This window comes from Homo sapiens, chromosome X (assembly GCF_000001405.40).
Source record: "Homo sapiens chromosome X, GRCh38.p14 Primary Assembly".
NCBI lineage: Eukaryota > Metazoa > Chordata > Mammalia > Primates > Hominidae > Homo > Homo sapiens.
In genome coordinates this window covers 76399223-76471311 of record NC_000023.11, presented here as the reverse complement: position 1 = coordinate 76471311, position 72089 = coordinate 76399223, and the positions used below count along the sequence as shown (strand labels likewise).

Sequence of the window (72089 nt, the reverse complement as noted above, 5' to 3'; positions counted from 1 at the left end):
AGCCCAAATGGCTGCCCAGCTTTATGCTTGAAATCCAGGGCTCTGGTGGTGTAGGCACCTGAGGAAATTTCCTTGTCAGTGGGTTGAGAAAATCATGGGAAAAGCATTGTATCTGGGATGGAATGCACCATTTCTCATGACATAGTTCCTCATGGCTTCCCTTGGCTAGGGGAGGGACTTCCCTGACCCCTTGTGTTTCCCAGGTGAGGTGAATTCCCACCCTGCTTTGGCTCACCCTCCATGGGCTGCACCCACTATCTAACCAGTTGCATTGAGATGAGCCAGGTACCTCAGTTGGAAATGCAGAAAGCACCCACCTTCTGCACTGATCTTCCTGGGAGCTGCTGATCAGAGCTGTTCTTATTCAGCCATCTTGCCAGCCCAGATCCAAAGCAAGTCTTAAAACATTCAAATTAAAATAATATGAAGAATCTCCTCTGACCACAATAATATAATGCTAGAAATTAAGGATAATTTTGGAAACTATGCAAATACGTAGAAATTAAATAATATACTCCAGAATGACCAGTGGAATGATAAATAATTTTTAAAAAATTGAGAAATTTTATGAAACACTTGATAGTGAAAACACAACAACGGAATATAGCAAAAGCAGTACTAAGAGGAAAATGTATATTTACATCAAATAAAAACTTCAAATAAACCACCTATTTATGCATCTAAAGAACAAGAAGAGTAACAGCAAACCAAATCCATAATTAGTAGAAGAGAAAATATAGTGAAGATCAGAGCATAAAAAATGAAATGGAAACAAACAAAACAATACACAACATCAATGAAACAAAAAGTTTGTTGTTTTAAAAGCTAAACAAAATAGACTAAACATTAGCCAGACTAACTACAAAGAAGATCCAAATAAATAAAATCAGAGTTGACAAAAGATACATTAGAATTGATACTGCAGAAATTCAAAGAGTTATCACTGGCTACTACAAGCAACTATATACTAATAAATTAGAAACTCTGGGGGTAATGGATAAATTCTTAGACAGATGCAACTTATCAAGATTAAACCATGAAAAAAAAATCTAAAATCTAAACAGAGCAATAAGAGGTAATGAGATTGAAGACATAATAAAAACTTTCCAAATAAATAAAAGCCCAGAACCCAATGGCTTCACTGAAGAATTCTACCAAACATTTAAAGATAAACAAACACTAATTCTTCTCAAACTATTCCAAAAAGTACAGGAGGAGGAAATACACTCAAGGCCATTCTATAAAGCCAGTATTATCCTGATACCAAAGAAAAAGACATATCAAAATATGTATACACTAGACAAAGACATATCAAATAAAAAGAAATCTCCAGGCCAATATCTCTGACAAATATTGACAGAAAAATTCTAACAAAATACTAGCAAACAGAATTCAACAATACATTAGAAAGATCATTCATCATGATCAAATAGGGTTTATCCCTGAGATGCAAGTATGGTTCAGCATATGCAAATGAATCAATGATACACCTTATATCAACAGAAAAAATGAGAAAAACCATATAATAATTTCCAATATTGCTGAAAAAGAATTTTATAAAATCTAACATCCCTTCATGATAAAAACCCTTAAAAAATTGGTATAGAAGGAATATACCTCAATGTAATAAAAGCCATATATGACAGTTCAACAGCTTGTATCACACTGAATTTTAAAAAAACAAATTTTTTCCTCTAAGATCTGGAACAAGACAAAAATACCCACTTTCACAACTGTTATTCAACATAGCCCTGGGAATTCTAGCTACAGCAATCAAACAAAGAAAAAAATAATCATCATCTAATTTGGAAAGCAAGATGTCAAATTATCCTTGTTTGCTGATGATATAATCTTATATTTGGAAAATTTGAAATATTATGCCAAAAAACTATTAGAACTAAAAAAAAAAGTTAAATAGAGTTGCGAGACACAAAATCAACATACGACAATGAGTAGCATTCTGGATGTTAACAGTGAACAAACTGAAGAAAAAAATTTTAAATAGTCCTATTTACAATAGCCACAAATAAATTTAAATACTTAGGAATTAACTTAAGTAAAAAAGTCAAAGATTGTTGTAATAAAAACTATAAAACACTGATGAAAGAAATAAAAGAACGCACCCCAAAGTGGAAAGATATTTTATGTTCACTGATTAGCAGAATCAATAATGTTAAAATGTCCATACTACCTAAAGCAATTTACAGATTCGGTGCAATCCCTATCAAAATACCAATTACCTTTTTCAGGAAAATAGAAAAAAGCAATCCTAAAATGTATATGGAACCACAAAAGATCCAAAATAACCAAAGCTATCCTAAGCAGAAAGAACAAAACTGAAGGAATCATATTACCTGACTTCAAATTATGCTACACAGCTATAGTAACCAAAACAGCATGGCACTGACATAAAAACAGACATATAGGCCAATAGAACAGACTGTTTTCCATTTGTATATCTTCTTTAGAAAAATGTCTATTTAAATATTTTGCCCATTTTAATTGCATAATTATAATTTTTCCTATACAGTTGTTTGAACTTTATACATATTCTGATTATTAAACCCTTGTCAGATGGGTAGTTTGAAGATATTTTCTCTCATACTGTGAGTTGTTTCTTCACTTTGTTTGTTTCCTTTGCTGTGCAGATTTTTAACTTGATGTGTTCTATATTTTTTTTTATTTTTGCTTGCAGTGCCTGTGTTTGTGGGATATTACTCAAAATATCATTTCCAAGACTGATGATGCTCTGGAGAGTTTCTACAATGTTTTATTATACTAGTTTTATAGATTGAGGTTTTACATTTAAGTAGTTAATAATTTTTATTTGATTTTTGTATATAATGAGATATAAGGTCTAGTTTTATTCTTCTACATATGGATATTGGCTTTTCCCAGCATCACTCATTGAAGAAAAGTTGCTCAACATAATTGATCATCAGAGAAATGCAAATCAACACTGCAATGAGATATCATCTCATCCCAGATAAAATGGCTTATATCCGAAAGACAGGAAATAACAAATGCTGTTGTGGAGAAAATGGAAAGTTCATATACTGTTGGTTGGAATGTAAGTTAGTACAACCACTATAAAGAACAGTTTAGAGGTTCCTCAAAAAACTAAAAGTAGAGACATTATAGAATCCAGCAACCCAACTCCTGGGTATATAACTGAAAGAAAATCAATATATCTAAGATGTATCTGCACTCTTATTTTTGTTTCACCTCTGTTTACAATAATCAAGTTCTGAAAGCAACCTAAGTGTTCATCAACAGGTAAATAGATAAAGAACATGTGGAGAAAAAAAATGGTGGTTCAGTGGTAGGACTAACTTGCAGCTCCCACTTAGATGAAAAGAGTAGCATGTGGAAACTCACATCGTAAACTTTTGCTTCAGGAACTACTACAAGAACATACCAAGAAAGCCAATAGAATCCACAGACTTTTTGAAGGAGGTGGATTGCCACTGCAGGCTACATGGGACAGCTGAGGAACTGTGAGTCTGCTTGCTTTCTGAGTTGGGAGGCTTGAAACCTGAAGCGAGGTCTCAGCTCTGCTCCCTGGCTGCCTGGAAATAAATTCGGTGCTGTTGGGGGAGGCATGGTGTGAGATTGGCTTTTGGGGCTGTGGGCTGTGTAGTAGCTGGGTTTCTACCACTTCCTTGGTGACCTGTGTGACCCAGCAGAGGCAGCCATAATCTTCCTGGGAACATAACTCAATTGGTCTGGGAACCACAACTACACTCCCCACCAGCAGCCACAGAAAGCCCTGCCAAAGGAGAATCTGAGCTCAGACACACCTAACTTTTGATAGTCTTTACTCAACCTGATAGCCAAAGACAAAGGGACATAATCTCCTGGGATATCCATGGCTCTACACACTGCCTGACCCTAGGGCAAACTTGTATCTTCCTTATACTACTGCAGCTAATGTGCTCTTGAAAGCACCACCTCCTAGCTGGAGGCCAAGCAACACAAAACCCTTGCAATTAACAAAAATACAACCAAGGACCATCACAAAGTCCACTTCACTCTCCTGCTACCTTTAGTGATACAATTGCTGGTATCCATGGCTGAGAGACCTGAAGATGAATCACATCACAGGACTCTTTACAGACACTCCCCAGTATCATCCTGGAGCCTGGTAGCTCCTCTGAGAGCCTAGATCCAGAAGAGAAATAACCATCACTGAAGTTCGACTCTCAGGAAACCCCATCCCTAGGGGAAAGGGAAGAATACCACATCAAGTAAACAGTCCATGAGACAAAGGAATCTGAACAGCAACCCTTGAGTGCCAGATCTTCCTTCTGACATAGTCTATTCAAATAAAAAGGAACCAGAAACACAATTCTGGTAATATGACAAAACAAGGTCTTTAACACCGCTAAAATATTACACTAGCTCACTAACATAAGATCCAAACCAAAAAGAAATACCTGAATTGCCAGAAAACAAATTGAGAAGGTGGATTATTAAGCTAATCAAGGAGGCACCAGATAACAGTGAAGTCCAAATTAAAGAAACAAAAAAACACAGGATGCAAATGGAAAAATCTCAAGTAAAATTGACAGCATAAATAAAAAACAATCACAACTTCTGAAATGAATGAAACATTTAGAGAAATGCAAAATACACTGGGCAGTCTCAACAATAGAATCAAACAGGTAAAAGAAAGAACTTCAGAGCTCAAAGACAACACATTCAAATTAGCCCAATCTGACAAAGCGTTGGGAGAAAAGAATTACAAAATTGAAAAAAGCCTCAAAGAAGTTTGGGATTACGTTAAACAACCAAACATAAGAACATTTCACGTTCCTGAGAAAGAAAAGAAATCTAAGAGTTTGAAAAATACATTTGAGGGAATAATCAAGGAAAACTTCCCCAGCCTTGCTAGAGATCTAGACATCCAAATACAAGAAGTTCAAAGAACACTCGGGAAATTCTGTGCAAAAAGATCATCACCTTGGCACATTGTTATCAGGTTATCTAAAGTCAAGACAAAGGAAAAAGTCTTAAGAGATGTGAGGCAAAACATCAGGTAACCTACAAAGGAAATCTATCAGATTAACAGCAGATTTCTCAGCAGAAACTCTACAAGCTAGAAGGGATTAAATTCCTATACTTAGCCTTCTTAAAAAAAAAAAACAATTATCAGCCAACAAAAGTTTTATATCCAGTGAAATTAAGCTTCATAAATAAAAAAGTGATATTTTGTGAAAAAATAAATGATGAGAGAATTCATCTCTACAAAGCCAGCACTACAAGAACTGTTAAAATGAACTCGAAATCTGGAAAAATATCCTGAAAATACTCCAAAATGGAATCTCCTTAAAGCATAAATCTCACAGGACCTATATAACAATAACACAATAAAAATCAAGGTATTCAGGCAACAAATAGTGCAATGAATAGAATAGTACCTCATATCTTAATACTAAAATTAAATGTAAATGGCCTAAATGTTCCACTTAAAAGATACGAAATAGCAGAATAGAAAATAATTCACCAACCAAATATCTGCTGTTTTCAAGAGACTCACCTGACACATAAGGACTCACAGAAACTTAAGGTAAAGGGACAGAAAAAAGATGCTCTATGCAAATAAACACCAAAAGCAAGCAGGAATAGCTCTTCTTCCATCAGACAAAACAAACTTTAAAGCTACAGCAGTTAAAAAAAGACAAAGAGGGACACTATATAATGATAAAAGGTCTTGTTTAAAATGAAAGTATCACGATCCTAAATACATATGCACCTAGCAATGGAGCTTCCAAATTTATAAAACCATTACTACTAGACCTAAAAAATGAGATAGCAACACAATAGTGGGGGATGTCAATACTCCACTGACAGCACTAGACAGGTCATCAAGACAGAAATTCAATGAAGAAACAATGAACTTAATGTATGCCCTAGAACAAATGGACTTACTAGATATTTACAGAACATTCTACCCAACAAATACAGAATAAACATTCTATTCCTCAGCACACAGAACATTCTCCAAGATAGACCATATGATAGGCCACAAAACTAGTCTCAACAAATCTAAGAAAATTAAAATTATACTAAGTACTCTTTTAGACCACAGTTGAATAAAATTGGAAATCTACTCTAAAAGAAGCCCTCAAAATCTTGCAAATACATGGAAATTAAATAACCACCTACATAATGATAATTGGGTCAACAATGAAATCTTGATAGAAATTTAAAAATTATTTGAACTGAATGATGATAGTGACATAACCTATCTAAACCTCTTGGATACAGCAAAAGCTGATGCTAAGAGGAAAGTTCAAAGCATTAAATGCCTACATCAAAAAGTCTGAAAGAACACAAATAGACAATCTAAGGTCACACCTCATGGAACTAAAGAAACAAGAGGAAACCAAACCCAAACCCAGCAGAAGAAAGGAAATAACAAAGATCAAACCAGAACTAAATGAAATGAAAACAAAACAAAACAAAAACACAAAAGATAAATGAAACAAAAAGCTGGTTCTTTGAAAAGATAAATAGAATTGATAAAACACTAGTAAGATTAACCAAGAAAATAAGAGAAAATATCTAAATAAGCTCAATTAGAAATAAAATAGAAGGTATTACAACTGATATCATAGAAATACTAATTACCATTCAAGGCCACTATAACACCTTTACACACACAAACTAGAATACCTAGAAAAGAATAATAAATTCCTGAAAATAAATAACTCTCCTAGATTAAACCAGGAAGATATAGAAACTCTGAACAGACCAATAACAAGCAGCAAGATTAAAGTGGTAATTAATGTTAGCAATAAAAAAAAAAGCCCAGGATCAGATGAATTCACAACTGAATCTATCAGACATTCAAGGAAGAATTGATGGCAATTCTAATGACATTATTTTAAAAAATAGAGAAAGAGAAAATCCTCTCTAAATCATTCTATGAAGCCAGCATCACTCTACCACCCAAACCAGGAAAGGATATAACAAAAAAAGGCAACTACAGACTTATATCCCTGATGATCATAGATGCAAAAATCCTCAACAAAATACTAATGTGCCAAATACAACAGCATATCAAAAGGATAACTGACCATGATCAAGTGGGTTTCATTCAAGTTATGCAGGGATGGTTTAACATATGCAAGTCAATAAATGTGATACACTACGTAAATATAATTAACAACAATAATCACATGATCACCTCAATAGATGCAGAAAAAGCATTTGACAAAACCCAGAATCCCTTTATGATTAAAACCCACAGTAAAATTGGCATAGAAGGCACATACCTTAAAGTAATACAAGCCATCTATGACAAACCCACAGTCAACATTATACTGAATAGGGAAAAGTTGGAAGCATTCCTCCTGAGAAATGGAGCATGACAAGATGCCCACTTTCACCACTTATATTCAACATAGTACTGGAATTCCTAGCCAGAGCAATCAGACTAGAGAAAGAAATAAAGTCATCCAAACTGGTAAAGAGGAAGTCAAACTGTCACTGTTTGCTGATAACAATTGTATACCTAGAAAACCCTAAAGACTCATTCAAAAAGCTCCTAGAACTGGTAAATGAATTCAGGAAAGTCTCAGGATAAAAATGTAATGTACACAAATCAGTAGCTCTTCTATACACCAACAGTGACCAAGCTGAGCATCAAGAACTCAACCCCTTTTACAATAGCTGCAAAAGAGTAAAATACTTGCACATATACCTAATGAAGGAGGTAAAGGACCTCTATAAAGAAAACTAAAAAACACTGCTGAAAGAAATCATAGATGACACAAACGAATGGAAACACATCTTATACTCATGGATGGGTAGAATCAACATTTTGAAAATAACCACACTACCAAAAGCAATCTACAAATTCTATGCAATTCTCATCAAAATACCACCATCATTCTTCACAGAACTAGAAAAAAAAATCCTAAAATTCATAGGAAACCAAAAAAGACCCTTCACGGCCAAAGCAACACTAAGCATAAGGAACAAATCCGGAGGCATCACATTATCTGACTTCAAACTATACTATAAGGCCCTAGTCACCAAAACAGCATGGGACTGGTATAAAAATAGGCATATATACCAATGGAACAGAATTGAGGATTCAGAAGTAAACCAAAATACTTATAGCCAACTGACCTTCAACAAAGCAAACAAAAACATAAAGTGGGGAAAGGACACCCTATTAAACAAATTGTGCTGAGATAATTGACAAGCCACATATAGAAGAATGAAACTGGATCCTCATCCCCCACCTTATACAAAAATCAACTCAAGATGGATCAAAGACTTAAATCTAAGACCCAAGACCATAAAGATCCTAGAATATAACATCAGAAAAACCCTTCTAGATGTTGGATTTGGCAAAGACTTTATGACCAAGAACCCGAAAGCAATACAATAAAAACAAAGATAAATAGATGGGACTTAATTTAACAAAAAAGCTTCTGCACAACAACAAAAAAAGTAATAATAATCATCATCATCATCAGCAGCAGCAGAGTAAACAGACAACCCACAGAGTTGGAGAAAATCTTCACAATCTACCGTTCTGACAAAGGACTAATATCTGACTAATATCTGACAAAGGACCAGAATCTACAAGGAATCCAAACAAATCATCAAGAAAATAATAATAATAATAATCCGATCAAAAAGTGAGCAAACGACATGAATAGAAAATTCTCAAAAGAAGATAAACAAATGGGCCACAAACATATGAAAAAGTGCTCAACGTTACTAATTATCACGGAAATGCAAATCAAACCCACAATGCGATACCATCTCACTCCTGCAAAAATGGCAATAATCAAAAAATCAAAAAATAATAGATTTCACCATAGATATAGTGAAAAAGGAATACTTTTACAACGTTTGTGGAAATGTAAACTAGCACAACCATTATGGAAAACTGTGGAGATTCCTTAAAGAAATAAACTAGAACTACCATTTGATCCAGCAATCTCGCTCCTGTGTATCTACCCATAAGAAAAGTCATTTCAGAAAAAAGATACTTGCACACACGTTATAGCAGCACAATTTGCAATTGCAAAAATATGGAACCAGCCCAAATGCCCATCAGTCAATGAGTGGATAAAGAAAATATCACACACACACACACACACACACACACACACACACACACACAGTGGAATACCACTCAGCCATAAAAAGGAACAAAAAATGGCATTCACAGAAACCTGGATGGAATTGGATACCAGTATGCTAAGTGAAATAACTCAGTAGTGGAAAACCAAAGAGTGTATGTTCTCACTCATAAGTGAGAGCTAAGCTATGTGGATGCAAATATGAATGATACAATAGACTTTGGGGACTCAGGGGAAAGGATGGGAAGGGGTGAGGAATAAAAGACTATACATTGGATACAGCTTGAGTGATAGGTGCACAAAAATCTCAGAAATCACCAATAAAGTGTTTATTCATGTAAAAAATCAACACTTAAATAAAACTATTGCATCATTCTTTAAAAAACAAAAAAAAGGCGGGGGGCACATATACACCCTAGAGTTCTATTCAGTCATAAAAAATGAGATTCTGTCATTTGCAACAACATGGTTGAAACCGTAAGTTACTATGTTAAGTAAAATAAGCCAGGTACTAAAAGACAAACATTGCCTGTTTTCACTTATTTGTGGGGTCTAAAAATCAGCACAATTGAACCCATGGAGATCAGGGAGTAGAAGGGTGGCTACCAGATACTATGAAGGGTATCAGGGAGCTACTGGGAATGTGGGATAGTTAATGGATACACAAAATAGTTAGAATGAATAAATAAGGCCTGCTGTTGACAGAACAATAGGTCCAGTATAGTCAGAAATAATTTAATTGTACATTTAAAAATAACTATAGGAGTATAATTGGATTGTTTGTTACACAAAAAATAAGTGCTTGATTGGATGGCCTCACTATCTTCCATAATGTAATTACTATGCATTGCATGCCTGTATCAAAACATCTCATATACCCAAAAATATATAGACCTACTACGAACCTGTAAAAAATAAAAATAAAACAATATATACTTGCCAAAAGTTGACTTCAGTACATGATTTTTAAAACTCTGAAATAAATAGGTATAAAAATAACTCAACATAATAAATAGCGTATATAAAAATCCCATAGCTTACATCATACTCAGTGATAAAAATCTGAAAGCTTTTCTGCTAAGATCAAAAGGAAAAAGTGAAATTATCTCTGTTTGCAGATGACATAACCTCAGATGTATGAAACCCTAAAGACTCCACCAAAACACTTTCAGAATTAATAAATGCATTCAGTAAAGTTGCAGGATATAAAATTAGCATCCAAATTCTGTTGAACTTATTTTACCTGTTTTATAATTTCAGCTTTCATGTTAGATTCAGGGGGTACATGTGCAGGTGTGTTATATGGGTACACAGTGTGATGCTAATGTTTGGGATACAAATAATCCTGTCACACAGAGAGTGAACATAGTACTAGAAGCTAGTTTTTAAACCCTTACCCTTCCCTCCCTCCTTCTTCTAGTAGTCCCCAGTGTTTGTTGTTGTCACCTTTTCATCCATGGGTACCCAAAATTTAGCTCTTGCTTACAAGTGAGAACATGTAGTATTTGCCTTTTTGTTCTGAGGTTAATTTGCTTAGAATAATGGTCTCCTGCATCCATGTTGTGGCAAAAGATATGATGTCATTCCTCTTTATGGCTGTGTAGTATTCCATGGTGTATATATACCACATTTTTAAAAATCCACTCCACCATCGATGAGCACCTACATTGATCCCTTATCTTTTCTATTGTGAATAATGCTGTGACAAACATGAGTGCATAGCTTTTTTTTAGTAATTTTTTTCAGGATATATACCCAGTAATGAGATTGCTGAGTAAAATGGTAGTTTTGTTTTAAGTTCTTTGATAAATCCCCAAACTTCTTTCCACAGTGGCTGAACTAATTTACATTCCCACTAACAGTATATAAGCATTCCCTCTTCTTTGCAGCCTCACCAGCATCTGTTGTTTTTTGACTTTTTAATAATAGCGATTCTTGGCCAGACATGGTGGGTCATGCCTGTAATCCCAGCACTTTGGGAGGTTGAGGCTGGTGGATCATTTGAGGGCAAGAGTTTGAGATGAGCCTGGCCAACATAGCGAAACTCTGTCTCTACTAAAAATACAAAAAAATTAGTTGTGTGTGGTGGCATGCACCTGTAATCCCAGACACTCAGGAGGCTGAGGCATGTTAATTGATTGAACCTGGGAGGCAGATGCTGCAGTGAGCCAAGATAGTGCCACTACACTCCAGCCTGGGTGACAGAGTGAGACTCTGTCTCAAATACTAAAATAATAAGTAATAATAATAATAGCGATTTTGACAGATGATGTTAGATGGTGTCTCATTGTGGTTTTGATTTGCATTTTCCTAATGATTAGTGATTTAGAACTTTTTTCATATGATTGCTGGATGCTTGTAGGACTTCTTTTGAGTAGTGTCCATGCCTTTTGACCATTTTTATTAGGATTAATTGGTTCTTATTGTTTAATTGTTTAAGGTCTTTCTAGATTCTGGATAATAGACCTTTGTTGGATACATAATTTATGAATAGTTTCTGGTACTGTGTAGATTGCCTGTTTACTCTGTTGAGAGTTTCTTTTGATGTTCAAATGTTTTTTAGTTTAATTAGGTCCCACTTGTCAATTTTTGTTTCATTGCAATTGCTTTCGGGGACTTACAAACTATTTGCTAAGTCCAGTGTCAAGAATGGTATTTCCCAAGTTGTCTTGTAGGATGTTTGCAGTTTGAGGTCTTACCTTGAAATCTTTAATCAATTTTCAGTTAATTTTGTGTATACTGAAAGGTAAGGGTCCAGTTTCGTTCTCCTGTCTATAGCATAGCAGTCATCTCAGCACTGTTTATTGAATAGGAAGTCCTTCACCCATTGTTTTTGTCAGCCTTCTTGATGGTTAGATGGCTGGAGGTGTACAGCTTTATTTCTGTGTTTTCTATTATCTTCCATTGGTCTATGTGTCTGTTTCTGTGCAAGTACCACGTTGTTTTGATTACCACAGCCTTATAGTATAGTTGTAAGTTGGGTAGTGTAATGTCTCAAGGTTTGTTCTTTTTGCTTAGAATTGTTTTGGTTATCCAGTCTCCTTTTTGGTTCCACATAAATTTTAGAATAAATTTTTCTAAATCTTTGAAGAACAACAATGGTATTTGGGTAAGAATAGCATTAGATATGTAGATTGGTTTAGGCAGTATGGCCTTTTAAGAATATTGACTCTTTCAATCCATTAGCATAATTTTTTTTCATTTATTTCTGTTGTTGCTGATTTCTTTCAGCAGTGTTTTGTAATTCTTTTTGTAGAAATCTTTCACCTTCTTGGTTAGCTATTTTTATAGTTATTTCTTTTTTTGTTGCTATTATAAATAAAATTGTTTTGTGGATTTGACTGTCAAACTGGATAATACTGGTGCATAGAAATGCTACTAATTTTTGAATATTAATTTTGTTTTGTGAAACCCTACTAAAATTGTTTACCAACTCCAGTAGCCTTTTGGCAGAGTCTTTTGGGTGTTCTAGGGATGGAATTATCTCACCAATGAAGAGAGAGAGCTTGACTTTTTTTTTTTTCCTATTCGGGTGCCTTTTATTTTTTGTTCTTGCCTGATTGCTCTGGCTGGGGCTGCCAGTACCATGTTAAATAGGAGTGGTGATAGTGGGCTTGTTTCAGTCTTGATACAGTTCTGAAAGGTAATGACTCTAGCTTTTGCCCTTTCAGTAGGATGTTGGCTGTGGGTTTGTCATAAATGACTCTTATTGTTATGAGGTATGTTCCTTCAATGCCTAGTTTGTTGAAGGTTTTTATCATGAAGAGATGTTAGGTATTATCAAAGGATTTTTGAGATGATCACATAGTTTTTGTTTTTAACTTTGTTTCTGTGATAAATCACATTTATTGACTTGCATATCTTGAACCAACATTGCATCCTAGGAATAAAGACTATTTAATTATAGTGAATTAACTTTTTCATGTGCCACTCGTTTCACTTTGCTAGTATTTGTTGAGGATTTTTGCATATATATTAATCATGAATGTTGGCTTGTAGTTTACTTTTTCATGTGTGTTTGTCAGACTTTCGTATTAGGATGATGCTGGTTTTGTAGAATGAGTTAAGGAAGAGTCCCTCTGCCTAAATTTTTAAAAATAGTTTAAGTAGAGTTGGTATCAACACTTTTTGTACATCTGGTAGAATTTAACTATGAATCCATGTGGTCCACAGCTTTTTTGGTTGGTATTTATGCCAGATTCAATTTTGGAACATGTTATCAGTCTGTTCAGGGTTTCAATTTCTTCCTGATCCTATATTAGTAGGCTGTGTGTTTCCAGACATTTATCCATTTTATCTAAATTTTCTAGTTTCTGTGCATAGAGGTGTTCATCATAGTTTCTGAAGACCTTTTGTATTTCTGTGGGATCAGTTATAATGTCACCTTTGTCATCTGATTGGGCTTATTTGGATCTTCTCTGTTTGGTTTCATTGATCATTTTTATAAATTTTTATGTCTCAATTTCATTCCACTCTGCTCTGATTTCAGTTGTTTATTTTATTCTGCTAGCTTTGGGGTTAGTTTGCTCTTTCTTTCTAGTTCTTCTAGGTGCAACGTTAAACTGTCAATTTGTGACTTTTCTAACTTCTTTATGTAGGCATTTGGTGCTACAAACTTTGATCTAAACACTGCTTTTGTTGCAAGAGATTTTTTGTTGTATCTCTGTTTTAATTTATTTCAAAGAATTTGTTGACTTCTGCCTTAATTTTCTTGTTTACCCCCAAAGTCATTTGGGAACAAGTATTTCAGTTTCCAATTAATTTTGTGGTTTTTGAGAGATCTTCTTGGTATTTATTTATATTTTTATTCCATTGTGGTCTGAGATTATGCTAGGTATGACTTTTTAAAAAATTTATTGAGACTTGCTTAATGGCTGAGCATGGGATCAATCTTGGAGTACATTCTATGAGCAGATGAGAAGAATGTATATTCTGTGAATGATGGGTGAAATATATATATTAGTTCCCATTTGCCAAGTGTCTAATTTAAGTGCAGACTTTCTTTGTCAGTTTTCTGCCTTGATAATCAACCTAATATTCTCAGTATGGTGTTGATGTCCCCCACTATTATTCTGTGGCTGTCTAAGTCTTTTTCTAGTTCTAGACATACATGTTTTATTAAACTGGGTGCTCTAATGTTGGGTGTATGTATACTTAGAATAGTTAAGTCTTGTTGAATTGAGCCATTTATCACTACGTAATGCTCTTATTTGTCCTTTTTTTAACTGTTTTTGTTTAAAGTCTGTTTTATTTGATATAAAAATAGTGATCCCTGCTTTTTTTTTAAAGCTCTTTCTCCACCCCTTTACTTTGCACCCATTGGTGTAGTTACATGTGAGATGGGCCTCTTGAAGACAGCAATAATTGAGTCATAGTTTTATTCAATTTGCTACTCTCTGTTTTTTTTTTTTTTAAGTGGGGCATTTAGGCCATTTACATTCAAAATTGATATTGATATATGAAATTTTGATCCTGTTGTGATTTTAGCTAGTTGCTTTGTAGTCTTGATAGTGTAGTTGCTTTACAGCATCTCTGGGCTATGTATTTAATTGTGTTTTTGTTATAGCAAGTATTGTTCTTTTGTTTCCATCTTTAGAACTCCCTTAAGAATCTTTTAGAAGGCTGGTTTAATGGAAACAAATTCCCTTAGTTATTCCATGTATGAAAAAGTTTTTATTTCTTCTTTTCTTATGAAGCTTAGTTTGTAGGAATATGAAATTCTTTGTTGGAATATGTTTTCTTCAAGAATGTTGAAAATAGGCCCTCAATCTCTTCTGTCTTATAAGCTTTCTGCTAGTAATTCCACTGTTACCTTGATGGGGTTCCTCTTGTAAATGATTTGACCCTTTTCTCTAAATTTCTTTAAGATTTTTTTCATGCTGACCTCGGAATGTCTGATGACTACATGTCTTGGAGCAGTCATCTTGTATAGTATGTCTCAGGGGTTTTCTGAATTTCTTGAATTTGAATGTCAACTTCTGTAGAAAAATTGGAGGAATTTTCATGGGCCATATCCACAAATATGTTTTCCAAATTGTTTACTCTCACATTTTCTCTTAGATATGGTAGTGTGTCAATATATTACTGATAGAAGGTGTCCAAGTTCTTGGCATCTCAAACAAAGAATTGGATAAAATGCAAAAATGAAGTGAGGAAAGCAAAAGTAGGGATTTATTGAGAACAAAAATACACTCCACAGTGTGGGAGCAGGCCCAAGCATGGAGGCTCAAGAGCTCCACTTACAGAATTTTCTGGGGTTTCAATACTCTAGTGGTTTCCCATTGGTTACTTGGTGAATATTCTATGTAAATGAAGAGAATGAAGTGAAGTCACAAAGTCATTTACTCAGAATGCACCCTATTGTAAATGGAGAAGCTGTTACTTGGTGTGTGTGGTCTATGTAAATGGAGAGGATAAATATGAAGTTGCAAAGTGTAAAAGGAGAGCATGTTACCTGGAGCATGTGGTCTATGTAAATGGTGAGGATGAATGTGCAGTTACAAAGTGTAAATGGCGTGAATAGAGAGGATGAAGTGAAGTTACAAAACCATTCACATTCCTGTCATTGCTAAAGTGCTTTCATTTGCTTTAGTTCTAGGAAGTCAGCATGGATTGGTCCCATATTCCCTGCCTCCAGGCCCTATTCTGCTGCCTCAATAGGTTTGGTTTGTTTACATAATCCCAAATTTTTTGAAGGCTCTGCTCATTTTTCTGTTCTTTTTTCTTCACTTTGGTCTGACTGGGTTGATTCAAAGAAAGAGTATTCAAGCTCTGACATTCCTTCTTCTACTTGTTCTAGTCTAATTTTAAGTCTTCCAACTATACTTTGACATTTCTGTAGTAAATTATTAAGTTTCAGAAATTTAGTTTACTTATTTTTTAAAATGTCTATGTCACTTTTCAACTCTGGGATCATTTTACCTACCTCCTTTGATTAGATTTCAACTTTCTCTTAAATCTCATTAAGCTTCCTTGACATCTACAGTCTGAATTCTATGTCTGTCACTTCAGACATTTCAACATGGTTAGAATCCATTGCTAGTGAGCTAATGCAATCCTCTAGTAAAGAACAACACTATGACCTTTTAAGTTGTTTGATTTCTTGCACTGATTCCTTCTCATCCGAAGGGGTTAGTGTTCCTTTTTCTTTTTAAATTGTTGTTGTTTAAATTAAAATTTTGGTTTTTATATTCTTTTTTTCTCTTGAGGGTTTGACTGTGGTGTATGTTGGGTATAGTCAATTTGCTTTATTTCTGGGTTCTCTCAGAAAGCCAAGGCATATGAGCATCTTAGTTGTAGCTGGCTTTCTGAATTGGGTTTTACCGGCATTGACTGGGTGCTGAAGGAATTTGTTTTTGCTTTGTGGTGTAATGCAGGCTACAATCCAGTAGATGGTGCTTAAGAGTAAGTATCCGCAGAGAGATTCTTAGCTTCATGCCTCTTTTCTATTTCAATGCATATGCAGCACTGCTCTGGGAAGGGGCAGTTGGGGGATGGGGATGAGAGATTACCCCCTCGCCAAGTCTGTTCCTAGGCCTGGGGAGAGCCCCTTTGATCACTGGAGCTGCACCCACATTTCTTTACCTTCAAGGGGACCCCTATGGGCTGCACTCCCCCTTCACTTGGGGTGACTTGAGCTGAAGGTTAGGCCACTGGGAGACCTGCAACTCCTCAGTGATCCACTGGTTCTCTCAACTTGGCAGGGTCACAGTGGGTTGTGGAGTATGTCTGTGAGTGGTCTGGTGATGCAGTGTATAAAGGGCAGAGAATTCATAGGTAGGGTGGTGGTTCTGTAGGTTTGCATCTAGTGTAGCACCTGCAGCCTGGGGATTTTTTTTTCCCAGCAGATGGCTGTGGGTTCCTCCAAGCTTGCAGTTTTCTGTCTGAGTCTCCCTTTGGTGTCTCCTCATGTGCAGGCTTGACCAGCTAGATTTGTCCCAGGCCTTCTGTGCCCAGATCGCTGAGTTGTTCCAGGTGTTCTGGTTCACATGGCTCCCTCAGACAAAAGCTGTAGCTGGCCAACAGGCCAACCCAGGCCAGTCTTGCAGAGGAAGGAATGCCTAGCTCCTATTTCAGCACACAAACACATTCCTTATGCTTTGCAGTGTTCTGAAACAGGGGGCTCTTCTCTGGCTCAAGCTCAGGCCACAGATCTCAGCTCAATAACCCTGGGCTGTGTGCTCAAACACTAGAGGGTTGGGACTGGGCCTGTGGCATTTTCTTCTGGGTCCTTGGGGTCAAACACTAGCTGTGTTGGTGGAGCCAAACTGCTCCCAAGCCACCAACAACACACGAAGGTGAGGCAGTGAATTGTGTGCTGTGTGCATCCTCTTGCAGAAGCAGCCAGGCAGGCTACCTTAGGAAGGGCCAGCAGAGAAGGGGACATGTAGATAAAATGTGCCCTGGTCTAACAGGAAAGGAAGGCCTGCTTTTTCCTGGCCTAACAGACAGCTGGGGCTACAGCCACTTAGATAAAAATGGAAAACCTTGGCAAATGGACACCTATGGTCGCATTTTGCTGCAGCTCCTCTGCATGCCATAAAATCTTCTGGAGTCTGCACATGTTTGAGCTCTGCCTTCACCTACTCTCCATGCAGTTTGCTCTGTCAATTCAAATGTTTATGTGGGTCATGGGATGTCTTGTATTTAGGATTTCAGAGATCCACTGTGGGAGTGTGGTGCCCCACTGTTTCTTCACTCATCACTTCCTTAGGACCTGTTAAGGACTGTGAGCTGGTCTTGGTGCTTGGTGACTGGATGTGAGTTTCCTAGCTTCCTCCCTCTTCAGCCTCAGTGTCTGTATCACCTATCTATTGACTTGCAGTATTTTCTCTCAAAATGTCTGTTCAAAGTGTGATGGTTTACTAAATATTTTGCTTTCTTTTGGTGTAAGAGGTGCTTCCTTGCTTTATCTAGCCAGTCATCTTGTTCCTTCCCTTGAACTACAGTTTAGATAAAGTGGGGTGAACACACATACAAAACATTCTATCCAAAAACAGTAAAGTATGTATTTCTGTCAAGCATACGTGGAATACTTTTTGAGATAGGTCATATGTTGGGCCACAAAAGAAGTCATAACAAATTTCAGAAGATATAAATTATGTTAAGTTTCTTCTTTGACTACGATGATATGAAACTAGGAATCAACAAGAAAAAAATACAGGAAAATTTGCAAATATATGGAAATTAAACAGCACGCTACCAAACAACCCATGGATCAAAGGAGAACTTAACAGAGAAATAAAAAATATCTTGAGAGAAAATAAAATAGAACCACAACATTTACAAACCATTTAGATGTAGCAAAAGTAGTTCTAAGAGAGAAGCTAATTGTAATAAATGAATGCATCAAAAAAGAAGAATGATCTCAAACAAACAACCTAACATAAGATCTCAAGGAGCTGAGTGAAGATGTGTAAACTAAGCCCAAAGTTAGTGTAAGAAGGCAGAAACAAAGATCAGAGCATAAATAAAATAGACTAGAAAAACAACAGGAAAGGTAAACAAGAGTTAGTTTTGTAAAAATGATAAACAGAATCAAGGAAACTTTTGCTACACTATAAAAGAAGAGAGATTTAAATATACAAAATTAGAAAAGTGAAAAGATGCATTATAACTGATACCTCAGAAATACAAAGGATACATTACAACTGATAGTACAGAAATAAAAAAAATCATAAGAAACCATTATGAGTAATCACATACTGCCAAATTGGATAATCTAGAAGAAATGAATAAATTCATACAATAATATAACCTATGAAAACTGAATCATGAAGAAATAAAGAATCTTATACCAATAATAAAAAGATCTAATTAGTATTCAAAACGCCCCAAAAGGAAAAACCCAGAATCAGATGGCTTTTTGACTACATCTTATCAAATATTTAAGAAAGAGCTAATACAAATCCTGCTAAAGTTCTTTTCTATAAATTAAAAATGAGGGAATGCTTTTAAAAACATGTACTAGGCAAGCAATGCCCTAACACCAGAGGCAGACACAAATAGTCTGAGAAAAATAATTACACGCCAATATCCCTGATGAACACAAATACAAAGAAAATCTTCAAAAAATACTAACACGACAAATTTAATACCAAATAAAAAGGGCCATTCATAATGACTAAGTAGGATTTTCCCTAAGATGCATAATTCAACATACACTAATCAATATATGTGATGCAACACTTTAACAGAATGAAGAATAAAAATTATAAGATTATTTAAATAGATGCACAAAGAACATTTAAAATTTTCAACATTCTTTCATGATAAAAACTCTTAGCCAATTAGGTATAAAAACAATGTACCTCAACAGAATAAAGGCCATGTATCACATGCCCACAGCTAACATCAAACTTGAGAGTGAAAAAGTAAAACCTTTTTCTCTATGGTAAGAAACAACACAAGGATATTCAGTCTCATTACTTCTACTCAACATATTACTAGAAGCTCTTAGCCAGAGCAATTAGGCAAGAAAAATAAATAAAAGCCATTCAAATTGGAAAGTAAGAAGTTAAATGGTCTGTGTTCTATTATTTGAAATATGAAAAACCGTGAAAAGTCCAGCAAAAAACTGTTAGAACAAATAAATTCATTAAAGCTTCAGGATACAAAATCAATGTAGAAAAGTTAGTTTCATGTGTATATGTTAAAAACAAACTATCTGAAAAATATCAAGAAAGCAATCCTATTTAAAATAGTTACAAAAATACTTTGGAATACATTTAATCAAAAAGTTAAAGAATCTGTACATTGATAACTATAAAACATTGATAAAGAAAATTAAAGAAGATGCAAATAAACAGAAAGGCTATTCCATGTTCATAGATTGAAAGAAATAATATTGTTAAAGTTTCATACTACTAAAGCCAATCTGAATTCAGTGTAATCTTTATCAAAATTCCAATGACCTTTTTCACAGAAATGAATAAAACAATCCTAAAACTCATATGGAACCACAAAATATCATAAATAACCAAAGCAATCTTGAGCAGAAAGAAAAAAGCTGAAAGCATCACACTACATGGTCACAAAATCAACTACAAAGCTGATTTGATAATGATCAAAACAGCATGGTATGGCAGAAAAATAGACATATAGATCAACAGAACTGAAAGAAGAGCCTAGAAATAAATCTACTCATCTCTGATTAATTAATCTTTGACAAAGATGCCAAGTACCTACAATGGGGAGAAGACAGTCTTCAATAAATAGTGCTGAAAATACTAGATATTCACAGGTAGAAGAATGAAACTGAACACTTGTCTCATTCCATATACAAAAATCAATTCAAAATAGAAAAAAGACTTAAACGTAAGACCAAAAACTATAAAACTATTAGAAAAATAAAAAGGAGAAAACCTTCATGAAATTGATCTTGACAAAGATTTCTTGGATTTGACCCCAAAAGCACGGGCAGCAAAAGCAAAAATAAACTTCACATGTTCTCACTCACTTGTGGGAGCTAAAAATTAAAACAACTGAACTAATGGAGATCGAGAATAGAATAATGGTTTCAAGAGGCTGAGAACTGTAGTGTGTGTGGGAGGGGAGTGGGGGTGGGTACAAAAATACAGTTAGATAGAATTAATAAGATCTAGTATTTGATAGCACATGAGAATAACTGCAGTCAACAATAATTGTACATTTTTAAACAACTTAAAAAATATGATTGGAATGTTTGTAATACAAAGAAGTAATAAATTATTGAGATGAGGGACACCCCATTTACCCTGATATGATTATTACACATTGTATTCTTGTATCAAAATATCTTGTACACCTGATAATTATATACACCTACTATATACTCATAAAAATAAAAAAAAAAAACTTAAAAACAAGATGAGGATGCCCCCTCTTGCCGCTTCTAGTCAACACAACACTGGAAGTCATAGCCAGAGGAATTAGGCAAGGAGAACAAATTTAAGAAATCCAAATATGAAAAAGAAGTTTCTATTTTTGCAGATGACATGATCTTATATATAGTCAACCCTAAGGACTCGACCAAGTAACTGTTAGAATTAATAAACAAATTCTGTAAATTTGTCAGTTACAAAATCAATACACAAAAAAACTATTGTGTTTTAAACAATAATAATAAACTATCTGAAAAGAAATCAAGACAATTCCATTTTTAATAGCTACAAAAATATTTAGAAATAATTTTTATGATTTCCTGAAGGATCTGTACACTGAAAACTATAAAACATTAATCAAATAAAGACAAAATAAATGAAAATGTAGCCCACATTTAAGAATTTTAAAAAATTATTGTTATTTTCCACACTATCCAAAGCTGTCTAAACATTTAATGCAATTTTTTCAAAATTCTAATGTCATTTTTCACAGAAATTTTAAAAAAACTCCTAGAAATTATGGAACCACAGAAGACCCAGTATAGCCAAAGAAATCTTTTGTAAATGAAAAATGTCAGAAAGCATCACATACTCTGATTTCAAAATATACCATAAGGTGATTGTAATCAGAGTAGCATAGTACTAATATAAAGACAGACACACCAATAAATAAAACAGGATAGAGAGCCAAGAAATAAATCCATGCTTTTATATTCAATTGATCTTTGACACAGATCCCAAAACACACAATGAAGAATGGACAGTCTCTTGAACAAATGGTGCTGGGAAAACCAGATATCCACATAAAGAGAATGAAATTAGATGCTCATCTCACTCCATATACAAAAATCAACTTAAACTAGATTAAGGGATTAATATGGAACCTGAAATTGTATAATTAATAGCAGAAAACATAAGTGAAAAACTCTTTCACATTGGTCTGGGCAACGATTTCCTGGATATGAACCCAAAAACACATGCAAAAGAAAAAAAAAAAAAACTAAGTGGAATTGCATCAAACTGAAAAGCTTCTGCAGAGAAGAGAAACCAATCAATGGGGTGAAGAGGCAACCCATAGATTGGAAGAATATATGTGCAAACCATACATCTGATATGGAACTAGTATTCAAAATATATAAGGAACTAAACTCAGCAAAAAAGTTTAAATTTTAATTTTAAATTAAATTAATTTTAATTTTAAATTTTAACCCAATTTAAAAATGAGCAAAGGACCTGAATAAACATTTCTCAAAAGCAGACCTACAAATGGTCATTAAATATATAAATAAATGCTCAACATCACTTAATACTAGGAAAATGCAAATTAAAACTACAATAAGATATGACTTCACATCTGTTAGAATAACTTATTAAAAAAAGATAAATTTTGGCAAGAATGTAGAGAAAAATAGCCCTTGTGCACTACTGGTGGGAATATAAATTAATATACTCCCTTTGGAAAGCAGTATGGATGTTCTTTGGAAAACTAGAACTAGAACTATCATATTATCTAGCAATCCCACTTCTGGCCACGTGTCCAGAGATTTGAAATCAGTATGTTAAGGAGATATCTGCACTCTAATGTTTATTGTAGCATCATTGCCAATAGCTAAGAAATGGAAGCAACTTAAGTTTCCATCAACAGAAGAATGATTTTAAAAATGTAATCTATAGACATGTATATGTGTATATAAATATGTGCAAGTATATATATATATATATATATATATATATGCACATACATATAATGGAATACTACACAGCCTTAAAAAAGAAGGAAATTCCATCATTTGCTACAATATACGTAAACCTGGAGGATATTATGCCGAGTGAAATAAACTAGGCACATAAATGAAAATACTGCATCATTTCATGTATATGTGGAATCTAAAACAGCAGAACTCACAGAAGTAGAGAGCAGAATAGTGGTTACCAGAGGCTTGGAGAGGGGGAAAATGGAGAAAAGGGGAGAAATTGATCAAAGGGTATGAAGTTTCAGCTAGACAGGAAAAATAAGCTTTAGTAATGTAGTGTACAAATTGATGACTATAATTGATAATAAAGCATTGTATATTTAAAAGTTGCTTAAAGATTTTACTTCAGATGTTCTCACCACAAAAAAGTGGATGAGTATGTGAGGTGATGGATGTGTTAATAAGCTTGATTTCATCATTTCATAATGTAAACATATATTAAAACATCACATCATACCACATAAATATATATAATTATTACTTTTCAATAAAAATACAATAAAATTGCAACTTTCTCCTTCAGAAAAGTATTTTTAAATACCCCATTACATATGTTACAGTTGGATAACCACTTATATTCCCTAAATTAACTCTGTTAATAACACAACTTATAAGTAATTTTTTTAAGACATCTATGAAACATGTGTCTACAAATACATCACTACATATATTACATCCATTCACTAAAATAATCTTATGACTTAGTACATTTTCTCTTTCTATAACTGAATACTTGAAATTGGGTAATCTATAAAGAAAATAAATTTATTTCTCACATTTCTGGAGGCTGGAAAGTCCAAGGTCGAGGAGCTATGTCTGGTGAGAGTTTCCTTGCTGATGGGAACTCTGCACAGTTCTGAGGTGCTGCAGGACATCACATGGTGAGAGGACACACTGAGAAGCAAACTGGCTTTTATAACAGATCCAATCTTGTGATAAGTTACTCACTCCTGTTATAATCCATTAACCCATTAATTCAGAGCAAAGGCCTCATAACCCATTCACCTCTTAAAGGCCCCACCTCAAATGAATTAAAGACTTAAATGTAAGATCAGAACCTGTAAAACCACTGAAAATACCTAGGGAAAATCTCATGACATTAGTCTGGGCAAAAATTTTTTAGATATGACACTAAAAGCACAGGCAAAAAAGAAGAAAACAAGTTGAATTTCATCAAGCTAAAAAGCTTCTGCAGAGCATAGAAACCAATAAACAGAGTAAAAACACAACCTACAGAATGAGAGAAAAAGTTTTCAATCCATACATCTGATGAGGTGTTAATATCAAAATACATAGAAAATTCAAATAACTCAGTAGTTAAAAAAAAAAAAAAAGAAATAACCAAATTCTAAAATGGGCAAAGGACCTTGACTTAGTCCATCTTGTTCTACTGTGAAAGCATATCACAGACTGGTAATTGATAAAGAACCGAAATGTATTTCTCACAGTTCTGGAAGCTGGAAGTCTAAGGCTAAGACACCAAGATTTGGTGTTTGGTGAGGCCTTCATTCTCCAGAGGAAAAAAAACTGTGTCCTCATATGGAGAAAGATGGAAGAGCAAGCAAGAAAAAATTCCCTCATATTTATAAAGTCACCTATATCCATTCACAAAAGAAAAGTCCTCTTGGTCTAATAAACACCTAATGCCTCTACTTAATACTATCATATTGGCAACAGCTAAATTGTGTAGGGAATATATTCTAACCATAATAAACCTGAACAGAAATTTCTTAAAAACAGACATACATTTGGCCAACAGGTATATTAACAAATATTTAATATCAAATATCAATAATAATATTTAAAGTAAATGGACTAAACTTTCCAATCACAAAACACAGAGTGGTTGAATGCATAAAAAAAAAGACTCAATAATCCGTTGCCTATAAGAAACATGCTTCACCTATAAAGACACATGTAGGTGAAAAGTAAAGGATGGAAAAAGATATTCCATGCTAATGGAAATTTTTTTAAAAAAGCAGGAGTAGCTATACTTGTATCAGAAAAAAATGCATTACCAAGGCAAAAACTATAAAAAGACACAAAAAAGTGACTATATAAAGATAAAGGGCTCAATTCAGCAAGAAGATATAACGAATTTAAATACATATGCACCCAACAGTGGAGCACCCTGACATATAAAGCTAATATTATTAAATATAAAAATAGAGATAGGCCCCAATACAATAATAGCTGGAGACTTCAACATCCCACTTTCAGCATTAGACAGATGGTAAATCAACAAAGAAACATCAAACTTAATCTTCACTATAGACCAAATGAATCTATTTAATATTTAAATAAATTTTCATCTAACAGCTGCTGAATAAACATTATTTTCCTCAGCATATGGAACATTCTCAAGGATAGACAATATGTTAAATCACAAGTCTTTAAACATTCAAAAATACTGAAATAATATCAACCATCTTTTCTAATTACAATGTAATAAAACTAGAAATCAATAACAAGAACAACTTTGGAAACTATGCAAATACATGGAAATTAAACAATATGCTTCTAAGTGACTAGTGGATCAATAAAGAAACCAAAAAAAATTGAAAAAAAATTGAAACAAATAATAATGGAAACACAATATATCAAAGACTATGGGATACAGCCAAAGCAGTCCTAACAGGGAAATTTATAGCTATAAGAGCCTACATTTTTTTAAAAAAAAGCTTCAAATAAACTAGCTAACAATTCATCTTTAAAAACTAGAAAAGTTAGAGCAAACCGAACTCAAAATTAGCAGAAGAAAATAAATAATACAGATCAAAGCAGAAATAACTAAAATTGAAATGAAAATGAAACAATACAAAAAATCAATGAAAAAAATGGTTTTTAAAGGTGAAACACAACTGGCAAGCCTTTAGCGAAACTCATAAAAAGAAGAGATAAGATCCAAATAAATGAAATAGAGATGAAAAAAGAGACATTACAACTGATACTGCAGAAATTCGAGGGATCATTAGTGGCTACTATGAGCAACTATATGCCAATAAATTGGAAAATCTAGAGGTAATGAATAAATTCCTAGACACATACAACCTACCAAGATTAAACCAGGAAGAAATGGAAAACCTTAAAAGAGCAATAACAAGTAATGAGATTGAAGCCACAGTAAAAAGCCTCATAGGAAAAAAAATAAAAATAAAAAATTAAAAAAGCCTGGGACACAAAGCTGCCACTGCTGAATTCTGCCAAGCATTTAAAGAAGAACTAGTACCAATTATACTCAAACTATTCTGAAAAATAGAGGAGGAGGGACCACTTTCCAACTCAATCCATAAGTCCAGTATTATTTCGATACCAAGCCAGACAAAGACACATTAAGAAAAAACATAGACCAATATATCTGATAAATATTGATGCAAAAATCCTGAACAACATACTAGCAAACCAAATTCAACAATACATTAGAAAGATTATTCATCATGACCATAGAGGATTTACCCTGGGATGCAAGGATGGTTCCATATAGGAAAAACAACCAAGGTGACACATTGTATCATCAGAATAAAGGACAAAAATTATACAATCATTTCAATTGGTGCTAAAAAGAATTTGATAAATTTCAATATCCCTTCATAATAAAATCCTCAAAAAACTCGGTATAGAAGAAACACCTCAACATAAAAAATGCCATATATGACAGGCCCACTGTTAATATACTGAATTGGACAAAAACTTAAAAACTCTCCTCCTAGATTTGTAACATGACAAGGATGCCCACTTTTGACCACTGTTATTAAACATAGTACTGGAAGTCCTAGCTAGAGCAATCAGACAAGTGAAAGGAATAGAATGCATCCAAATTGGAAAGAAATAAGTCAATATTTTTTGTTTACAGATGATATAATCTTATATTTAGAATACTCCAAAGACTCTACCAAAAAAATTAGAACTTATAAACAAATTCAGCAAAGTCGGAGGATACAAAATTAACATACAAAAATCAGTAGCATTTCTATATGCCAAAAGTAAAAAATCTAAAAAAAGAAATTAAAAAGTAATCCCATTTACAATAGCCACAAATAAAATAAAATGCCTAGGAATTAAGCAAATAATTCAAAAATTGCTATAATGAAAACTATAAAACATTGATGAAAGAAGTCAAAGAAGACACCAAAAATAGATGAATATTCCATGTTCATTGATTGGAAGAATTAATATTGTTAAGATGTCCATACTACCCAAAGCAATCTACAGATACAATGCAATCTCTATCAAAATACCAATGACATTCCTCACAGAAATGGAAAACACAATTTTAAAATAGACGCAGAATAGCCAAAGCTATTCTAAGCAAAATGAACAAAACTTCAAGAATCACATTACCTGACTTAAAATTATACTACCAGCTATAATAACCCAAACAAGATGGTACCAGCATAAAAACAGAAACATAGACCAGTGGAGCAGAATAGAGAACCAACAAACAAATTCATACATCTACAGTGATCTCATTTTTGACAAAGGCTTCAAGAACATATACTGAGGAAAATACAGTATCTTCAATAAATGGTGCTAGGAAAACTGGATGTCCACATGCAGAAGAAGGAAACTAGACCCTTATTTCTCATCATATACAAAAATCAAACCAAAATGTATTAAAAACTTAAATCTAAGACCTCAAACTATAAAACTACTACAAGAACACATTGGAGAAAATCTCCATGATATTGGTCTGGGCAAACATTTCTTGAGTAATATCCCCCAAGCACAGGCAACCAAAGCAAAAATGGACAAATGAGATCACACCAAATTAAAAAGCTTCTGCACAGTAAAGGAAACAATCAGCAAAGTGAACACACAACCCAAAGATTGGGAAGAAATATTTGCAAACTACCCAACTGACAAGAGATTAATAACCTAAATATATAAGGAAATCAAACAACTCTATAGGAAAAAACCCTAATAATCTGATTAAGAAATGGGCAAAAGATTTGAATAGACATTTCTCAAAAGAAAACATACAAATGGCAAATAAATATATGTAAAAGTGCTCAAACTCATGGATCATCAGAGAAATGCAAATCACAACTACAATGTGTCATCTCACCCCAGTTAAAATGGCTTACATTTAAATGTCACACAATAACAAATGCTGGTGAGGATGTACAGAAATGGGAACTCTTGTACACTGTTGGTGGCAATGTAAATTAGTATACACCCTTCGACAGCTCAGCTGGTAGAGCAGAGGACCATCAGGGTTTGCAACTTCTATAAATTAGTACAACCACTATGAAGAGAAGTTTGAATGTTCCTCAAAAAATTAAAAATAAGGCTACAATATGATCCAGCTATCCCACTGCTGGGTATATATTCACAGGAAAGAAAATCAGTATACCAAAAAGATATCTGGACTCTTCTCATCTTTGTTGCAGCACTGTTCACAATAGCCAAGATTTGGAAGCAACCTAAGTATCCATCGAAAGATGAATGGATAAACAAAATATGATATTTATACACAATAGAGTATTATCCAGTCACAAAAAAAGAATGGGATCCTATCATTTGCAACAACATGGATGGAACTGCAGGTCATTATGTTAAGTGGAATTACCCAGGTACAGAAAGAAAGACATCATATGTTCTCACTTATTTGTGGGATCTAAAAATCAAAACAACTGAACTCATGGAGATAGACAATAGAAGGATGGTTACTAGACACTGAGAAAGGTAGCACGGGGCTGAAGTGGGGTGGGGATGGCTAATGAGTACAAAAAAAATTAGTTGAAAAGAGTGAATAATACCTAGTATTTGATAGCACGATAGGGTAACTATAGTAAATAATAATTTAATTGTACATTTTTAAATAGCTGAAAGAGTATAATTGGATTGTTTGTAACACAAAGAATACATGCTTGAGGTGATGGATATTTTTTCTATGGTCTGATTATTATGCATTGCATGCCTGTATCAAAACATCTCATGGACCCCATAAATACATATACCTACTATGTACCCTGCACCTAATACACAGATATCAACAAAAGGACACAAGGACATGAAAAGTGAAGAAATATGATGCATTCAACAGAATACAATAATTGTCCAATAACAGATTTTAGCATAAAATAAATTTATTAATTGCGTGAAGAGAATTCAAAATTATGATACTAAATAAACTCATTGAGATACAAGAGAAAACAGATAACCCATACCAAAAAAATCAGAAAAGCAATTCAGAATATAAATAAGAAATTCACTAGAGAGATAGATATCATTAGAAAAGAACGGTTTGGTTCTATTGAACAATAAATAATGCACTAAACATAAATCTCAGAACTGAAGAATTCAATGAATGAAATAAAAAATACAACTGAGAGCTTCAAAGATAACCAAAATCAAGCAGAAGAATTTCAGAATTTGAAGACAGGTCTTTCAAAATAATCCAGTCTGACCAAAAAAAGAAGAAAAGAAATACAAAAAGCCTGCAAGACATATGGTACACCACAAAGTGACCAAATATCTGAATTTCTCTACACCAGAAGGTGTAGAGAAGTTTAAAGCATGAAAACCTATTAAATGACATAATGGCTGAAACTTCTCAAGTCTAGCAAGAAATTTAGACATCCACGTACATGAAGTTCAGAGATCCCCAACTAGATACAATTCAAAAAGCTTTTCTCCCCCAGCACATTATAGTGAAACTGTCCAAAGTCAAAGAAAATGAAAGAATTCTTTAAACAGCAAGAGAAAACCATCTAGTCACATGTTAGGGAACCTCTATCAGAATAATAGTGAATTTTACAACAGAAATCTTGCAGGCCAGAAGAGAACGAGATGATATATTCAAAGTGCTTAAAGGAAAACAGCTCTCTACTAACAATAGTATAACTAGCAAAGTTATTCTTTATAAATAAAAAAGACATACTTTCCCGGACAATCAAAAACTGAGGGAATTCATCAACACAATACCAGCCCTATAAGAACTACTAAAGAAGTCCCACACCTAGAATCAAAAGGATGCTATCTACCCTCATGAAAACAGAAGAAAGGATAAAACTAACTGGTAGAGCAGACACACCAATGAGGACCAGAAAGAACTCAAATGTTACCACTGTAGAAAACCACCAAACCATAAAGAAACAAAAAGAGAGAAAGAAAGGAAAAAAGGATACACAAAACAACCAGAAAACAATTAACAAAAGGAAAGGAATAAATCTTCACATATGAATAGTAACCTTGAATGTAAACAGATTATATTTTCCACTTAAAAGATACAGACTGGCTGAAGGGATAAGAAACTATCACTCAAATACATTATGCCTACAAGAAACTTACTTCACCTTTAAGAACACACATAGAATAAAATAAATAAATAAATTTTTCATGCAAACAGAAAACAAAAACAAGTAGAAGAAGCTATAATTATGTCAGATGAAATAGACTCTAAGTCAGTAACAGTAAAAAAAAGACAAAGAAAGTCTCTATATAATGATAAAAACATCAATTCAATAGGAAGATATAACAATCACAAATATATATGCACCCAACACCAGAGCACTCAGATATATAAAGCAAATAATATTAGATCTAAAGGGAGAGACAGACTCCAATACAGTTATAGCTGAGGACATCAACACCCCACTCTTAGCATTAGAGAGATCATCTAGGCATAAAAGCAACAAAGAAACATTGGATTTACATTGTACAATAGATCAAATATACCTAACAGACATTTACAGAACATTTTGTCCAACAGTTGCAGAAAACACATTCCTCTCATAAGCACATGGAACATTCGCCAGGATAGACCATATGTTAGACTACAAAACAAGTCAACAAATTTTTAAAAATAGCAATCATATCAAGTATTTTCTCAGATCACAATGAAATAAAACTAGAAATCAACAGCAAGAAAAACTTTAGAAATTGTATAAATACATGGAAATTAAGCATGGTCCTGAATAACCATTGGGTCAATGAAGAAATTAAGAAGGAAATGATAAAAATTCTTGAAACAAATGAAAGTGAAAACATAGCATACAAAAACCTATGAGATACAGTAAAATCAGTACTAAGAGGGGAATTTTATAGCAATAAATGCCTACATCAAAAAGAAGAAAGATTTTTAAATAAACAATCTAACAATCCACCTCAAGAACTATAAATTAAGAACAAATGAAACACAAAATTAATAGAAATAAATGCATAAGAAAAATCAGAGCAGAGCTAAATGAAATGGACTAAAAAAAGAAAGAACAAAATAAAAAGTAGATATTTTAAAAAGATAAAATCAATAAACCACTAGCTAGACTAACCAAGAAAAAAAGATGCAATAAAATCAGAATAAAAAATAAATCATTACAACTGATACCACAGAAATACAAAAGATTGTCAGATGTTACCATGAACAACTATACATTAAGAAACTAGAAAGCCTTGAGGAAACAAATAAATTTCTGGAACCATACAATCTACCAAGATTGAATCAGGAAGAAGTAAAAACACTAAGCAGACAATAATCAGTAATGAGACTGAATCAGTAATAAAAAGTCTCCCAACAAAAAAATGTCCAGGACCTTTTGACTTTGCTGCCAAATTCCACCAAACCTCTAAAGAAGAACTAAAACCAATTCTCCCAAACCATTCCAAAAATAGAAAAGGGAGGAAATTCTTTCTAATTTGTTGTTTAAAGCCAGCATTACCCTAATACCAAAACCAAACAGGAGCACAACAAAAAAAGAAAACTACAGGCCACTACCCCTGATTAACGTAGATGCAAAAATTCTCAAAAAAATACTAGCAAACTGAATCCAACAGCACATGCAAAAGATAATACACCACAAACAAGTGGGATTTATCCCAGGGATGCAAGGATGGTTCTACATATAGAACACAATAAACATGATGCATCAAATCAACAGAATGAAGGATTAAAAATGTATGGTCATCTCAATAGATGCAGATAAGTTCTTTGATGAAATTTAATATCCCTTCATGATAATAAGTGCTAAACAAATGAGGCATAGAATGAACATACCTTAACATAATAAAGGTCATATATGACAAACCCACAGCTAACATAATACTGAACAGGGAAAAGCTGAAGACCTTTCCTCTAAGAACTGAAACTAGACAAAGATGCCCACCCCATTGTCATTAGTCTTATTCAACATAGTTCTAGAAGTCTTAGTGAGAGCAACTAGGCTATGGAAAGACATAAAAGGCATCCAAATTGAAAAAGAGGAAGTCAAATAATCTCTCTTTGCACATGACATGATCTCATATTTAGCAAAACCTAAAGGCTCCATCAAAAAAAAAACCTCTTAGATCTGATCTGATAAGCAAGTTCAATAAAGTTGGAGAATACAAAATCAACATATAAAATCAGTAGCTATTCTACATACCAGTAATGAGCTAGCTGAAAAATAAATTGGAAAGCATCCAATTTACAAAATCTATAAAAAAATAAAATTCCTAGGAATAAATTTAACTAAGAAGGGGAAAGATCTCTACAAGGAAAACTGCAAAACACTGAAGAAAGAAATTGACAAGGTCACAAGCAAATAGAAGGACATCTTGTTTTAGTTTGTTTGTGTTTCCATAAAGAAACACCTGAGTCTGTGCAAGTTAAAAAGAGAAAAGATTTATTTGGCTCATGGTTCTATAGGCTTTACAAGAAGCATGCCACTAGTATCTGCATCAGCTGAGGGCCTTGAGATGCTTCCATTCATGGAGAAAGGGGAAAGAGAAGGAGAGCTGGCTTGTGTAGATATCACATGGCATGAAAGGAAGCATGAGAGAGGGGGAAGGTGCCATGTTTTTTTTAACAACCAGCTCTCCCAGGAACTAATAGGGTGAAAACTCACACTCCCTCTCCTGGGAGACCATTAATCTATTCATAAGAGATCCACCTTCATGATCAAAACACTTTCCATTAGGCCCGTCTCCAATATTGAGGATTAAATTTCAACATGAGATATGGAGGAGACAAACATCCAAAATATAGAACACCCCATGCTCATAAATCAGAAGAATTGATATTGTTAAGATTACCATACTACCTAAAGGAATGTACAGATTTAATGCAATCCCTATCAAAATACCAGTGACATTTCTTACAAATATAGAAAAAAAATCCTAAAATTTGTATGGAACCAAGAAAGAGCCTGAATAACCAAAGCAACCCTGAACAAAGCAAAGCTGAAGGCATCACACTACCTGACTTCAAAATATAAGTCTATAGTAACCAAATCAGCATGGTATTAGGATTAAAGCAGACACATAGACCAATGAAAGAGTATACGTAACCCAAAAATAATTCCATGTGTTTATAGACAACTGATTTTTGACAAAGGCACCAAGAATATACTTTAAGAGGAGTACCCAATACTTCCCCCTTGGGAAGAGGGAAGTATACCCTCTTCAATAAGCCGTTCTGGAAAAATAGGATATTCATATGCAGAAGAATGAAAGGACCCTGATCTCTTACCTTATAAAAAATTAACTCAATATGAATTGAAGACTTAAATGTAAGATTCAAAACTATAAAACTATTATAAGAAAATATAGGAGAAACCCACTAGGATATTGTTCTATGCAAAGAGTTGATGGCTAAGACCCCAAAAGCACAGATAACCAAATAAAAAATAGACAACTGGAAAAATATTAAGCTAAAAATCTTCTGCACAGCAAAGGAAACAATCAGCAAAGTGAAGAAATAACCTGCTGAATAGGAGAACATATTTCCAAAATATTCATCTGACAAGGGACTAATGTCCAGAATATACAAGGAATTCAAACAACTCAAAAATCAAAAACAATCTATCCTATTGGAAAGTGGGCAAAGGATCTAAATAGACATTATTTAAACATACATGCAAATAGCCAAACAGTATGTAAAAAATGCTCAACATCACTAATCATGAAGGGGTGCATATGAAAACCACAGTGAGATATCACCTTCCCCCAGTTGGAATTGCTATTATCAAAGAGACAAAAAATAACAGATGCTGGGGAAGATGCAGAGAAAATGGAACTCTTACACACTCTGGGAATGTAAATTAGTATAGTCATTATAAAAAATGGTATGGAGATTTCTCAAAAAAAAAAACAACTAAAAATAGAACTGCCATAGGATCCACCCATTTCACTACTGGGTGTTTATCCAAAGGAAAGGAAATAAATATATCAAAGGGACTCATGTTTATTGCACCTCCGTGTTTATTTCAGCAGTATTCACAACAGCAATGGTATGGAATAAAACTAAGTGTCCTTCAATGGATGAATGTATGAAAAAAATGTATATTTGCACAATGGAATGCTATTTGGCCACAAAAAAATTTAAAAATATCCTTTGTAGCAATTGGATGAAAATAAAGGTGATTATGTTAAGTGAAATAAGCCAGACACAGAAATACAGATATCTCATGTACTCATATGTGGGAGTTTTAAAAGGTGATCTCATGGAGGTAGAGAGTAGAATGATATTTAACGGAGGTTGGGAAAGATGTGGGGGTGTGTGTGAGGGAGTGAACAGATGTCGGTTAATGGGTACAAACATACATTTGGATAGAAGGACGAAGTTCTAATGTTCAATAGTAAAGTAGTGTGACTGTGATTAACAACAATATATTGTATATTCCAATGTAGCTAGATGTGAGAACTTGAAATGTTCTCAACACATAGAAATAATAAATGATTGTTGTAATGGATATCCTAAATATCCTGACTTGATCATTATACATCCTATGTATGTAACAAAATACCATATGCATCCCATAAGTATGTACAAATATTATGTATCAGTGAAAAAGAACAGATGCCTTTGCAATTCAGTATCAGGAGTATATTTTCCCATTGAAATACTTGTGTGTGTGTGTGTGTGTGTGTGTGTATATATATATCATATAGAAGTAATATATAGATAATTTTATGTGTTTTTATTCATACATAAGTTTATATTCGTAGTTTATATTCATGAGAATAAATGTTAAGATGGATAAGTAAAGAGACAAAATATTTTATGGGATGGTACAAGAAGCAGTGAGAGAAAGAAATTTCTATCTTTAAATGCACATATTGTAAACAAAGATAGGTTGAAAATCTGTCATCCAAGCCTTAATCTACAGAAGGTAGAAAAAATCAAGGTGAAACCATATAAAGTGGAAAGACGGAAATAATACTTAGCAGAAGTTAATGAAGTAGCTTGCAAAATATCGGCAAAGGCAAAAATTGATTCTTTAAAATAGATTATTGATAATGATATGTGCTAGAAAAAGTAAAGCAAGAAGGAAGGTTATATAGTTAATTTTGGATACAGTGTACTTACTAAGTAGTGTATTTTTAGCAAAAACATAAAAGACATGAATAAGTAATGCATTTATTTGAGGCATTCCAAGCAATGAGAACAGAAAGTTTAAAAACCCTGAGGTAGTAGCTTGTCAGACCTGCTCAAAAAACAAATCGTATAACAGTAGCGGAGAGCATAATAAGAAATAAAGTTAGAAAAGAAATTGCAGGCTAGATCATATCACTCAGGTGTATACTATAAGCAAAATAAGTCACACCTACAAGTTAAATGGATTCTTACAGAATTCCTCTGGCTACTGTGCTAAGAAAATATACTAGGTCAGAAGTAGAAGGACAAATTCTAACCCCACTGCAATAGTATAGGTGAGATACAATCATAGTAGTAATGCTGGAGTTGACAAGATATTAGTTTCTGAACTTATTTTGGGAGCAGAGCTATCAGAATTTGTTGACATATTAAATTTTTTCTAATATCCAGAAAATGAAAAAAAAAAAAAAACAGTCAAGTACGTGCCCAACCTTTTATGCTGAGCAATTGTAAGAATGAACTGGCCATTGATTAAGGTGAGAAAATCTGTAGAAGGAACAGGTTTGTAAATAAATACCAGGAGCTCAGATTTGGGCATGTTAGAATTTAGTGCATACTGGACATCCAAGTGGAAAACCTGAGAAAATAATTGAATGTGAGAGGAATTCACAATAGGGGTACATACCCTGAGGCTTGAGTTACAAATTCTGGGCTCTCCAGCATATAGAATATTTTTTAAATATAAGAAATAAATGGGTGAGATTAAGGAGAGCATATAAACATAAAAAAAAGTGAATAAGTTCAAGGACTTATTATCCCGGAGCATTCTTAGAATTCTGGGAGACGAGGAACCTGTAAAGGAGGTGAGAAAGCAGTAGGAAGAAAGGCAGGAGGAAAACCAGAAGAGTATCTCACATGTTCAAAATGTTTTGAAGAGGAAAAAATAAATTAACTATGTCAAAATCCACTGATGAAGATAATGTCTGAGAAAAGATCAGTGGATTTATCAATTTTTATATAGGTCACTGTACATATTGAGAGAAGCAGCTGCAGTTGATTGGTGTAAGAAAAACCTAATTGTGTTGAGTTCAGAAATAAATAGTAGAAGAGAAATAGGAGATATCAAAAATAAACATTCTTTCAAGGAGTTTGGCTTCTGCTGGAAAGGATATTCTTCTGATTTCTGCCAGCAAAAGTAATCTTTTAAATCTGAGCACACTTAGAAAATAATTTCAGTTAAACATTGAATGTTAATAATAACATTTCCAAGAAAGAAAGCAGTAGAAACAATAACTCTTCTTCAATTTTAGCAAATGCACTGAAAAAAAACCTTGGCATTTTCTAATTTCCTTCCTTTCATACTTTAGCTACTGTGTTTTTCTTCTTGTTAGCCTTTTAAAGTAGTTTTTACACTTTATATGATTATCTGAGAACTGGGTATTTTACTGCCTCACATATTTTCATCAAAATATGATGACTTCCATTTACCTACCTGATTTCTATCACTGTTACTACTTGAAATAGTCTAATCCAGGAAGACAGAGCAAAGTTATCTCACTCATCAAAAAACAAAACAAAACAAAACAATCAAACCCCACATTCATCTCAAAATGACTGCTTTTCCGCTATCCACTCTACCAACAAAGGATCACAGTTGTGAATTTCCATAATCATCCTTTCTGTTCAATCTACCAATTTTTAAGGCTGTATCTCAAATTCAATTTTGGGGAAATAATTGTTTTTAATCAATTTTGATGAGTCATCATCTGAGATATGTGGATAACCTAGAGAACTTTAGCAGTTACTTAGATTAGATTAAGTGGCTACATAACTTCTTAGGCAAAAGGGGAAATCTTACAGAACCATTCATTGGCAAGATTGAATAACAATGTGAAGACAATCACCAGAGTCCCACCCATGATTTCTCTCTACATAAAGAGAAGAGACTTCTCCTGTGAAGTTTAGAAGCTTTTCCATTCCACCACAGATGAGTACAGCAATTAGTCAGTCACATTGACTGTAGCTCTTTGCAGGGTTTGACACAAGTCAATGATCATTACCTTAACGCAGAATGACAAGATCCTTTTTTAAAAAATAGTACACATTCATGTAATCATGAGAGCACGACCCTCCACTGAACACATGGAATCTTGAAACAAAAGCTTGCATCCTAATCTAACAGGTGCATTTGAACAAAGACATTTAATCAGACATTTTCTGAGACCAAAATGGTTACTTTTGAGAGAAATGCATGAAAAAAAACGTATTTTCTTCCTTGGTTGTCTTTAGTGGGATATTCTGAATGTTTGTGCATGTTGGTCAAGTTTATCTGAGAGAAAAATAGTTCGCAATATTTAAATGACAAACAACCAAGAAACTTGCTTAGGTAACATCTTCTGGCAACAATTGGATAACACACAAGTCTACTAAGAAACATGAAAAGAATAGAGAACTAATACAGAACTTAAGAAGTAAATGAAGCTCTATTATCAGAGCCTCTCTCTCAGGAAGGTTGTGCGAAGAGTAAAACGATTCAGTGATGTGGGTGTTATATCCCAGGCAGAACAATAAGAATATATGTAATCTTTACAGATTTTTTAAAAAAAATATTAGTAATGATATAAGAAGATATGTAATTCTTTTAGATTATAACAATAGTAATAGTGATAATAACAAGGAGGAGAAGGTGGGAAGAGGAAAGGGGAAAGAGATGAGGATGATGAAGAAGAGAAAGAAGAAGAAGAGGAAGAATTATTATTAAAGAGTAGGAGGGGAGGGGAAGGAAACCAATAAAAACAGCAACAACTGTAGTGGAGATTGTGATGTATCACCCAGATGCTCCTACTCTTCAGGATCACATTACTCATTCCTCCAGCTCTTGAGGGTGATGACAGCTGCTGTGTTTACAGCTGAGTACCTTTCTCAGGGATTACTCTCAGCTGAAAAGAACTGACTCTCAAAAAGTCATAGCCCCTTACCAGGAGGCAGTTTGCATCCAACGACTGGTGAGTATGGTGGGATAAAACTTTGGCCTCTTTTTCCTAATTTGGGACAACTCTGCAGGACCACACCAACTCCAGAGCTCCCTGTGGAATCAGTTAATTTATTTGCTGTGACTGAATCACTGCTCGACTTCTCTTTCTACACAATTCTGCTTCTCTTGCTCCCCACACCTGTTGAACCCAAAACAACTCCCCAGTAAAATTTCTGCAAGGAAATCACTCACAGTCTCATTCCTGGAAAAAATCAACATGCAACAATATCACTTATATATTGCTAACTACATGTCAAGTGCTCTTGTGTTTTACATGTTAACACATTTAATCCCCAACATTATGGCGTAGGTGAAATTATTATGCCCATTTTACAGATGAAAAAATGGAGGCACAAAGGAGTTAAGTAACTTGCCTGAGTTCTCATCTCTAGTATCAGAGAGAGCCAGGGTTTGTACCCAGGCACTTTGACTCTAGACTACATGCTCTTACTACTATGTTCTAATGCCTTTTAACCTTGATACCACGGAGTTTGATTTCCAAGGTGTTTTTTAAAAGATAACAGGCTTTCTGACTTCAATTTCTTTAAATTTGATTTTGTTCAGAAAATAACACCTCTTTTCATAGGTACATTAAGAAGAAATTACTATGCTAAAATTAGAGTTTCTGCCCTCCCCACCCCCTTTAGTTTTTCAATATGAGAGCCAAAAGAATCCTGTCAAAACTAAGTGGTTTCCTGCCATCGCTCAGATCAAAAGCCTTAAATAGTTTTCCATCTCACTCACAACTAAAGCCAAATTCTTATATGGTAGACTAATTTTTTATTCAAAAATATATGTTCTTCCTCTCTACTGGGCCCATTCCTATATGTTCTTCCCTGTAGAAGGAGTACACTTCCCAGCTCATTGACATCAAGCTTGCCCATGTGACTTGCTTTTGCCAATGGATTATGACTACAATATGCCATATATGAGCATAGGCTTTGAAAACTATCACATGGTTCCACTATGGCTCTTTTACTTCTGCCACAAGAACAGGTGTCCCATATATGATTTACTCCTTTAGCCTGGTTACCTGAAGGAAGACAATATAAACAGAATCACAGACAGCCCATGAAAGGGATGTAAAATGAGCCCAAAATTTTGTTGTTGTAAGCCTCTGAGATTTGGGTATTTTTTAAAAACCCACAGCATAACTTAGAGAAAGCTGGCTCATGTATCTTATTGAAACCATTGATGACACAATATATCCTGCTCTCTGGCCTTACATCTTTGACTTTTTTTCCTACCAGCACACATAAAGACTGAAATCCAGCCTTGAATCAGTTTAATTCATGATTGTATTAGGGACCCCATCTTGGCTGGGCACGGTGGCTCACGCCTGTAATCTCAGCACTTTGGGAGGCTGAGGTGGACAGATCACGAGGTCAGGAGTTTGAGACCAGCCTGGCCAAAATAGTGAAACCCCGTCTCTACTAAAAATACAAAAATTAGCTGGGTGTGATGGCACTTGCCTGTAGTCCCAGCTACTCTGGAGGCTGAGGCAGGAGAATTTCTTGAACCCAGGAGGCAGAGGTTGCAGTGAGCCGAGATCATGCCACTGCACTCTAGCCTGGGCAACAGAGCGAGACTCTGTCTCAAAAAAAAAAAAAAAAAAAAAGACCCCATCTTGTCCCCACCCCACATACCCAACAGCTTCCTTAAGGACCACCCTGAACACCCCAGGAATTGGTCAGTTGTGCCTCTTTTTAACTACCATAGCACTCTCTATTTTTCTATTGTAGCACATAGTACACCATAATAAATTGGTGATTTAAATGACCTCCCCCTGTACCCTATCCAGCCTCTGAATTCTTGGGCAGGTACTATATCTTGTAAACTTTTATACTTCTATAACTAGGGCACACCACTGTGCTCACTGTATGAAAGCAGTTGAATAAGTCAGTGTATTAGCATTATGTTTCATTTATTAATCTTTTATTTTTCATTACATTTTAGTACAGCAAAGCAAATACAGGTAAACATCAGTATTCTTCATACAATAGCAGACAGAAAGGGAAGCCAGCCACAATTTAGAGTGCCTTTTCAGTTGTTGTTATATTTGTTTGTTAGTTTATCACTTTAAGCTAGATTATTTTACTGGCGAATTTTTTTCAAGCTTTCAAGGAAAAGCCTATATCTATAGCTATATGCTATATTCTTTTCTAGATAATGCAACAAGATGGAAAGATTTCCAAAACATTTTATAGAGCTATCAAAACTCATACCAAAATACAACAGAGACAGCAAGTGGTCAATCACATTTACCCAATCAGACAATATATTAAAACAGTTGAAACATTTCCAGACACCACACCAGAACTAAATATGAAAAGACATAAATATAACTGGAACACAAATACCAAATACAATATGTACCCACCCCCACCCCCCAATACATGAGAACTGAGGCTCAAAGGCCCCTCCTTGCAAGGCCCCTCTGACTGCCATGCATTCCTCTACCTGAAGTTGTGAACAAAGATTTGCCTGTGCCCAACATCAGCTCTATTGGCCTCATCTTCCATTGCCTCCCTGTACTGCTGTGGCCAGTCCTGTGGTTCCTTTCTGTGGATTCTGGCCACATATCGCAAGGCTTTCATCTTAGAGGTTTCCAAACGGGCTCTAGGACCCCATACAAACTCATATTGCACTGGATCACTGTCAGGAACCCGTAAACTGTCTATATAGCGCTGACTCAAGTATCTGCAGGTAATCACATGCTTTCTCCCAGCTTGAACCCCTAAGCCCCGCAGAAAGGCCCAGACTGCAGACTCCCTGGCATGGTTGCCCATAATAAAGATGAAGCTTAGGACCTGCATCAAAAAGTTGTTGCCAGGCCTGTTTGGACTGTCTACGATCTCCTCAGTTTCTTCCATCTCCCTTCGGTTGTACAGAGTATAGGAGTGATTCCTGGGATCAAGTACCACTAGTTCTGTCCCATAGACATGGTTCAGGGTGCGGGCAGCACGATTCAGGAGGTCAGGGAACACTTTGCTGCACTCTCGGCCAATGTAGTACAGAATTCCTTTCTTTGGTATAGGCAGCTTAGTTGAATCCATAAGCAGAAATAACTGCACCAGCTTCCTTGCCTTGCTCTCCAATCTTGACTCAGGCCATGAATGTGGGGCATATTTTGAGGAATAGCTGGAAACCTCTGAATCAGGGGATGGTACCTCTGCAGCAGCTTCCTCAAAAAAGGGCCTCCTAAAGTGAGGGAGAGCCTGCCAACCCTCAGCAAAGGCTCTGGCAGCATCTTCTTCCAGAGCTTCGTTGTATTTCTCTGGCCAATCCATAGGATCTTTGTTATATATTTTCGCCATGAACTTCAGAATTTTCATCTTGGTGGTTTCTAGGTGGGATCTTGGGCCCCAGAAAAACTCATACTCCACTGGTTTACAGTCAGTTACTGGCCTGTAGTCTAAGTAACGCTGCCATACAAACTCCACAGACAGAAGTCTCTTTGGGTTCCCAAAAATGGAAAGCCTCCTTTCCCGCTGCACCCCCATCCTCCAGAGCATTTCCCAAATCTCAGCCTCCTTGGCTTGGTTGCCATTCAGGAATATTTGGCCTAGAATCATCATCAGGAGGCCCATCTTTGGCCCATTTGGGCTCTCTTCTAACCCTTCAAAGGGCACAGGTCCCAGTTTGTTTAACAGAATGTAGGTGTGTGCCTCAGGGTCAAGTTCTCTCAATTCAAACCTAAAAATGCACTCCAGGTGGGCTGCTGCTCGCCTGAGTATCTCAGGAAACTGGTTGCGATATTCTTTAACAATATATTCCCGCATTTCAGACTCCCGGATAGGGTACTTGCTCTGATCCTTCACCAGCAGGAACTGCAACAGCTCAGCTACGTTCTGTTCCATAGGGTCTTGGGGCTTCAGGGTAATTGCAACCCGGGAAGTATTGAGGCCCATAATACTAATGGAGTTGGGGCTCTCACAGTCTCTCAGGACCTCGAATTCTATAGGGCCTTCTGCACCCTTAGGACCCTCAGAATCTGAGTCCACGGAGGCCTTGGTTACCCTAGGGCTTGGCAAAACAAGGGAACACTTGGAGGGGTTCCGGTCCACAGAAGCACTAGAGCTAAACAATGTGCTCGGGCCCTCACCAGGGTTAGGCAGCACGGAGCTTCCCGGTCCGTCAGGGGCGGTGGGCTGCACTAAGGTGCTTGCGCCCTCACCAGGAGTGGGCGGCACGGAGGTGTCCGATCCATCAGAGGCGGTGGGCGGCACAGAGGTGCTCAGTCCCTCACCGGGGATTGGCAGTACGGAAGTGCTTGGTCCCTCACCGGGAGTGGGCGGCACGGAGGTGCTCAACTCCTCAGTGGCGGTGGGCGGCACGGAGGTGCTCAGTCCCCCACCAGGGGTGGGCGGCACGGAGGTGCTCGATCCCTCACCAGCAGTGGGCTGCACGGAGGTGCTCAGGCCCTCGGTGGCGGTGGGGGGCACGGAGGTGCTTGATCCCTTACCGCGGGTGGGCACCAAGGAGATGCTTTGTCCGTCAGAGGCGGCGGGCAGCACGGAGGTGCTCGGTCCCTCACCAGGAGTGGCCGGCACGGAGGTGCTCGGTCCCTCATCACGGGTGGGTGGCACGGGGGTGCTTAGGCCCTCAGTGGCGGTGGGCGGCACGGAGGTGCTCGGTCCCTCATCAGGAGTGGCCTGCACGGAGGTGCTCAGGCCCTCAGTGGCGGCGAGCGGCACGGAGGTGCCTGGTCCCTCACCAGGTGTAGGCAGCACGGAGGTGCTTGGTCCCTCATCAGGGGTGGGCACCACGGAGGTGCTTGGTCCCTCATAGGCTGTGGGCGGCACGGAGGTGCTCGTTCCCTCACCAGGGGTGGGCGGCAGGGAGGTGCTCGGTACCTCAGAGGCGGTGGGCGGCACGGAGGTGCTAGGTTCCTCAGAGGAAGTGGGCGGCCTGGAGGTGTTCCGGCCCTCAGAGGCGGCAAGCGTCACAGAGGTGCACAGCCCCTTAGAGATGGTGGGAGGCCCGGAGGTGCTTAGGCCCTCACTGGGGGTGGGCAGCACGGAGGTGCCAGGTCCCTCAGAGATGGTGGGCTGCCCGGAGGCGCTTGAGGCCTCAGAGATGGTGGGCGGCACAAAGGTGCTTGGGCCCTCAGCGGAGGTGGGCAGAACGGAGGTGCTTGGGCCCTCAGAGGCGCAGAGGCCCTGGAGGATCTGGGAATCGCTGGGACCCTGGGGGACGTCTGAGCCTGGCACATCAGCGGGGAGACCGGGGGCATTAGGGGCCTGCATTTCGCCCCAGCTGCTGTTGTGCGCAGTAGCCTTTGCAACGCGGCGGCGGCGGCGGCGCGAATTCTGGCTTACCAGAGACATGGTCCTGCCCACCGGCGTTGGCGTGTAGGAGCAGACACCGACAGGCCCGCGATCTGGCAGAGAGGACGGGAGGTGTGTAGGTGCCTCGGCACAAAACTGCCGCTAGCGGTAATGATGTTGCTGCTGCTGCCAGAACCAAAGTTCCAAGCAACTGCTGAAGCTGAAATTAGAGGTGGTGAAAAAGGCAGGCACTGGCCAGCAGTGAATGCTAGTCTCACTGTACTCTGCTTCTCACACCCCGCCCTCTGCCGCAGTCCGCGCAGGCGCAGACTGGCTCTGCGGCAAGGCGAAATCGCCCCGCCCCGCCCCTCCCCTGGGCCTGAGAAAGTGGATGCGGTGGTTCTGCACCAAAGGAGAGCACTAGCAGAAGGGAAACTTTGGTAGGGTGAAGCAAGGAGCTTAGAGTAGATGCATTAGGGAGTAAAAATGGAAATAATAATAAATACTTCTCAGATTTAGGGTACGATTGGAGGGCTTCTACACAGAGTGCCAGGCACTTAATAGATTCTCAAAATTGGTAAATATCATTGAGATTTGCAGTTTTCCCGAAGCTGTTTCAAAGAAAATGTGCATTGTCTCTGGAAGGGTAGAACCCCCATCCCTGACCATGTCTCTTCTATCACTTTCTCCATTTATGTGTCTAACTCCTCCCCTAATGTTGTGAGCTAGAAAGAACTCTTTCCTAGAGGGTCTGAATGCCTGAAATTTAGTACCAATTAGGGAGCTTCGAACACGCTTGAAAAGCCCAACATTCCCAGCCCAAACTTTCCCAGTCACCCAGGCTTTAGTGGGAAAGCCACTAAAACTCTTGAAAATTTGTTTAATTCTTTCACTCCACAATCACCTGCTCATTTAATAGAGCTTTTGTGAAAGTCAGTTGAGATACCGAGTGTTAAGGGATGTGTTACCTGCTCTGTTTTGCTCTATTACTCTAGCACTTTTGAGCAGATCCAACCCTGATCCCTTTATTCATTCACTCAACAAACACTGGTCATCTATCCCGAAGTTACAGTTAATCTCTTTGTCATCAAGGAGCACCCGATGTAAAAATGGGAGTCAGAGAAAAAGTAAAGCTAAATTTTCTAGAAGTTTGTAAAGAATGCAGGGGATGGCAGGGTCAGTTCTACCTGTAGATGCAGAAAAGGCTTCATAAAAGAGGAGATGTTTAAAAAGATGAGTGGGTAGATATTTACCAAAAGGACAAGGATGAGAAAATCATTCCAACTGAGAGTAGCACGGCAGCAGTGAGTAAGAAAGAAAACACTGAAGAGGACGGGCAGGCTGTTTTTAGAAGTAGGGGAGAGAGAGAGAGGAAGAGAGATAGAGGGAAAACACTAACTTTCTGACACTCACACAACCACTACAATTCAGCTTACCACTATTGACCCTTTATTGATATGTTTATATCTTGCTGCAAACATTTATTATATGTTGTCTTTCTTTATATCTTCTCAAAAATCTGGGAGTATACTTTTGTCTTTTTTTCTTTTTTTTTATACTTTAAGTTTTGGGGTACATGTGCAGAATGTGCAGATTTGTTACCTAGGTATACACGTGCCATGGTGGTTTGCTGCACCCATCAACCCATCATCTACATTAGGTATTTCTCCTAATGCTATCCCTCCCCTATCTCCCCACCTCTTGACAGGCCCTGGTGTGTGATGTTCCCCTCCCTGTGTCCATGTGTTGTAATTGTTCAATTCCCACTTATGAGTGAGAACGTGTGGTGTTTGGTTTCCTGTTCTTGTGTTAATTTTCTGAGAATGATGGTTTCCAGCTTCATCCATGCCCCTGCAAAGGACATGAACTCATCCTTTTTTATTGCATAGTATTCCATGGTGTATATGTGCCATGTTTTCTTTATCCAGTCTGTCATTGATGGGCATTTGGGTTGGTTCCAATACTTTTTTTTAATACGTCTTTAGGAAAGGGAAAATAACTGGCTACAGTCACAATGTGTCACCATCTCTGTCTCCAATTGGAGAAGCAATCCCTTATATGAATAACCAGTTTCGGTTCTGTGAAGTCCAATGCAGTTTTTATGCCTGGGGCCTATTCAGAATGGGAGGCACAAAAAAACCTAAGATATTTCTAAGCTTTAGCAACAGATATTCCTAACCTAGGGTACAGTGATTTTTAAAGACCCTGAAGTTGTTCAAACCTATAAACTAAAAATTTTTACCTCTAGAAATATATTCTAAAGAAATAATAAGATATATGTGCAAATATTTAGCTAAAATAACTTTTATTATATAATTTGTTCTAGTATAACAGAGCTGAAAACTAAATGAATGTTAAATAACTAAAGAGTATTTGAAGAAATTATGGTACTAAAAATGGAATACCAGTAAGTCATTATAATGATATCAAAGAATTCCATTTCTAATAATGTATAGTTGATTGCAGCAGCCCTGCGGAAAAAAAACCCCAGAAATTTAGGTAAAGAAACCCTTTTATGGCAACAAAGGCTACCAATATAGCATCAGAAACCTATAAAGGCAATGAGGACTTCAAGAGTAATGATCTCAGAAAAAAGGGAAGTGCAAAGAGGTGAGTCTTACATTGTATACAAGTTTGTCACTTAAGGAATTTAATGATTTGTAAGCTGATAATTTGGAATTCTGAACTTACTGAAATAGTACATCAAAAATGAAGGCAAAATAAATACATGTTCAGAAATCAGTGCTGAGTAAATTGATCACCAGTACACCCACACTGAGGAAATACTGAAAGGTTCTCCTCTGAAACTGAAGAGATGCAAGAAGCGAACAGTAATAGAAAGGATAAATATGTGGGTAAACAGACATATTGACAATGTAAAACAATAATAATAATATGTTTTGTGTAATTTATATGTAGAATTAAAATATAGGAAACAAGTGAGTGCAAGAGATTTGGGGACTGATCAAGAAAAATATATACTACCACACGTTTTCAGTAACACACAATGAGTTTTTGTTGTTTGTCTGTTTTAGAATTTCAACTTTTATTTTAGATTCTGGGGATACATACACAGGTTTGTTATATGGGTATATTGCATGATGCTGAGGTTTGGAAAACAGATGATCTCATCACCCAGGTAGTGAGCATAATACTCAACAGTTTTTCAACCCATGACCCCCTTTCTTCTTCCCCCTTCTAATAGTCCTCCAGTGTCTGTTTTTGCCACCTTTATGTTGATGAGTACCCAATCTTTAGCTCCAACTTATAAATGAGAACATATGGTATTTGGTTTTCTGTTTCTGTGTAAATTCGCTTAGGATAATGGCCTTCAGCTGCATCCATGTTGCTGCAAAGGACATTATTTCATTAGTTTTTATGGCTGTGTTGTATTCCATGGTATATATGTACCACATTTTCTTTAGCAAATATCAGTGATAGACACCTAAGTTGACTCCATGTCATTGCTCTTGTTAATAAGGCTGCAAACAACTATGAGTGTATGTGTCTTTTTGGTTGAATGATTTCTTTTCTTCTGGATATATGCCCGATAATGTGATTACTGAATTGAATGGTAGTTGTGTTTTATGTTCTTTGAGAAATCTCCAAACTGCTTTCTATAGTGGTTGAACTATATATAGTGTTTATTATTACTAATTTACATTCCCACCAACAGTGTATAAGCATACGAGTTTCATTTGGTCAACCCTTTGACAGGTTTGCAAGGGCATGGGGTTAATCAAAGTCTGAGATCTTCCAGAGGCTGGTGGGAGGTCACAACCTAGAAAATGAGAGGACAAGCTAACTGGAGAGAGGGAGGGGAATCAAAGAGATGGCTTATACATGTAGCGATGTCTCTCAGCAGCAAGACAGGGAGTTGCTGGGTCAGAGATCTCTGAAGGGCAGCAGTAGGTTAGGGTTTTTATCTCCTGGAGTTTATCCTATCTATAGCTAACAGATGATTGTAGTTTCACAGGGACATGCAAAGAAGGCAGCCTCTAAATGGCTAACAATCTACTTATTGGTCTATATTTAAAACAATTGATGTGTAAAAAATTGAGTTTGGTACTGGCAGAATCAATATATAGAGACTATCTTTGGCTCATGCATATAACAGTCCATCCCCTGGCCCAATGTTGTCTTATAATTAAAATTGTATGTTATTTTGCAGTGCCTAAGTTTCTTGCCAGAAATAAAGGAGACAGAATCCTATAAGGGTACAAACAAGGATTTCAAAACCCTTTCATAGCCAATCTGCCCACGTAATGGAGGAAAGCCAGGGGAATCGATTAGAAAAAGGAGCAGATTTTAATTTGTTCAATTGTTCAGTCAGTAGAGTGACATTATAACCCCTTTGCTACATGTTCCTGTCTATCCATAATGCTAGAATCAGATTGGCAGAAGCAAGTCCAACATGCAGTTAAATTTGTCATTATATGTGTTTCTGTGACTTAAGATATCTGCAGGTTTAGGCAAATGAATGTTCCTCCTTATTTGGATTGGTGTGCCTTGCTTGAGTTTCCGGGTGATTGCCAGTAGTAAATAGCATCAGAATGTTTGCATGGGTCTAGAGTAAGCTTCACAGTATCTCTTGGCAGTTTTTAAAAAGTTATTAATTTATACATGCACCAAATTTGATTCTGAACTGTGGAGTACTCACATATGTGATCCTCAAAGGTAGGGCAAATTATTTCAAAAATAACCATCAATCATATTATAAATTTGGCCTATTTATTTCCCTGTTTATGATGATGTTGTTCTAATTTTAGTGGGAGGCCACCTGTTCCATCATTTTTATTCCAGGGAAACTTTTCTAGGGAGTCCATTTGTATAGCTCGAATAAGTTCAAGGGTGACCTCTTTAGAGGTGGCAATGTGATGTCACCAATAAGTTTCTTCCCAGGTTAGCTTTGATATCAGGCTTCTCATTATTGTTTCTATCTCCTGTATGGTGGGATGTATACTGAAAGATTGAATGTACAAATGGACAATGGTTGGACCATATATAAAAAGTAGAACAGTGACCCGCAACCTTCAACAACTTGCCTAGGAAACCAACCCACTTAACTACAGTAAGCAGCCCAGAGCATTAGCCTGCTATAAGTCAGACTTGTAGGATGTCAAATTTTTATCTTTAGTAACAATTCAAGGAAATAAACAATAATTTCTATAACAATCAGCCCAAAATGGCCAGGACTTGATTAATAACTGACTACCTTCTTAATTCTTGTCTCTGCATCCAACTTAGATCCAACCAGAAAAAGCCAAGTATGCACCTCTAACTAATCGCATAGGATGATCCACTTCTAGTTAGCCTGCCTACATCTTCCCCATGCCAATAATCTCTATTCAGTGTGTAGCTGTAGCCTTTCTTTTTCGCGCTACAAACTTTCTCACTGTTTTGCTCACCATTGAGTCTCTGCCAAAACACAGATGACAATAGTTGACTCCCTTACTATAGCAAGCTCTGAATAGCCTTTGCTTTTCACATTTGGGTGGTCTTTGTTGTTCCCACAGTATACTATTTGGGATACTCCAGAAAAGTAACATTGGTCATAAATCTTCCTCAAATATTTCCCAAGACTTTATTAATGGCAGTTTTGGCAGACCCTGCAAAATTTCTAATAAATACAAGCAAGTAGTTATCAATTTGTGTAGAGAAACTACCATGCAGAGAGCAGTTGGAGTTCTCCATGGGATCAAACATGTTTTTAGTAGGAATTGTCTTTGCTGTAACCCTCAAGAGCTACGATTATTTACCATGGACAGCCAGTCTTGCAATTGTTGTAGAGCCAGCTTCCATTGAGTGTTATGTAAAACTTGCAGTTGGTATTGTAAGAAGGTTACTATAGAAGAATTCTTAAGCTGATTATAGTCCCTGATTTATCAGATGTGCCTTGGCCCAGGTAATATTACATAGTAAATATTGCTTTACTTGTTTAAATTAATCGGCCACCAGAGAGGAAATCCATAGTAAGATGCCCCTGGCCACTTAGTACAATATTTTCATAGCTCTTGAGGGTAACAGCAAAGACAATTCCTACTAAAAACATATTTGATCCCATGAAGAACTCTAACTGCTCTCTAAATAGGAGTTTCTCTACCCAAATTGACAACTACTTGCTTATATTTATTAGAAATTTTGCAAATATTTAAAAAATACCAAAATTGCCATGAATAAACGCTTGAGAAATATTTGGGAAAAATTTCTGCCCAATGTTATTTTTCTGGGGTATCCCAAATAATATACTGTTGGAATAACAAAAACCACCCAAATGTGGAAAGCAAAGGCTATTTATTAATAAGTTGTACACAGAGTCTCAATAAATGGGGTTTGTACTAGAGGGGAGCAAGAACATCATAATTAATAAGAAAAGACACCAATAGTTGTAAGGACTTATATTGTTTACATTTATCATCATCCCAGGGATTATTACAAAGTATAATTTTGTTTTGGCAATCCTTTAGTGTTTGTTGTTATTGTCTTGAAATACAGCATTTCTAATTTGATTACATAAATCACAAGTATCTTGGTTATAATAATGGGTACATACTGTCTCTGGGCATTCCTTAAATGGAACTCAAAAGGTCATGGCCCATTGATCTATTTACTCAATGGCAGTAGTTAATAATAGTGAGTTTTGTCTAATTTGAAGAAAATGATGGTACATAGGGCTTAGAAAGCATTTGTACGGGTCACAAGTGGTATCTTAGAGTCTGGCTTAGCCATACTGAGTGCTGCTAAGAGTAGCAGAGAAAAAATGGGGAGTGCTAACTTCAGAGGTGATGTCTGTGGTTATGTTAGTAGGATTGGACAACCTAAATAGTTAATTGTGTGGTTCCCATTGTTCCCAAACTGACCCATGTTGTGTGTCTCCCTGTGATGAACCTGTGGCATGTTGTTTCCAAACATACCTTGTCAGCAGTAGGGTATAGATTATCAGAGATAGGGTGATCCAGCAATTGATGTGTAGCCAACACTGGTGAGCATAGTAACTTCTTAAGCAAGGACAGCACCGCAAAAATGGAGTAAAATTAGAGGTTATCTCCAACCAGAAGTATGAGATCTGGTTGTTCCCTGGGTATCACCAATGATGTTACCCAGTCCATGGAGATTAGTTCCACCTTCTGGGTGTTGGGAGTAGTTCCAGGTTTGTTTCACAGTGCCTTTAGTGGGGCAAAGTACATGGATGACAGATAAGGGCACCTCTAACTCCAGATAGTTGTGGATGGTTTGCTCAACTTATTTGAAGAGATGAGTGAATGCAGACTGAGGATGATTCCAGAGTAAGTGGTCCACAGTGAGGGGAAAGTGGCTAGGGTCTGGTTTTCTATGAGGAAGAAGTGCAAGGTAAAAGTACCATATGGGTGTTTCTTTGTTGTAGGTGGCAATTTATGGGCTCTCATGTTTATGAAAACTGGTAATAGGTTGTGTTTGGTGTGAGTATGTACACCAACAGAGGTCACAACATCTCTGTTGGCGGTCTCCTCATTTGTTGTAAATTTCAGTGTAGTGTAGTTAAGCCATATAATCAGGGCTACAGGTACTATTTTTGACCACTGGGGGGACCATTGTTCTCCAGGTTGTTTCATTTTTTTTCTTTTTATTATACTTTAAGTTCTAGGTACATGTGCACAATGTGCAGGTTAGTTACATATGTATACATGTGCCATGTTGGGGTGCTGCACCCATTAACTCATCATTTAACATTAGGTGTACCTCCAAATGCTATCCCTCCACCCTCCCCCCACCCCACAACAGGCCCCGGTGTGTCATGTTCCCCTTCCTGTGTCCATGTCTTCTCATTGTGGTTTTGATTTGCATTTCTCTGATGGCCAGTGATGATGAACATTTTTTCATGTCTTTTGACTGCATAAATGTCTTCTTTTGAGAAGTGTCTGTTCATATCCTTCACCCACTTTTTGATGGGGTTGTTTGTTTTTTTCTTGTAAATGTGTTTGAGTTCATTGCAGATTCTGGATGTTAGCCCTTTGTCAGATGAGTAGATTGCAAAAATTTTCTCCCATTTTGTAGGTTGCCTGTTCACTCTGATGGTAATTTCTTTTGCAGTGCAGAAGCTCTTTAGTTTATTTAGATCCCATTTGTAAATTTTGGCTTTTGTTGCTACTGCTTTTGGTGTTTTAGACATGAAGTTCTTACCCATGCCTATGTCCTGAATGGTATTGCCTAGGTTTTCTTCTAAGGTTTTTATGGTTGTAGGTCTAATATTTAAGTCTTTAATCCATCTAGAATTAATTTTTGTGTAAGGTGTAAGGAAGGGATCCAGTTTCAGCTTTCTCCATATGGCTAGCCAGTTTTCCCAGCACCATTTATTAAATAGGGAATCCTTTCCACATTTCTTGTTTTTGTCAGGTTTGTCAAAGATCAGATAGTTGTAGATATGCAGCATTATTTCTGAGGGCTCTGTTCTGTTCCATTGGTCTGTACCTCTGTTTTGGTACCAGTACCATGCTGTTTTGGTTACTGTAGTCTTGTAGTATAGCTTGAAGTCAGGTAGCGTGATGCCTCCAGCTTTGTTCTTTTGGCTTAGGATTGACTTGGCAATGTGAGCTCTTTTTTGGTTCCATATGAGCTTTAAAGTAGTTTTTTCCAATTCTGTGAAGAAAGTAATTTGTAGCTTGATGGTGATGGCATTGAATCTATAAATTACCTTGGGCAGTATGGCCATTTTCACGATATTGACTCTTTCTACACATGAGCATGGAATATTCTTCCATTTGTTTGTATCTTCTTTTATTTCATTGAGCAGTGGTTTGTAGTTCTCCTTGAAGAGTTCCTTCACATCCCTTGTAAGTTGGATTCCTAGGTATTTTATTCTTTTGAAGCAATTGTGAATGGGAGTTCACTCATGATTTGGCTCTCTGTTTGTCTGTTATTGGTGTATAAGAATGCTTGTGATTTTTACACATTGATTTTGTGTCCTGAGACTTTGCTGAAGTTGCCTATCAGCTTAAGGAGATTTTGGGCTCAAATGATGGGGGTTTCTAGATATACAATCATGTCATCTGCAAACAGGGACAATTTGACTTCCTCTTTTCCTAATTGAATACATTTTATTTCCTTCTCCTGCCTGACTGCCCTGGCCAGAACATCCAACACTATGTTGAATAGGAGTGGTGAGAGAGGGCATCCCTGTCTTGTGCCAGTTTTCAAAGGGAATGCTTCCAGTTTTTGTCCATTCAGTACGATATTGGCTGTGGGTTTGTCATAGATAGCTCTTATTATTTTGAGATATGTCCCATCAATACCTTATTTATTGAGAGTTTTTAGCATGAAGGGGTGTTGAATTTTGTCAAAGGCCTTTTCTGCATCTATTGAGATAATTATGTGGTTTTTGTCATTGGTTCTATTTATATGCTGGATTATGTTTATTGATTTGCATATGTTGAACCAGCCTTGCATCCCAGGGATGAAGCCCACTTGATCATGGTGGATAAGCTTTTTGATGTGCTGCTGGATTCGGTTTGCCAGTATTTTATTGAGGATTTTTGCATCAATGTTCATCAGGGATATTGGTCTAAAATTCTCTTTTTTTGTTGTGTCTCTTCCAGGCTTTGATATCAGGATGATGCTGGCCTCATAAAGTGAGTTAGGGAGGATTCCCTCTTTTTCTATTGATTGAAATAGTTTCAGAAGGAATGGTGCCAGCTCCTCCTTGTACCTCTGGTAGAATTCGGCTGTGAATCCATCTGGTCCTGGACTTTTTTTGGTTGGTAAGCTATTAATTATTGCCTCAATTTCAGAGCCTGTTATTGGTCTATTCAGAGATCCAACTTCTTCCTAGTTTAGTCTTAGGAGGGTGTATGTGTCGAGGAATTTATCCATTTCTTCTAGATTTTCTAGTTTATTTGCATAGAGGTGTTTGTAGTATTCTCTGATGGTAGTTTTTATTTCTGTGGGATCGGTGGTGATATCCCCTTGTCATTTTTTATTGTGTCTCTTTGATTCTTCTCTCTTTTCTTCTTTATTAGTCTTGCTAGCGGTCTATCAATGTTGTTGATCTTTTCAAAAAACTAGCTCCTGGATTCATTAATTTTTTGAAGGGTTTTTTACATCTCTATTTCCTTCGGTTCTGCTCTGATCTTAGTTATTTCTTGCCTTCTGCTAGCTTTTGAATGTGTTTGCTCTTGCTTCTCTGGTTCATTTAATTGTGATGTTAGGGTGTCAACTTTAGATCTTTCCTGCTTTCTCTTGTGGGCATTTACTGCTACAAATTTCCCTCTACACACTGCTTTGAATGTGTCCCAGAGATTCTGTTATGTTGTGTCTTTTTTCTCGTTGGTTTCAAAGGACATCTTTATTTCTGCCTTCATTTCGTTATGTACCCAGTAGTCAATCAGGAGCAGGTTGTTCAGTTTCCATGTAATTGAGCAGTTTTGAGTGAGTTTCTTAATCCTGAGTTCTAGTTTGATTTCAGTGTGGTCTGAAATACAGTTTGTTATAATTTCTGTTCTTTTACATTTGCTGAGGAGTGCTTTACTTCCAACTATGTGGTCAATTTTGGAATAGGTGTGGTGTGGTGCTGTAAAGAATGTATATTCTGTTGATTTGGGGTGGCGAGCTCTGTAGGTGTCTATTAGGTCTGCTTGGTGCAGAGCTGAGTTCAGTTTCTGGATATCCTTGTTAACTTTCTGTCTCGTTGATCTGTCTAATATTGACAGTGGGGTGTTAAAGTCTCCCATTATTATTGTGTGGGAGTCTAAGTCTCTTTTGTAGGTCTCCAAGGACTTGCTTTATGAATCTGGGTGCTCCTGTATTGGGTGCATATAGATTTAGGATAGTTAGCTCTTCTTGTTGAATTGATCCCTTTACCATTATGTAATGGCCTTCTTTGTCTCTTTTGATCTTTGTTGGTTTAAAGTCTGTTTTATCAGAGACTAGGATTGCAACCCCTGCCTTTTTTTGTTTTCCATTTGCTTGGTAGATCTTCCTCCATCACTTTATTTTCAGCCTATGTGTGTCTCCGCACGTGAGATGGGTTTCCTGAATACAGCACACTGATGAGTCTTGACTCTTTATCCAATTTGCCAGTCTGTGTCTTTTAAATGGAGCATTTACCCCATTTACCTTTAAGGTTAATATTGTTATGTGTGAATTTGATCCTGTCATTATGATGTTAGCTGGTTATTTTGCTCGTTAGTTGATGCGGTTTCTTCCTAGCCTCAATGGTCTTTACAATTTGTCATGTTTTTGCAGTGGCTGGTACCGGTTGTTCCTTTCCATGTTTAGTGCTTCCTTCAAGAGCTCTTTTAGGGCAGGCCTGGTGGTGACAAAATCTCTCAGCATTTGCTTGTCTGTAAAGTATTTGATTTCTCCTTCACTTATGAAGCTTAGTTTGGCTGGATATGAAATTCTGGGTTGAAAATTCTTTTCTTTAAGAATGTTGAATATTGGCCCCCACTCTCTTCTGGCTTGTAGAGTTTCTGCCGAGAGATCCACTGTTAGTCTCATGGGCTTCCCTTTGTGGGTAACCCGACCTTTCTCTTTGGCTGCCCTTAACATTTTTTTCCTTCGTTTCAACTTTGGTGAAACTGACAATTATGTGTCTCGGAGTTGCTCTTCTTGAGGAGAGTCTTTGTGGCCTTCTGCGTATTTCCTGAATCTGAATGTTGGTCTGCCTTGCTAGATTGAGGAAGTTCTCCTGGGTAATATCCTGTAGAGTGCTTTCCAACTTGGTTCCATTCTCCCCGTCACTTTCAGGTACACCAATCAGATGTAGATTTGGTCTTTTCACATAGTCCTATATTTCTTGGAGGTTTTGTTCATTTCTTTTTATTCTTTTTTCTCTAAAGTTCTCTTCTCACTTCATTTCACTCATTTGATCTTCCATCACTGATACCCTTTCTTCCAGTTGATCAAATCGTCTACTGAGGCTTGTGCATTCATCATGTAGTTCTCGTGCCGTGGTTTTCAGCTCCATCAGGTCCTTTAAGGACTTCTCTGCATTGGTTATTCTAGTGAGCCTTTTGTCTAAACTTTTTCAAGGTTTTTAACTTCTTTGCCATGGGTTTGAACTTCCTCCTTTAGCTTGGAGTAGTTTGATCATCGGAAGCCTTCTTTTCTCAACTCGTCAAAGTCATTCTCCATCCAGCTTTGTTCCATTGCTGGTGAAGAGCTGCATTCTTTTGGAGGAGGAGAGGTGCTCTGATTTTTGGAGTTTCCAATTTTTCTGCTCTGTTTTTTCCCCATCTTTGTGGTTTTATCTACCTTTGTTCTTTGATGATGGTGATGTACAGATGGGGTATGGTTGTGGATGTCCTTTCTGTTTGTTAGTTTTCCTTCTAACAGTCAGAACCCTCAGCTGCAGACGTGTTGGAGTTTGCCGGAGGTCCACTCCAGACCCTGTTTGCCTGGGTATCAGCAGCAGAGGCTGCAGAACAGCTGATATTGGTGAACAGCAAATGTTGCTGCCTGATCGTTCCTCTGGAATTGGGGTCAGGGACCCATTTGAGGAGGCAGTCTGTCCGTTCTCAGATCTCCAGCTGCGTCCTGGGAGAACAACTATTCTCTTCACCGCTGTCAGACAGGGACATTTAAGTCTGCAGAGGTTTCTGCTGCCTTTTGTTTGGCTATGCCCTGCCCCCAGAGGTGGAGTCTACAGAGGCAGGCAGGCCTCCTTGAGCTGCAGTGGGGTCCACCAAGTTCGAGCTTCCTGGCCAATTTGTTTACCTACTGAAGCCTCGGCAATGGCGGGCACCCCTCCCCCAGCCTCGCTGCCGCCTTGCAGTTTGATCTCAGACTGCTTTGCTAACAATGAGTGAGTCTCTGTGGGCGTAGGACCCTCCAAGCCATGCGTGGGATATAATCTCCTGGTGTGCCATTTGCTAAGACCATTGGAAAAGCACAGTATTAGTGTGGGAGTGACCCGATTTTCCAGGTGCCCTCTGTCACCCCTTTCTTTGACTAGGAAAGGGAATTCCCTGATTCCTTGCACTTCCTGGTTAAGGTGATGCCTTGCCCTGCTTCGGCTCATGCTCAGTGCACTGCACCCACTGTTCTGCACCCACTGTCTGACACTCACCAGTGAGATGACCCCGGTACCTCAGTTGGAAATGCAGAAATCACCCATCTTCTCTGTTGTTCATGCTGGGAGCTGTAGACTGGAGCTGTTTCTATTTGGCCATCTTGGCTCCACCCTCCCGTTGTATCATTCTTATGCTTTTGCATCATCATAGCTTTGCTCCCACTTATGAGAGAGAACATTTAATGTTTGGTTTTTCATTCCTGAGTTACTTCACTTAGAATAATAGTCTCCAATTCCATCCAGGTTGCTGCAAATGCCATTAATTCATTCTTTTTTATGGCTGTGTAGTATTCAATTGTATATATATATATATATATATATATATATATATATATATATATATATGACAGTTTCTTTATCCACTCATTGATTGGTGGGCATTTGGGCTGGTTCCATGTTTTTTCAATTGCAAATTGTACTGCTATAAACATGCATGTGGAAGTATCTTTCTTGTATAATGGCTGATTTTCCTGTGGGTAGATACCTAGTAGGGGGATTGCTGTATCAAATGGTACTTCTACTTTTAGTTCTTTAAGGAATCTTCACACTGTATCCCATAGTGTTTGTACTAGTTTACATTCCCAGCAGCAATGTAGAAGTGTTCCCTTTCCACTGCATCTATGCCAATATCTATTATTTTTTTATTTTTTCATTATGGCCATTCTTGTTGGAGTAAGGTGGTATCACATTATGGTTTTAATTTGCATTTCCCTGATCATTAGTGATGTTTTTAAGCCAATGTCTAGAAGGGTCCTTCTGATGTTGTCTTCTAGAATTTTTATATTTTCAAGTCATAGATTTAAGTCCTTGATCCGTCTTCAGATGATTTTTGTATAGCATTTGCTTTTGGGTCCCTGGTCATGAAATCTTTTTCTAAGCCAATGTCTACAAGGGTCTTTCTGATGTTATCTTCCATAATTTTTATATTTTCAAGTCATAGATTTAAGTTCTTGATTCATCTTGAGTTGATTTTTGTATAAGGTGAGAGATGAGGATCCAGTTTTATTCTTCTATATGTGGCTTGCTAATTATCTTGGAATAATTTTTTAAATAGGGTGTCTTTTTTCCACTTAGCTTTTTTTTTTCTTTTTTTTTTGGTTTCCTGAAGATCAGTTTGGCTGTAAGTATTTAGGTTTATTTCTGGGTTCTCTATTCTGTTTCAGTGATCTATGTGCTTATTTTTATACCAGTCCCATTTTGTTTCATTGGTCTATGTGCTTATTTTTATGCCAGTCCCATGCTGTTTGGGTGACTATGGACTAATAGTGTAGTTTGAAGTCAGGTAGTGTGATGCCTGCAGATTTGTTCTTTTTGCTTAGTCTTCCCTTTGCTATGCAGGCTCTTTTTCTGGTTCCATGTGATTTTTAGGATTGTTTTTTCTAGTTCTGTGAAGAATGATGGTGGTATTTTGATGGGAATTACATTGAATTCATAGACTGCTTTTGGCAGTATGGTCATTTTCACAATATTGATTCTACCTATCCATGGGCATAGGATGTGTTTCCATTTATTTGTGTCATCTATTATTTCTTTCAGCAGTGTTTTGTAGTTTTTCTTGTAGAGGACTTTCACCTCCTTCGTTAGGTGAATTCTTAAGTATTTTATTCTTTGGCAGCTACTGTAAAAGGGGTTGAGTTCTTGATTTGATTCTCAGCTTCATCGCTGTTGTATATAGCAGAGCTACTGATTTTTATACATTAATTTTCTGTCCTGAAACTTTGATGAATTCATTTATCAGTTCTAGGAGCTTTTTGATGAGTCTTTAGAGTTTTCTAGGTATACAATTATGTCATCAGTAAACAGCAACAGTTTGACTTTCTCTTTACCTATTTGGATGTCCTTTATTTCTTTTTCTTGTTTGATTGTTCTGGCTAGGACTTCCAGTACTATGTTGAATAGAAGTGGTGAGAGTGGGCATCCTTGTCTTGTTCCGTTTCTGAAAGGGAATGCTTTCTACTTTTCCCCATTCAATATTATGTTGGCTGTGGGTTTGTCATAGATGACTTTTATTACACTGAAGTATGTCCTTTGTATGCCGACTTTTTTGAGGATTTTAACCGCAAATGTATGCTAAGATTTGTCAAATGCTTTTTCTCCATCTATGGAGATGATTATGTAATTTTTTAAATTCTGTTTATGTGGTGTATCACATTTATTGACTTGCATATGTTAAACCATCCCTGCATCCCTGGTGTGAAACTCTCTTGATCATGGTGGATTATATTTTTGATATGCTGTTAGATTCGTTTAGCTAGTGTTTTGTTAAGGATTTTTGCATCTGTGTTTATCAGGGGTACTGGTTTGTCATTTTTTTTTGTTATGTCCTTCACTGCTTTTGGTATTAGGGTGATGCTGGCTTCATAGAATGATTTAGGGAGGATTTCCTCTTTCTCTATCATGTGGAATAGTGTCAATAGGATTGGTACCACTCCTTCTTTGAGTCTCTGGAAGAATTCAGCTGTGAATTCATCTGGTTCTGGACCTTTTTTTGTTGGTAATTTTTAAAAAAATGTTCTTGAGACAGAGTTTCACTCTTTTATTTTTTATTTTATTATTGTTATCATTATTTTGAGATGGAGCCTCAATCTGTCACCCAGGCTGGAGTGCAGTGGTGTGATCTTGGCTCACTGCAACCTCTGCCTCCTGGGTTCAAATGATTATCCTGCCTCAGCCTCCCAAGTGGCTGGGATGACAGGTGCACACCACCATGCCCAGCTAATTTTTGTATTTTTAGTAGAGACGGGGTTTCTCCATGTTGCTCAGGCTGATTTTGAACTCCCGACATCAGGTGATCTGCCCACCTCGGCCTCCCAAAGTGCTGGGATTACAGGTGTGAGCCACTGCACCTGGCCCAGAGTTTCACTCTTGTTGTCCAGGCTGGAGTGCAGTGGTGTGATCTGGGTTCACTGCAACCTCCACCTCCCGAATTCAAGCAATTCTTCTGCCTCAGTCTTCCAAGTAGCTGGGATTACAGGCATGCACCACCACACCTGGCTAATTTTGTATTATCCTTGAGATGGGGTTTCAACATGTTGGCCAGGCTGGTCTCGAACTCCTGACCTCAGGTTATCCACTCAACTATGCCTCCCAAAGTGCTGAGGTTACAGATGTGAGCCACCATACCCAGCCTCTTGGTAATTTCTTAATTACCAGTTCAATCTGGCTGCTTGTTATTGGTCTGTTCAGGATTTCTAATTCTTCCTGATTTAAGCTAGAAGGATTGTATTTTTTCAGGAATTTATTCATCTCCTCTAGGTATTCTAGTTTATGCACATAAAGGTGTTCATAGTAGCCTTTAGTGATCTTTTGTATTTCTGTGGTGTTGGTTGTAATATCTCCCATTTTGTTTCTAATTGAGCTTATTTTAATCCTCTCTCTTCTTTTCTCGGTTAATTTTTCTAATGGTCTATCAATTTTATGTATTATTTCAAAAAACAGCTTTTTGTTTTATTTATTTTTTCTATTTTTTTTGTTTCAATTTCATTTAGTTCTGCTCTAATCTTGGTTCTTTTCTTTCTTCTGCTGGATTCAGGTTTTGGTTTGTTCTTGTTTCTCTAGTTCCTTAAGGTGTGACCTTAGATTCTGTATTTGTTCTTTTTCAGACTTTTTGAGATAGGCATTTAGGACTATGAACTTTCCCCTTAGGACCGCCTTTGCTGTATCCCAGCAATTTTGATAGGTTTTGTCACTATTCTTGTTAAGCTCGAAGAATTTTTTAATTTCCATCTTGATTTCATTGTGGACCCAATGATCATTCAGAAACAGGTCATTTAATTTCCATGTATTTGCATGGGTTTGAAGGTTCCTTTTGGAGTTTATTTCCAGTTTTATTCCACTTCGGTCTGAGAGAGCACTGGATATAATTTCAATTTTAAAAAATTTATTGAGATTTGTTTTGTGGGCTATCATATGGTCTATTTCAGAGAAAGCTCCATGCGCTGATCAATAGAATGTATATTCTGTGGTTGTTGGGTAGAATGTTCTGTAAATATCTGTTAAGTCCATTTGTTCCAGGGTATAGTTTAAATCCATTGTTTCTTTGTTTACTTCCTGCTTTCATGACCTGTCTAGCACTGTCAGTGGAGTATTGAAGTCCCCCACTATTATTGTGTTGCTATCTCATTTCTTAGGTTAAGTAGTAATTGTTTTATAAATTTGGGATCTCTAGTATTAGGTGAATATATATTTAGGATTGTGATATTTTCCTGTTGGACAAGGCCTCTTATTATTATATAATGTCCTTCTTTGTCTTTTTTTTAAACTGCTTTTGCTTTAAAGTTTGTTTCATCTAATATATGAATAGCTACTCCTGACTGTCTTTGGTGTTTATTTGCATGGAATTTTTTTTCTACCTTTTTACCTTAAGTTTATGTGAGTCCTTATGTGTTAGGTGAGTCTGTTGAAAGCAGCAGATACTTGGTTGATAAATTCTTATCCATTCTGCCATTCTGTATCTTTTAAATGGGACATTTAGGCCATTTACATTCAATGTTAGTATTGAGATGTGAAGTACTAATACATTCATCGTGCTGTTGGTTGCTGTATACCTTGGGGATTTTTAAATTGTATTTTTATAGGTCCTGTGAGATTTATGTGTTAAAGAGGTTCTGTTTTAATTTGTTTCCAGGATTTGTTTCAAGAGTTAGAGCTCCTTTTAGCACTACAAGAACTGCTTATTGACTAATTTCAATTGGTACTTTCACCATGTCCTAGATATTGCAAGGATCTTAGAACATTTAAACTACATTTTTTCCACATCTTAATGCTATTGTATCTTTTATATAAATAAGCCAAAGATGTCCTCTGTGTTTTGCTCCTGTTGTGTACCTCTTCAGAGCAGGTCAGGTTCCATTAGCTCAAAACCCCATTGGTGAAAAAAATCAAAGTTTTATATATCCAGTTATTTCAAATATAACTCAAATAAGCATATCTTAACCATTTAGAGGCTAGATGCTTTACAGGCCCTATGAAACTACACCAAACATCTGCTAGTCATAAGTAAGAAAAACCCTAGTGCAAGAAGACTCCAAGCCACTGCTGCCCTTCAGAGCTCTGTAACCCAGAGATTTCCCATCACGTTTCTGAGTAACATCACCTAGGGACATAAGCGGCCTTTTAAATTCCCATCTTCCCCAGGACTTCCCTTGCCCTTTCCCCTTCTAGTTGGTTCCCTTCCTCTTCCTTCACTGACAGCCTCTAGAACAGGCTTGTCTAACCTGTGGCCCATGGGCTGCCTGCAGCCCAAGATGGCTTTGAATGAAGCCCAATACAAATTCATAAACTTTCTTAAAACATTATGAGTTTTTTTTAGATCATCAGCTATCATTAATGTTAGTGTATTTTATGTGTGGCCCAAGACAATTCTTCTGTTTCCAATGTTGCCCAAGGAAGTGAAAAGATTGGACACCCCTGCTTAGAAGATCTCATGGTATAACAAACATTTCCTTTTACCCCTCTAATCTTTGCACTTCCTGCATAAAAACTTGGCAAAGTTTGCCCAAATAAAGCTTATTATGTGCTACTACCATCTCATGTTCATTTTTTTCTTGATATCTCTAATATTCCCTGAATCTCACTATAAGTGATGGAGAGAAAAGGGGAGGATTTGGTGATGAGGTTCAGTCAGTAGAACAATTATTTGGCAAAATGATCTTGGAAAGACTTAAGTAGTTGGGACTGAAATTTGAGAATGAGTTGGATGTGGTGGCTCATGCCTGTAGTCCTCACTACTTGGGAGGCTGAAGCAGAAGGATCGCTTGAGCCCAGGAGTTGGAAGCTGCAATGATCCATGATCATGCCACTACATAATTCAGCCTGAGCAGCAAAGTGACACCCTGTTTCAAAAGAAAACTCAGAATGCCTCAATATTAATTTGACATAGCATCCTCAGTGCTGTACTGCTTTCTATATTTTTATGGTCTTTCCATTAGCCTAGCCAAGTTGTAGCACCAGAATATGTATTAACCCACACTGTTGGAACTGATTTTGGGGGATCAGAGACACGTAGATTCCTGGGAAGGTCAGCCTGCCTGTCTGAATCTCCCACTAGGCAGGCACTGGACATTATAAAACCTGTAGGCCTAAATAAAAAAGGGATGGAGTACACACCTCTGAATAATGGGCTATGGGTGAAGAAACTCTCTGCATTAGGGATGGTCATTTGAGGTACTACAAGGTGAGAGGATCCTTATTCCTGTGGACTTCTGTGGTAGGTAAACAAGACAATAAGTCTGAGATGTAAGGCTGAGGCTAGCCTCCTAAGTGCAATTGGGAAAAAAAAATTTTGTAAATAGTTAGCTTGCCTCTGCTACTGTTGTACTTGGACCTTCTGTCCCAGATAGCATCATTCTAGTCCTATATCCCCAAGGGATATTGAGCCCCCAGTGCTAGGGCTCGGCCAGCTAAAATGTTACTTATAATAACAAAAGAAATGGAAGTTTTTATTGCAGTCCCTCCCAGGTCTCCAAAGAGGTAGATATCTAACTGAACAGATGATCCAAAGGACCAGATATATAGTGAAATCTGCTAGAGGCTCCTTCTTACCAGGACACTCCCTGGAGATGAGGTAGAATCTTGAATTCCTATGAGAGACCAGATGAAGAACAGGACTCCAGAGAAAAAGAATTTTATTCTCTAGAGCAAAATGCAGCACGTTATCACCATGATAGTGATGAGAATAATTTACTTTCTGTTCTGTTGTAATCAACAGCAGAGTAAGAAAGATAGAAAAGGCAAAAAAGGCACAAGGAGAGATTGGTTCTCAGTTGGAGAAATAGGACATTATCTCTCTCACTGTGAGGCCCAATCTTTCCTTAATAACTTTGGAGTCAAGTTAAAAAGTGGCTGCCTGGTTATAGGGAATGTATCCGGTGAGGAGCAAGCTTCACCAATGGGAGCTTAAATTTAATGATTCATTGCCATAGTAAAGAATGGAAAAGTGGTTTCCTTACTAATAAATCCTGCACAGTTATTGTGAGAAGTGGAAATGACTCACAGAGATTTTTAACCCCAATCTGCATACAACTTGTTGATGTGGATTTTTTTCTTTTTTCGTGTGTGTGTGTGTGTGTGTGTGTGTGTGTGTTTGTGTGTGTGTGTGGTAAGAACACAATCTATTTTCTCAGCAATTTTTAAGAATACAATACATTGTTATTAACTATAGTCACCACATTGTACAGTAGATTTCACAAACTTATTCCTCCTGACTGAATTTTATATCCATAGAGCAACGTCTCCCCAATCTCCCTCCCCGCTTCAGCCCCTGGCAATCACCATTCTACTTTCTACTTCTATGCATTCAACTGATGAAAAATTTAAGGCTTATAGGGCTGTTCATCTTGCCTTAGTCCTCATACCATTAGGCTGGTCAAACTGTCAATATAAATCATTAGCTAAGGCAAAAGATTTCCTCCACCAGCTGGGTTTAAATGGGCTTATCAGATAACAGATGGCATGAAGCATGAGGTCATGGCAAATCTGGAGGAGGCTGAATTGAGTCCTGAGTCCATTCAGTTGTTTTTTTGTTTGTTTGTTTTTTGGTGAGGGTGCTTCTGACAAGTATAAGCTCTCTTTACTGGCAATCATGGCTAATACTGAAACAATTCAACAGGCAATGGATGCCCTGAATTTGATAGAAACTCATGAAAGGCAAACTCAGAGTCAACTGTTGCCTGTTAATTCTCCAAACAGTACCCCAATTGGCCTAAATCAAAATTTCTGTAAACAGTGTGGTTATCTCACTCTTAGGTCAAACAAAACAACTGTAGTCAGGCCTCCACTTAAGCATGAACCTCGAGATGAATAAAAGAGGTTATAGAGATCCTTAAGGAACAAAGGGGGACCCAAATTGGAAGAACTCTGATAAATGAACAATTACAGTACCTGTTAGGGTTAGTGGACAATCTTCAGCAGGCTTCTCCTTCAGATGCAGTCTTAACTTTCAGGCCTGCCTCTAATTTCCACCTGTGGCAGGGTTCTGCCCACATGAAAATTCAGTGGTAGATGAAGTAGGACTTTTCCAACACAAAGTAGTTTGAGTGCCAGAAAATATAAAATATCAGAGGTGCTTCCTGGAGCCTTGGACCCAATGGACTGGTAAATATACACCCATAGGTTTTTGGTATAAGTGGCTAGATCTGTTGGACAGGGGTACGCAAATCTCCCTAATCCCAGAAAGTATCCATGCTTTAAAGGAACGCCCTCACGGGATGACTGGCTTTGGAGGAGGATAATAAATTGGGTAATTACCTGCTTAACTATTAAAATTGGAATGGACATCCTCAGGAAGCAGGTAACCTCATGGAAAAATGATTTTTGCTATTGATGGACACTGACTGATAGAATTCAGCTAACCTTGCCCTATTGGTATTGGTGGTAAACATGCCACAGTACTGGATAAGGCAAGACACTGAAGCATAGAATCCCTCATAGACAACTTAACTAAAAAAAGGAGTATTAATTCCTACTACCTCACTTGTCAAGTTTTCATGATGGCCTGTGCTTAAAGTCACTACATGGTGGTGGGTAACTGTAGACTATAGAGATTTAACAAGGCTGTTTCCTTTATTAGAGTACTTCTACCAGATATTGTCACCTTAATGAATGCCATTCAAAAGAACACGTGTAAATAGTTTGGAGTTATAGACTTGACTTACATGTTCTATTTAGTAAAAATTTCAAAGAGTCAACCACAGCTTCTCTTCAAATTTGAAGGTCAACAGTACACATTTTCCTAATTTCTTATGGAAAACTCAAGTAACCTAGGAATTGCGTGTAAGCTTTGCCAACAGGGCCTAAATGCCTGCCCCACACCCCTATCAGAAGCTTAGTTTTGCCATTATATTAATGGCAACTTAGTCGCTGAACCTGGCCAAAAATCTGTCTCACAGGACATCACAACCCTGAAGAAATACTGAGAAGACATGGGCAATTGTTCTGCAGGATGTAGAAGACTCTTCCCTTGGGTATCCCTGTCCAACAGATCTAGCCACTTATACCAAAAACCCATGGGTGTACATTTACCAGTCCATTGGGTCCAAGGCTCCAGAAAGCACCTCTGATATTTTATATTTTCTGGCACTCAAACTACTTTGTGTTGGAAAAGTCCTACTTCATCTACCACTGAATTTTCATGTGGGCAGAACCCTGCCACAGGTGGAAATTAGAGGCAGGCCTGAAAGTTAAGGCTGTGCAGTAGATAAATTATGGGGCTACTCTTAAAACTCGGAAATGTGAATTTTTCTCAATCTGGCAAAACACAAGCTCCCAGCATTTCTACCTCCCACATTGATAAAATAGCGCCAATATTTGGTAGAAATGTTTGGATTCAAGCACCAAGCTGTTCCTCACCTCTGATGTTTGTTGGTTCCATTCTATTGAGTCATCTGTAAGTCTTCTACTATTTAGTGGTTTCTTGAACAAAAACAGGCATTAGATAAACTAAAAGAAGCCATAGCTTTTGTTTTCACACTAGTTCCCTGAGGGCAAGACTTACAATTAGAAGTTTCAACCACCCAAACATTTGCTCTCTGGAGCCTTTGGACTGAATGGACTGGTAAATGTACACCAATGGATTTTTGGTATAAGTGGCTACCAGACTCAGCCCAAAAGTATTCACCACTGAAGAAGTGACTCTTGGTGTCACACTGAGCACTTATCAAAATTAAAGACAGAGCCAATTATCCTAGTAATTGAGATTTTTATTATACCCTGGGTAATGGAAAATGTCTCTTATAATAAATAAAAGCATCATTTTGGGGGGTGTGGGGTGGGACTTCAAAGTTTTTAAAAAATTAATATAGATGGTCCCCAACTTATGATGGTTTGACTTATGATTTTTCAACTTTATGATGGTGCAAAATTGATATGCATTCAGCAGAAAGCATACAAAATTTTTAAGTTTGACATTTTCCTGGGTTAGTGATATGCAGTACAATACTCTTTTATGATGCTTGGCAGCAGCAGTGAGCCACACCTCCCAGTCAGCCATGTAATCATGAGGCTAAACAACCAATACTATACAGAGTACTGTACTCAATAAATTACAGGAGATAATCAACACTTTATGACAAAACAGGCTTTGGAGTAGATGCTTTTGCTCAATAGTAGGCTACTGTAAGTGTTCTGAGAGTGTTTAAATTACACTAGACAAGCTATGATGTTCAGTACACTAGCTGAAATGCATTTTTGACTTGGATGTTTTCAGCTTATGATGGGTTTATCAGGACATAACCCCATGATAAGTCAAGAAGCATCTGTATTATTTTAATTGACAAATAATAATTGTATACATTTTTGGGGTACAAAGTGATGTTTTGATACTTGCATACATTGTGGAATAATTAAATCAAAGTAATTAACACACCCATTACATCACTTATTTTTTGTGATGAGCCATTTAAAATTTACTCTTTTAGTTATTTTGAAATATATGGTACATTATTGTTGACTATAATCATTCGGCTGTGCAACAGATATCAGAACTTATTCTTTCTATCTGAAACTTCGTATCCTATGACCAACAACTTCCTTATTCATTCCCCCATCCTCAGCCTCTAATAACCACCATTCTGCTTTCTACTTTTTTAGATTTTTTAGATTTTTCATATAAGTAAAATAATGAAGTCTTTCTATGTCTGGCTTATTTCCCTTAGCATAATGTTCTCCAGGTTCATCAATATTGTCACAAATGATTAGGATTTCATTATTTTTTATGGATGAATAGTATTTCATTTTGTATGTGTACCATATTTTCTTTATCAATTTATCTGCTAATAGACACAGATTGATTCCTTGTCTTGACTATAGTAAATAATGCTGCAATTAACATAGGAGTGCAGATATCTGACACACTGATTTCAATTCCTTTGTATATATACACAGAAGTGGATCAGCTGGAATATATGGTAATTTTATTTTTAGTTTTTTTTTTGAAGAAACTCCATACCATTTTTGACAATGGCTGTATTAATTTCCATTCCCACCAAAAATGAACAAGAATTACCCTTGCTTTGAACCCTTGCCAACACTTATTTTCTTTCATGTTTTTTATAAAAGACATTCTAACAGGTGTGAAGGTGATGCCTCACTGTGGTTTTACTTCTTATTTTTCTAATATTTAATTATGTTGAGCTTTTTTCATGTACCTGTTGGTAATTTGTATGTCTTCTTTTGAGAAATGTCTATTCTGTTTCTTTACCCACATTTTAATTGGTTTATTTATTTTTTTTCACTATTGAGTTGTTTGAATTTCTTAAATGTTTTGGATTTTAACCCCTTATTGGATGTATGGTTTGCAAATATTTTTTGTCTCATTCTGTTGGTTGTCTATTCACTCAGTTTTTTCCTTTGCTATGCAGAAGACTTAGTTTGACGCAATCCTATTTGTTTATTTTTGCTTTTGTTGCTTGTGCCTTTGCAATTATATCCAAGAATTTACTGCACAGACCAATGTCATGTAGCTTTTCACCTATGCTTTCTTCTTTCTTCTGGTACTTTTATTGTTTTAAGTCTTATATTTAAGTCTTTAATCAATCTTGATTTGACATTTTTATATTGTGGGAGATAATGATCCAATTTCATTCTTCTGCATTTGGATAACCAGATTTGCTAGCATCATTTATTGAAGAGACAGTCCTTTTCCCATATTGTGTTCTTTGGACTGTTGTCAAACATTAATTAAGCATAAATGCATGGGTTATTTTCTGGGATTTATATCTTTGTATCTTTTTGCATTGTATGGTGTGTCTGTTTTTGTGCTAGCACCATGCTATTTTTCTTACAATCTCTGTCTAGTATATTTGGTCTTGGGCTTTTCATTGTTGGGAGAATTTTTATTGCTGATTCAATCTTCTTTTTCATTATTGCTCTGTTCAAGTTTTCTATTTCTTCAAGATTCAGTCTTGGTAGGTTGTATGTGTCTAGAAATGCATCCATTTATTCTATATTATTCAATTTATTGACATGATTTTTCATAGTAGATTCTTAGGATCTTTTGTATTTCTTTGGTTGGTTGTAATATCTACTTTCTTATTTCTGATTTTATTTATTTCAATCTTTCCCATTTTTAAATTTAGACTAGCTTAGGCTTTGTTGATTTCGTTTGTCTTTTCAAAAAAGAAAACCCAACTCTTACATTCACTTTTTTCACATATATTTTTCTGTATCTATTCTACTTATTTCTTCTCTGATAGTTATTTTATTCCATCTGCTAAATTTGGGCTTAGCTTGCTCTTCTATTCTCTAGTTCCTTGAGGTATAATGTGTTGTTCATTTGAGGTCTTTCTCCTTTTTGATATAGGCAATTATTTCTATAAATTTATCTCTATTTTGGTTTGTCTTGAAGTATTTTTTATTTCCTTTTTTATTTCTTCTGTGACCCATTAGCTGTTTAGGAGCATGTTGTTTAATTTCCACATATTTTAGTATTTTCCAGTTATTGATTGCTAGTTTCATGCTATTGTAATCCAAGAAGATACTTTATATGATTTCAATCGTTTTTTCCCTGAAGAATGTTCCATGTAAACTTGAGAAGAATGTGTATTCTGCTGCGGTTGGATGGAATGTTTTGCATATGTCTGTTAGGTTCACTTGGTCTAATGTGTAATTCATATCTAATGATTCCTTATTGGTTTTATGTCTAGATCATCTGTTCACTTTCAAAAGTGTATTGAGGTTTCCCACTATTATTGTATTGTATTGCAGTCTCTCACTTCAGATCTATTTTTTTTTTTTTTTTTTTGAGAAGGAGTCTTGCACTGTCGCCCAGGCTGGAGTGCAGTGACACGATCTCCGCTCACTGCAAGCTCTGCCTCCTGGGTTCACGCCATTCTCCTGCCTCAGCCTCCCGGGTAGCTGGGACTACAGGCACCCACCACCACGCCCGGCTAATTTTTTGTATTTTTAGTAGAGACGGGGTTTCACCGTGTTAGCCAGGATGGTCTCGATCTCCTGAACCCGTGATCTTGTGATCTACCCCCCTCGGCCTCCCAAATTGCTGGGATTACAGGCGTGAGCCACTGCTCCCGGCCTCACTTCAGATCTTTTGATACTTACTCTTTGTACTTAGTTGCTCCAATGTTAAGTGCGTGTACATTTACAATTATTATGCCCTCTTGGTAAATTGATCATTTATCAAAATATAATTACTTTCTGTTTCTTTTCATAGTTTATGACTTAAAGTCTATCTTGTCTAATATAAGTACCTCTGCTCTCTTTTGTTTTTCATTTGTGTGAAATAACGTTTCATCTCTTCAATTTTAGTCTATGTGTATACTTACTTGTAAAGTGAGTTTCTTGTAGACAGCACATAGTTAGATTTTTAAAAAAACAAATCCATTGAGACACACTGTGTCTTTTAATTAGAGAATTTAATTTATTTATATTCAAGGTAATCAATAATAGGTAAGAATTTACTACTTCCATTTTGTAATTTTTTTCTGGTTGTTTTCTGGTTCTCCCTTCCTTCTTTCCAGCCTTCTATTGTGAAAAAGGAATTTTCTCTGGTAATACATTTCAAATTACTCTTGTTGCCCAGGCTGGAGTGCAATGGCACAGTCTCAGCTCACCACAACCTCTGCCTCCTGGGTTCAAGCAATTCTCCTGCCTAAGCCTCCCAAGTAGCTGGGGTTACAGTCATGTGCCACCACGCCTGGCTAATTTTGTATTTTTAGTAGAGATGGGGTTTCTCCATGTTGGGCAGGCTGGTCTCAAACTCCAGACCTCAGGTGATCTGTCCGCCTCAGCCTCCCAAAGTGCTGGGATTACAGGCATGATACACCGTGCCCAGCCACAAGCAAAATCTTATGGCCAATTATTTCAAACTGATGACAATTGAACTCTTTCTTCCTCTCTTCCCATCTTTTTGTGATTTGATGGTTTTCTGTGGTGGTATGCTTTTAATCCTTTATTTTTATATTTTGTGTAGATTCTATAGGTTTTGATTTTGTGGTTACCAGGAGAGCTTACACAAAATATCTTCTATTCATAACAGGCTATTTTAAATTGATAATAACTGAGATTTAACCACATAAGAAACTTTATACTTTTACTTCCTCCTCCCCACTTTTTATGATTTTGATTTCAAAATGTATTTATTTATAGTAATTTGTATTCTTATCTATTTATTATAGTTATATTTTTAATAGATTTTTTAAATTCTCATAGTGGGAATAAAATTGCTTTACCTACCATCCTTACGGTATTAGAGAATTCTGAATATAAGTATGTATTACTTATACAATTGAGTTTTTAACTTTTATTTATTTTTTGTATTTAATTAACAGTTTTTCATTTTGCTTTAAAAACTCCCTTAGCAATTTCTGTAAAGCAGGCCTAGTGGTAATAAACTCCCTTAGCTTTTGTTTGTCATGACAAATTTTTATTTCTCTTTCATTTTTGAATGACAGCTTTGCTGGTTAAAGCATTATTATTTCACAAAATTTTGTTCCTTCAGCACATTGAATATATTATCCGAATCTCTCCTGACCTGCAGGTTTTCTGCTGAAAACCTTGCTGATAGTTGTATTGGAATTCCTTTGAATGTAACATATTTCTTATCTCTTATGACTTTCAGCATCCTTTATTTGTCTTTGATTTTTGATAATTTGATTATGATGTGTCTTAGTGAACTTTTCTTTGGCATGAGTTTGATTGGAAAACTCTGAGTTTCCTGAACCTGGGTGTTTTTGTATTTCTCCAGATTTAGGGAAATTTCAGCCATTTATTCCTTAAACAGCCTTCCTTTCACTTTCTCTTCTCTTTCGGAAACTTGTATTATATGAAAGTTAGTTCTCTTGATGGTGTTCCATAATTCTCATGGACCTCATTTCTTTTTTATTCTTTTTCCTTTTTGCTTTTCTGAGTGGATAATTTCAGACGTCCTATCTTCAAGCTCGCTGAGTCTTCATTTAATCAAGTCTGCTGTTGAAGCTTTCTATTAAATTTAGTTTGATTTTTATATTATCTCTAGGACCTCTTTTTATATTTTCTATCTACTTGTCAAAATTCTCATTTTGTTCATATATTGTTTTCCAAATTTATTTAATGTTTGAATCTGTATTTTCTTGAAGTTCTCTGAACTTCTTTAAGGGATTATCTTGAACTCTTTGTCAGTCATTCATAGATCTTCATTTCTTCAGGATTCACTATTGTAGCTGTATTAATTTCTTTTGGTGGTGTCATATTTTTTCTGATTTTTAAGTAGTCTTTATGTCTCTGCATTGATGCCTGCACTTTTGAGAAAATGGCCATCTCTTCTGACTTTTGCAGGTGTTCTTTGGTGGTGATAAACCTTCACTATTTAGCCTAGCTTAGGACTCTGGATGAGCCAGCTGGTAGCAACTCTGGACAGGCAGAGTTTAGTGTTTCGTTCCCTACCTGGGCTGGGACAGTAATTGCACTCTGAGGTAAAATGGAACTGCTGGCTGTCCTCTACAATCTGGTGAGACCACTAGCTAAACAATGTAGTCAAGTGGGCCTGATGACTAGGCTCTGTTATTGCCTCTGATCAGGCAGGTTTGCAGGCTGTCTTCCATGGCTGGGAAGGCACTGTGTTTGGAATCAGTAGTTGAGCAGTGCTGTGTGTTGGGCTCCAAGGTTGGGTAATGGCTCTGGGGTCACCACTGGGCAACTTGGGTTGGACAGGGTCAGAGTCTATGCTTCACAGATATGTATAGACTTCAACTTGCCTCTTGGTCTAGGATAGCCCCAAGCAGAGCACTGAGG

At 36.7% G+C, this 72089-nt stretch overlaps 1 protein-coding gene across 1 annotated transcript, besides 2 other annotated features; it reads right to left on the bottom strand.

The window, feature by feature from the left end:
* On the bottom strand, window positions 39970-43602 carry MAGEE1 (MAGE family member E1). Its single transcript, NM_020932.3, has one exon. It carries the CDS (start codon window positions 43379-43381, stop codon window positions 40508-40510), a length of 2874 nt encoding a protein of 957 aa, NP_065983.1. The 5' UTR covers window positions 43382-43602; the 3' UTR covers window positions 39970-40507.
* Window positions 42745-42874: an enhancer, noted in NCBI's record as "active region_29777". NCBI's record gives its function as "activates an Ori minimal core promoter by ATAC-STARR-seq in GM12878 lymphoblastoid cells {active_cell/tissue: GM12878}" and the evidence as "EXISTENCE:reporter gene assay evidence [ECO:0000049][PMID:35858748]".
* Window positions 43345-43554: an enhancer, noted in NCBI's record as "active region_29776". NCBI's record gives its function as "activates an Ori minimal core promoter by ATAC-STARR-seq in GM12878 lymphoblastoid cells {active_cell/tissue: GM12878}" and the evidence as "EXISTENCE:reporter gene assay evidence [ECO:0000049][PMID:35858748]".

Coding starts and splice junctions, on each gene's coding strand:
- MAGEE1 (NM_020932.3), bottom strand. CDS start 43,381: ATGTCTCTGGTAAGCCAGAATTCGCGCCGCCGCCGCCGCCGCGTTGCA.